Consider the following 51,182-nt stretch of genomic DNA (forward strand, 5'->3'; position numbering starts at 1 on the left):
GGTTCCCGGGCCACCTAGACCTATCTACTGTATGGTTCTCACCACACGCTCAACCGGGGACCCTAAGGCTTGGTCCCTTCTGCTCTGGATCTCCCCACACTTACCTGGAGTTCCTTTCTAGGGCCTGGTCTAGGTAGAAGGACCCAGTGTCATACCCCTACAGTGCCTGAGGGACACAGCAGGGTCTGACTCTCCTGTCACCCCTGACTCTCCTCTCTGCCTTGTAGGGATTGTGACCTCCTTTTACAAGGGCTTGAATTGGTAGGTCCTGAAATCCCCAAAGCTCTGGTGTTATCCAATGCTATGTATAGCAAACTACCCCCAAAACTTAGCCTTCAGTCACCTTTCCAGCTCAGATCTGCACCCCAGCCAGGGGTGGGCTAGAAGGCTCCTCTCGGTTCCATGCGCATTAGCCGGGCTGCTCAACCTCAAGGAGCCACTTCCAAGGGGCCATGTTCACATGGCCCACCTGGATTCTGAAACCCAGAAGGCCTCTCACCTCTCACCTGGGCAGAGTAATTGCAGCAGGGGTAGCCTGATGGATAACGCACTCTTTCTGGCCCCTTTCCACTTCCCTCACCTCCCAAGTCAGCTACATGTGCTGGACTGGCTTTGGGGAAAGCCAGCCCGACAGTGCTACAAGTAGGACAGCCCCATGGCGTATGAAGGGCTCTTCCTTGACCTTCTCTGTCTCAGGACAGCCTGACTGATCTCCTTGAGATGCCAACTTCTCCCCACCTGTCACCACCACCAGTGTCCACACCACAGAGTTCCCTGGCTGACACAACAGCAGCCCCCACTTTGGTCTCCCTGGCCCCTACGTTCTCTCTGCTCTGTGGTCCAAATGACCACTTCAAAGTCTGATCTGAGCAGATTACCCCCTCTCCCACTGAAAAACCTTGAAGGCTCCTCATCACTCTTCGGATGAAATCCTAAATCCTTAGCGTAGCCTGCAAGCCTGGCTCCATCCACCCACGCTGGCCTCTTCGGTCTCAAGTCTTCCATGAGTAATGTCCACATGCTGTTCCCTCCCCTCCTCACCTGCCTAAGTCCCACTCACAGACCTTGTCATGGTTTATAGCCATTTCACTGTGAGCAAGTCCCAGGGCTTGGCATTTGCCAAGTACACAGCAGGTGCTTAATAGGTACCAAATGAGTAAATACATTGGTCCTCGGGGCACCATGGCTCCAGCCCTCACATAGCTATCCAGCCTTCTTCTCGCAAGCCTAGTGCTTCTGTCCTCCCCAAGTTCCCCAAAACACCAACATTTTCCATCAACATTTATTTATTCTTTTATCCGTGTAACAAACGCTTAAGTGCCCACTCTGTGATAGGCATTGTCCTAGGCTCTGGGGGGATAACAGTAGGGAACGAACACTGTTTTGTCTATTTGGAACGTTCATTCACTTTCCTTCCATCTATTCCTAGCAAACATCTACCCATCCTTCAAAACCCAACACCAATGTTCCCTTCTCTAAGGAAGCCTTTCCCAGACTTCTTCCTCCCCAGACTCTGATGTGAAACTTCTCTCTCCCACCACTATACCCCTCAAACCTTGTGTAAGCCATTCAGCAATGGGGCCCTGGGGTCGAGGCCACCTAATGAGTGTGGAGTTGGGGGACAGGGGTCTGCAGGGAGAAGTAGGGACAGGTCTCTGCTAGAAGCTGTAATCACGGGCAGTGAGTCAGGGGCCCAGCTGGGCCTCCAGTTCCTGCCTCCTCCCTTACACCGCTTTTCCAGCTACTCAGCAACTGCATGGGGGCGGGGGGGAGGAATGGCTGCCAGGCACATCTTTTATGTGCACAGACATGACCAAGGGTCCCAAATCCCAGCTGACCAGCAGTGCATGGAGCACTCAAGGAGGACACGTGAGGGGCTGAGATGTGGGGCTGGGGCAGACTTGAACATCAGACCTGGTGCACCTGAGTGGCTTAGTGGGTTAAGCCTCTGCGCTTGGCTCAGGTCATGATCCCAGGGTCCTGGGATCGAGCCCCTCATCGGACTCTCTGCTGAGCAGGGAACCTGCTTCCCTTCCTCTCTCTCTGCCTGGCTCTCTGCCTACTTGTGATCTCTGTCTGTCAAATAAATAAAATCTTTTTTAAAAAGTCAGACCTGCGGTAAACCAAATTCACAGTCCAGTTTGACTAGGCCATTGGTGTGGGGCTTCTCTGCCATGGGTGTGAGTCAGGGCCAGGCCCATATGGGGTATGTGACTCCAGTCCCCATGGGCCAGCCTTTGGAAGTTCTTCCTGTTATCTGACCCAAGTTTGCACACTGCAATTCCATCCCAGTTGTGGATCTGTCTTCTTGTGTTCCCAGGGACTTAGGTCATTTGTCCTACCCAATCTTGGTCTCCGCATCAAGGGTCTGGCCCCTTCCAGGGGTCACTGGCCCACAGAGGCCCAGTAAGTCCCCTGGGGCCACACAGCAAGCCTTCTGGTAAAGGGCAGCAGGAGGGCTGGGGGCTGGATCAAAGCAGCGTAATCTCACTGGGGGGCAGCGTGAGCCGCTTCTCCCGGGCACTGAGCAGGTTCTCCACGTGCACAGCCACCACCCGACACAGCTCCAGACCCTGCAGGAGAGATGGTGAGAGTCCCGCACCCAGCAACACTTCCCCAGCTCTCACCTTGGGGTGAGGTGTGGTTGGGAGAGTACTGGCAGGTCCCACCCTTGTCCCCACCTCTAGGCTGAAAGGAGTCAGTAAGCAGAAGACCTAGTGCATCTTCCAGCTTTGCTGCACCTGACGCGTATGACCTAGGGCTGGTGACTTCACCTCTCAGAGTCTCAGCGGCCTCATCACTAGGGTCTCAGTTTCCCAGGGCCTGCCTCACAGGGCTGCAGGGAGAATCCCATGTTCCGGATGGGCACGTGAATTCTGTGACGTTTTGTTACATGTAAACTCTTTGCAAGGAAAAAATATTAGTGTAGTAGATGAATGGTCAGCGTCTAGTGATGTGTTGCCATGGTTACCACCTGGCACCCAGGGCCGAGAATAAGCCATGGGCCAGCCTCAGGGCTCCCAGATGGGGTGGGGAGGAGAGGCGGCAGAAAGTGTGGAAAATCCACCTGAGCATGGTTCTCAGACCGCAGGCAGTGGTGGTAGCCCCACAGGGATCTCCAAGGGGCCACGGGAGCTGCTCTGACAGAGGTAGAGAAAGGATGCTGACTGAACGGGACGGTGTGCCAGGCACCATTCTCAAAGCTTCCTGCACCATACCCCTTCTGGTCCACACCATGCCAGCCGATGCCCTAGCCAGCCCTCCCACCCACGTGCCACATGCGAGGCCTCCATGGAGCCGTGGCCCCACTTGACAGATGTGGAAACTGAAGCTCAGTAAGAAGTGGGGGTGCCTTGAGATTTCCTCAAGCAGCCTGTCAGAGGTGGGCGAGGCAGGGACCTAGGTCTATTGGCTGCACTGCCACCATACTCAGTATCACCTCCTCTTGGAAGCCCTCGCTAATTACATCCCAGATAGCTCAACTACATCGTCCTTAGCACTGATCATGGGGTCTCCTGGAAAGATTCTTTGACTCCGGGCTCGGTGGGGGTAAGGGCTGAGGGGATCCCTGTAGCCAGTGCAGAGCCTGCTACATAGAGACGTTCCGTGGTTATGTGCTGAACGAACGCGCCCCACCCCTCAGTCAAATATGCCAGAGGCAGAGGCAGCAGCATAAAAGGGTTGGAGGTCTGCAAGGAAGTGGAAAAGCCAAAAAGGCCCCATCCAACCATCCATGGTACCAACCACTTAGTGAGCATCCACTACATGCCAGGGGCTGTGCTATGGACCCAATGTGGACAAAATAGACACAGCTCGGGCCTCTGGGGGCTGGTGTTCTGGTTGGGGAGACAGACAATATTTAAACAAGTGACAGATCTACATGCCATAGGGAGGTCTGCCCAGGTGAAGACAGTAATACATCCGGGAGGAGAGTCAGGGAAAGCTTCTGGAAAGAGGTGATGCTTGTGCTGCCACCCAAATAGAGAGAAGGAATGAACCAGGGAAGAGCACTGCAGGTAGACGGGACAGTGAGTGCAAAGGGTTTGGGGCAGAGAGGCAAGGGCAAGCTTGGCATCAGGGTGCTGGAAGAGGCCAGGGCTGTGCGCAGAGGGGAGGGGGGTGAGAGCAGAGGCCAGAAAGATAGAGAGAGGAGGCAAGAGGGATGGAAAGGGCCCCTGGGTTAGGACCCAAGTGCCTGTGAGGGTTCTGAGGTAAGTACTGTTGGTATCCAGGGAGATGAGGGGTGAGGGCAGGAGCCAGAAATATGGGGGCTGTCACAGCACTGATGGAGGCCTCAGGGCCAGAAGGGGCGAGGGGTTCAGACTCAGCCATACTTAGACATCCTCCAGAAGAGGGGGCAGCAGAAAAGGAGCCCAGGAAGATATGGAAGGTAAGTTTGCTGTGGTGTGAGCTCAGAAAGGAAGGTTCTGGGAAGCAGGCCAGGCCAGAAAGGAAGGCCAAGACTGGGGGTGAGCTTGGCAGGAGCGGGACTGGAGTGTGGTGGGAAGCAGACCAGGGGGCTTGGTCCTGAGTTCCAGGCTCTGCAAGGGGTACATGGAGGGCTCTGTTGTGTCCCTCAGAGGCAGGGCCAGGGCGACGGGAGTCCCTCCGTCTTGCACTGGGAGGTCAGTCCCTCCAAGGGAGGCCCCGGTGTGGGGGCTGGTCATGGGCCCAGATCTTGAGGGGGTGTGGAAGGCTGGCAGGCGCAGACATGCATGTCCTAGCTCAGGTCCCAGACCTTCCCTGGGCCTCAATCTTCTCTCCCCAGGGATGTGAGACTTTGAAAAGAGTCTAGAGATCAGCCATGCCTTTTAAGAAGCAGCCAAGTTGCTCCAGATATGGGAAGGTACAGGACAGGTGGACCTCAGTTTCCCTCTGTCACATGGGAACACACCCTTTCCACCCTCAACCCCAGACCTCATCATCCATCTTCCAAGCCTCAGTCCAGGTGAGCTTCCTCAGACTTCCTGTGTCCCTGCCCTCTCACCAACCTTCTGTGGCTCCCTAGTGCCCTCGGAATGCCCCAGAGTCTTATCTTGACATTTAAGGGCTTTTAAGACCTCCCCTAGGACAGCTGTGTCTCCCAAGTTCCCCATCAAACTCTTCAATCTTCTAAAAATAACCTGGCCCTTTCCCATGAGCCCACCACTAAGATGCTTAATTGCCAGACTACCCTAATGACCCACAGTTCTGTGCTCAGTTGGGTTAGCTGGGTCAGCTCTGTCCCCAGCACCTGGCTGGATGATCCTGGGGCGGGTATGGCCAGGACCTGACCTACCATGGAGGCAGGCCTGGCAGAGGTCCTGGTGGGTATAACTAATGAGGGAGGGGCTGGGTTGGAGGCTGAGGCCTGGGGCCAGGGTTGGGCCCACCTGCTCTAGCTGCAGCTGCATGGTACGCTGGGTGGCCACATCCCCCAGCGCGATCTCCACATATGGGTAGCTGGAGCTGGCTGTGGGTCTCTGGGTTCGAGTTGACTGGATCTCTTTCAGGGGGAACTTCACCATCAGCTCCTGGAGGGAGAGGGGAGGAGACAGGCCAGTGGGTGGGACAGTCTCACCCACCCTTACCTCTCCCCTGCAGATCAGATCAGCAGGAGGCAGGACCCCCCACCAACCCCCGGAGCAGGAGTGCCAGTTCCCCAGCAACTTGCTGTGTGACATGAAGCAAGTCACTTTACCTCTCTGGACTTCGGTTTCCTCCCCTGTGAAACTGATCCTACAAATAGGACGCACCCATCTCCATGGTGCTGGGCTCTGTTCTGAATGCTTGGGATCCCAGAGTGCGGTAGAAACCAGCGGTGCCCTGACCTTCCCACCCAAGCTGCCTCTTAAGTCGGCCCCTCTCTGCCTGGAGCTTTCTTTCCGCCCCCAGAAGCAAACCCTGTGCCCATGCATAGAAAGCCAGGGCAATGGGAGTTAATGCCATGATTAGTGACAGGGGGTGACAAGGTGCCTAGACACCCCAGCTCCCTCACCCCCAGAACATCCTGCCAGGGGTGTGTCCCAGACTGTCTCAAGCCCCACCCCCTCCCCCTCCCCACTGAGCGCCAGTTCCCACTGGCTGCTCACACAACCTTCCAGAAGGTGTGTTCCCAAGGTGCGTGAGCCTGTCCCTTCCTGGTCTCACTTCCTCATTCCAGCATCTCCTAGATCACCTCCAATAAAGTCCTAAAGCCCCGTCCCTCAGACTGCGACTATATTTGGAGACAAGGCCTTGAAAGAGGGAACTAAGTTGAAATGAGACCATCGGGGTGGGTGGGCGTAGTTCAAATCCATCCCGAGTCCTTAGGAGAAGAGAGAACTTGGATGTGAGGAAGACACCAAGGATGTGCGCTCTGAGGAAAGTCCATGTGAGGACCCAGGGAGCCGGCGGCCATCTATACAGGCCAAGGAGAGAGGCCTCAGGGGAAACGAACCCCACCAGGTCCTTGCTCTCTGGCTTGGGGCCTCCAGACCCTCGAGAAATCAGAGTCTGTGGCTGCTCAGGCAGGCGGAGCAGACCCATGTGCTAGATGTGAGCGCCCACCATGCTAACATTCAGGACAGCCCGAGGGCTGGGTTCTGCTATCATACCCATGTTCCGGATGGGCACATGAGGCTCAGAGCGGGCCTGCGGTGTGTTGGGGCTGGCTTCCACCGCTGCCCAGCTCAGTGTCCCCCACCCCAGGGAGTACGCTCGGAGGACAGGGGGTAGGTGCCAGGCTCAGGCCACTCACGTGGGTCTCAGTGCTGAGGAAGTTGAGGCCATTCTGGTTGACAGCGAGGATGCAGGGGGCTGGCACCGTGGCATTGCTGCAGCTCTGGACGAAGAAGAAGGAGGAGCCGAACATGGGTAGGGCGCTGATGAGACCTAGGGAGGGGAGAGGGGGTGGTCGGTCAGCCTGCTGCCTGTGTCCTCCCTCCGCTGTGTCCAGCATCTGTGTCCTCACCCCAAGCTCCTCCTCCTCTCCAGCCCCCCTGCATCTGCCCACAGCCACCCAGAGCCTCAGTGGTGTCTTGGTGAACTTCTTGGAAAGGTGTTTTCTCCAGGCAGCTGCTCAGCTCTGCTAACACTGAAAATGCCTTTGTGCAAAGAAAAAGGTGCCTCCCTCCCCTGCCTCTAGAACCCCTTCCGTAGTGGGGTGCCCTTCGCTTATACACCCCAGCTGCAGACTTTTACCCAGAAACTGGGCCCGGGCCTGGTGGGGGCTGAGCGCCTGTGTCTGCTGTCGGTGCTGGCCCAGCAGGCCGAGCCAGGCAGAGCCGGCCAGGGAGCGGTAGAGCTGGGCTGGGATGTAGTCCTGAATCTCTCGCCTGTGTGTGGAAGGAAGGATGGTCCTGAGCACCCGGCATCATAGGCTCCTCACGCCCTGCATGCAGTCTCCGCCATCCTTGCTGCCAGGCAGGTGTTAGGCCAAAGGGATATGATCTTTGCACTTCCCTAGACGGCTCAGTGCTGCCTGTCCAATGGGCTCACTCGGTGCCCCGGTCCACGGCAGGCACTCCATGACCGTGGCCGCTACCAGTAGGGTCCCTGCATGAGGAAGCAGGGATGGAGGCTCTGAGAAGTTCCCTGACTGGCCCCGGGTGACACGGTGACTGAGTGAACTGTGGGGCTGAGACTTGAACCCAAGGTGGGTTAGTCCTTTGTAGCCCCGCTCCCCAAGGGGAAGCCCAGGCCATGAGGGTGAGATGCACTAGGGTGGGGGAAATATGGGGGCAGGGAGCAAAGCGACCACCAGCAGTGGGTCAGAGCATGGAGCAGAGAAGTGTGGGGCTCCAGGCTGAACCCGTTGCGCCAACAGACCCTACACTTCTGTCCCTTCTGTTTGGATCCTGGTTCTCCCACCTATTAGCTGGGTAAGCTTCGGTAAGCCCTGTAACCTCTGTGGGCCTTAGTTTCCTTGTTTGTAAGGGGGAAAATAAAGATTAGCTGAGATGTTAAGTACCTTCCAAAAAGTAAAACTCAGTGATTTATTTTCGCCCAATATTGGGATTATAGCTGTCCATCCTTCCTTTTTTCTTAAAATTAGAACATAAAAAGAGCCTTATATTCGGAGATCTTACCTTATTATGAGTTCCTGGAAATACATAGAGCATACCTATGTTATCTTATTATTATTCATACCACGGCTTCTCAGGGTGTGGCTGAGGGCCTAGGAGGTCAAAGCCATTTCCCTGATAATATCTGAAGAGCTAAGATGTTAGTTGGACTTTTCCCCCTTGGGTTCTTTTACAAGTGGAACTTGCCGGAGACCCCATGACCTGTGAGGTCCCAGTTCACCCACCCACAGAAGCACACCTGAGAACCCAGCTGTGTTCCATTACGCCAGTTGGTAAGGAGATGTGCAAAATGTAAACCAGTGCTACTCTCCTCACTAGATCTTTTTGGGGAAGCACAGTTGGTTTTTAGAAGTTGTTTGCATTAGCACGTAACGTTAATTTCTACTGCTTGAGTTACAAATGCTTCTCACATGTTTTTAGAACTACAATTATTATATGGTTATTTATATTAATGTGTAATACATTATCCTTATTTTTCAAACCATACATATTTTAAGGCGGTTCTCAATTTCAGTTTCCAGTACAGTAAGTATGACCCACATAAACAAAAGCTCCTTGGGGTCCTATGTTTAAGAGAGTAAAAATGTTCTGAGGCCGAAAGTCTTAGGATGACCAATGTATCGCCTCTTTGGGGAACTCAGTTTAAAGGCTGCCTGACACCCAGGATTTATTTAAGGGATCTCCTATCATGGGGGGTTGGGGTTGCAGTACCGCAGTGAATGTTTCTGCCCCAGGGCCAGAACCGCTCTCCACTTCCCAGCCAGCTTGGCAGACAGTGGTGCAGGAGCAGAGCGCTGGGACCTGGGAGGGCCAGCTTGGTGGTGGTGAGGTGGGGGGCTGACAGGTGGCAGGTGCTTACACGCTGGGCAGGTGGGAGTGGCCCTTGGCCCGGTGCTGTAGCAAGGCCAGCTTGGACACCTGCTGCAGCTGTTGCTCGCTGGGCTGGCCGGCTGGCACGCTGCTGAAGAGGCCCTTCTGGTAGTCGGGCAGGACCTGCAGGTTGAGAATTCCAATGAGGGGCTGTAGGTCACCCTGCACTCACCTGTTCCTCAGAGGAACACGTGAACACATGCGATTGCAATAAATCCAGTCCCGCTTGCTTCTGGGCTGGGGGGGACCGGCTACCCTTCTGGGCTCTGGGGAATGATGAGACGTACAAGAAGGTGAGTGGGGAGGGCCATAGCCCAGAAGCCCACATGGGAGTCCCCACAGTGGCGGGAGAAGAGTGTCCTGGACATCCGCATTGCGGCATTTGGGAACTGGCCGGGGTTTCTGAAAACAGAGTCTGCACCAGAGTCACTATAGCCGGGAAGGTCTCAGGTGCCAAGGCTGTGGAGTCCAACTTCACATAGGCAAGCGTAGAAGATTCCAGAGCCCATGTGCTGACCTGGTTGTAGTGCATGGTCACAAAGAGCTCATTCTCAAACTTGAGGGGCTGATCCCAGAGCACACGCCGGAACCACAGCATGTAGCCCCCATCCACCGGCTCCATCTCTGAAGCCACATCTAGGATGTACGCACTGCGGCTGAGTGGACACACGTGCTGGCCTGTGGAGAGACGGGGGCAGCTGCAGAGCAGACATGCAGAGCCCGGGCAGGGCCCCTCCCTGCTCCAGGACATGGGGTCCTCCCTGAAGGGGAGCATGTGTATGGAACACAGTGCCCCGTGCCTGTGGAATGCTGATCAGCAGAGGTGGGAATAATTCCAATCCAAGCTTCCAAGCTATAGCCCACCTAGGTCTCGGAAAGTGCCTCGGGTCATGCCTCAAGGAACCCCAGCCCCTTTCCGGAGGAGGCTGGGGACTCGGAGAAGTACCACAGGCCCCAGGGCTTGAGACCCATGAATGCCTTCCTACAGAACTCCTTCAGGGGAGACCCCCTTGCCTGGAATGGCTCCTGGAATGGGTAGGGGGTGGGGAAGATGGGGGCCTGGCAATGTGGGGGGGAGCTCTGAGTCTTTGAGGGAGCGTTAAGCTCTTCCTTCTCACATGGACTTTTCTGCTGCCCATCCCAGGTCTTCAGTAACATTTTACCAAAGAGGAGGTATGGCGTGATGATAAAGTCCAGACTCTTGAGGCTAGAGTGCCCAGGTTCAAATCTCCATGGTGTGACCTTCAGGAAACCCCTTAACCTCCACTGAACAATGGACCCCCTCCAGGAGTTTTTATAATTAAAATGCTTTGAACTGTGCCTGGAACACCGTATCTGGTCCATACATTTCTGTTATGAGGACGATTTTGTTACCACCATCCCCTGCCCCCTGTGTTAGCTGGACTCAGGCGGACAGGGCCGAGGACACACAGTTCAGAACCCACCCGGCAGCCACAAGTGTTAGGGGCAGGAGGCTGGCACCAAGCCCAGGGTGGCGGGAGGTAAGACCACAGTCCAGAGTGGGCAGCAGACAGAAGGGGCTTTGGGCCGTGTGAAAAGGGCTGGGGGAGACCGCTGCTACTGCCTGAGAGACAGGAAGCAATGCATATGTGGCGGGCTCCAGAAGCCAGGGTCCACTCAAGGAAACGTCCCAGGATGTGAGCTCCTTGAAGGCAGGGCCCATGGGCTCCCGCCAAGCAGGCCACTGTCCTCCATGAACTTCCAGTCTGGTAGGCAAAACCAACATCCAGAGCTGGGGTGCTCGGCGCACAGAAGAGTTCTTAGGCATTGCAGCCCGGACTACCCAGAAGAAGTGGCATCTGACCTGGGACTTAAGGGCTGGGCCCAGCGTCCCCAGTCCCCCTGGCCCCTCACCTCGGTTGGTGACGACAAAGATGACGTACTCGCTGAAGGCCTCCGGGCGGGTCAGAGCCATCTCGGCACAGATCTCCTCCACCACATCCAGGGCCACCTGGAGGGAGGGAAGGGTGAAGCCAGACCAGCTGAGCTGACCCCTGTCCTCCCAGTGGCCCAGGCCCTGCAAGGCCAAGTACAGAGTTCCTCAGGCCCTCTGCAGGGCCGTGAAGGATCCTCTGAGAAACGGCCTCATGCAGGAAGAAGCACAGCTTCTGGAATTCAAATTCTTTCTCGGCAGTATGACCCTTTACCTCTTGGAGACTTAGTCTGCTTCCTTGAGATGTAAGTCCTGCCCTGCGGGACTCAGCACCCTAGGGCACCCCACCACCACCACCCTCCTGCCCCTGCCTGCCAGAAACATTCCCTCACGTACGGTGCATGTTTTGATTTTGAGGTGGCGTTCAAGGCCTCCAGGGAGAAGAAAGAGCTGCCTCTTGGAACTGCGGCCCGCCTGGAATAGAGAGGAGGAGACGAGAGAGGCCGTGTACTGGGATGTGGGCCAGCCATTGTCCCCGGCCACGAAAGTGCCCAAGCCAAGGGGCTGTGGACTGGCGAGGGCTGAGTGCCCACAGCGTCTCTGAGCTGGGCTCCTGTTTCCCCCCTGTTCCTCCTGACCCCACCTGACACTCACCAACATGGCCCGAAGCTCCATACTGCTGGGGAGCTCCACACGGCCACCAGAGCGCAAGGTTTTCTGAAGATTCTGCTCACATGCCTTGGCAATCCCTGCAGAGACAGAGTCAAGGCCTTGCCCAGGGTAGGCAGTGCAAGAAAGAGGCTCTTCCGGCCACCAGCACCAGCCTACTGGTTTCTTTCCAAAATCTACAGGGTATCTACTCCCCAACGTGGTGGTAGCTGAGGAAACAGTCCGGAGAGGGGCAGGAATTTGCCCAAAGACAAGAGCTGCATTCGAACTCATGGCCCATGTGGTTAAAGCCTTTTGTCTAGCCCACAGTCCCCCAGCTACCTATGGGCCTTGGAAACAGCCTTCACCTCCACTGTTGCCCCGGGGGTATGTTCCCCTGTCAGTTGGGACCCCCTTGCCAACTCCCCTCCCTCACCCAGAGTTTGTTTCTTTGGGAATGTTAACCGAATGAAAGAGGAGGACTCGGCGGAGGGCGGACAAAGAGGTCTGCTATCTCCTTCATGACTGCTATGATGACCTTTTTCTTTTCTTTTTTTTAATACTTTTTTTAAAATATTTTTTTTCTTTTTTAATTTATTTGTCAGAGAGAGAGCAAGCGAGCACAGATGGAGTGGCAGGCAGAGGCAGAGAGAGAAGCAGGCTCCTTGCCGAACAAGGAACCTGATGTGGGACTTGATCCCAGGATGCTGGGATCATGACCTGAGCCAAAGGCAGCCACTCAACCAACTGAGCCACCCAGGCGTCCCTGATGACCTTTTTCCTAAGGGGAACCCAGGGGTTGCTCTGGAAACAAGGGTAGGGGTGAGGCTGAGGACAAGCCCCTTTCCTCCAGTCTCCAAGGGAGGAAAGGCTGAGACCCTGCCACCAGCTGGGTCTCACCCCTGCACAGACCCACTCAAGACTCTTGGGGATTCTCAATGGCCAAGAGAGAAGTGGGGCCTTACCCAGCACTCCAGGCCCTCGCTACCCCCTTCCTTTTCCCGCATGCCTCACAGTGCCACCTCCAGGCCTTTGCTCCTGCCACTTGGCCCACCTAGAAATCCCTTCCGTGTGCTCACTACCCAGGGTTGCCACTCACTGGCCCCTCACCTTGGAAGGGCAGGCCTGGAGTCCGGCTCACGTCCTGGAGGAAGCGAACGAGGTGTGGCTGGAGGACCGTGGAGCAGCTGTGGTAGGCAGCCACGATGTATAGTAACCTCCAGCCTCGCTGGCAGCTGTCCCTATGGGGAAACGCATACAGGACCACATCACAGCTGGCCGCAGCCCTGGAGGGCCATGCTGGGAGACTCCAGGGATGGGGCTGGATGTCTCTGGCTCTCAGACAGCTTGTTGGCTGACGGTGCTCCCCAGCCAGGGAGAGAGGGCGGGGGCCCCAGAGCCATGTAGAAAGTACATTGTGCTTGGGAAGACAAGGTGGGAGACAGGGAAAGAAGGAGATGAGGCCCTTGACAGGATAAGCCAGACATGCACAAAACAAACAAACAAACAAACAAACAAAAAAACCAAAATAAAAAAACCCACAAGTATTCTCTGGGTATAATCTCTCTGGGGAGGCTCCTGGGTGGAGGGCCTTGAAGGAAGGCAAGAAGAACCTGCTGGGGCTGGGCACAAGGGATGGCAGGGAGGGCCAGGGGGTGGGAAGGGGCAGGAGGATATGCTGAGTGCTTCTAAAAGTCCTGGGGGTGGAGTAGAGAGCCAGTGGGGGAGGTAGACCAGATGGGGACAGGAGGGTAGATCTGGTGATAGCAAGAGCGTCCCATGCTGGCCACTTGCTCTGTGCCAGTCCCATGTAAGACACATTCACCTTCCCACTGCCCCGCAGGCAAGGTTTCATTTCTGGGGCCAGCTGGGGCCTGTGGCCAACACTTGGGCTTCCTTTAAGAAAGCACCCACTCCTCCCCAGTTCACAATGGTTTGATGACAGACATGGGAGCCAGGTCTGGCCTAGAACTAGAACACTGTAGCTGCCTGGCCACAGTGATTGGTTTAGGGATGGTTTGTTGATCTTGGTCTGGCCAATCAAAGTTCAACCTTCCTTTGGATCCAGTGACTGATTGAGGGACAAAAATCTGACCCAGTTCTAGCCAGTCAAAACTCCATATCCTCCAGCCATTGTGGTTGGTTCAGGGATGGGCATGGGACTAACTGAAGCCAAAAAGACTAGATTTGGGAATTTTTGCTAAAAACTTGGGTCAATCTGGCTTTCCCTAAGAATACTAGACTGGCAAATGTCTTCTCAGAACTGGTATCTTGCCAGTGGATGGGAGATATTACTAAAGAACGCTAACAACACGGAGAGCAGCAGGGCTAGAATGTAGAGAAAGCCTGTTCCCAATGACACCTGGATCCAGCCATGCCTGAAGCCATATTTGGGCTTTTCAGTCCAATCCTCTTTTGGTTAAACCATCTTGAACTGGGTTTCTGTCACTTGCAACCAAGATCCTGGATTTATCACATGATCAATGCCATTTTACAGACGAGGAAAATGAGGCTGAGAGAGCAGCAGCAGCTTGCCTCAGACCAAGCAATTCCAAACATGTGTACTCTAACCATTGGGTGAGGAAGAGGATGAGGGGAAGAGAATTAGGAGGGAAGACCTGGGTAGGGGGTGAGAGTCTAAACTGGTTACTCCTGGAGCAAGGACGCAGCGTGGGAATAGGGGACAGAGGGAAAGGCCCAGCTCACTCACGGCTTGGTGCTGGTGTTGTCCGTGATCTGCTTCACAACTTGGCAGTAACATTCGTCCCGCATGACTTCATGGTCCCCACACAGCTGAAGGCGGGCAGGCCATTACATGGCAAGGCCAGGCCAGGGCCCATGCCACACCCCAGACACAAAAGAACAGGGTGTGTGCTTGGAGAAAGGCCTGGTGTCCTTTCCCCAGCCCCCTCCCCACCTGCAGGATGCACTCCTCTTTGGGCTTCCCCTCTGCCCAAAGTCTTGCAACTTTGGGTAACAGACAGGGAAACTGAGCCACACAAGCCGGAAAGGGAGCATCTGGCGAAGTCTGCTGGACTGACCTTCAGGAGGGTGTAAAGCACGTCCAGTTCACTTTGGCCTTTCAGTGGAGCATCGCCCATGAACCTCATAACAGCTATAAGAAAGACTTGCCCCACTGAGGCCAGCAGACACCTAGCTGCCTGCTCTACCCCCATGGCACCCCAAGGTTGGGTCCGTCCCCAGGAGGCAGCTGGGGGCTTAATGGGGCCCCAAGTCTGAGTTGAGGGGAGGGGGAAGACTCAAGACCAGAGGGGTGGGATAGGCAGGGTCATGGGGTGCTGGATCCCAGCTGGTCCCGGGGGCCTGGCCACGGTTCCATCCCACCCGCACACCTAGGAACATGTCAGTGGCCATCTTGTTGAGGCTGCTGTCGCTGAGCTCGATAAGAGATTCCTGAAGCGGGGTCTGTAAGGGGAGGAAGGGAGCTGTGTCAGGGCCAGGGGGTGCCTCCCGTCTCATGACGGAAGAGTCCACATCACAGAAGAGGTGCCAGGCTTGCTCTGCAATGGGGACAGATCCTGCCCCTGGGAGGAATCAGGTGGCTGGGGTGCTGAGAGCTGGGAGGGGGCCCACTGAGGACAAGGCTGTTTTCCCGAGGGGCCTGGAAGGGGGAATCTTGCCATCACCATTTTACAGATGGGGAAACAGGCCTGGGGCTGGATACCTTGGTGAAGCAGAGCATGTCTTCCAAGGTTCTGGATTCCCGGCCTTCCTTGGATTTGAGCCTGAGGCCATCCCTGCAACAGGAGATAGGTTGCAGGGATGGCGCTGCTGACTAGCATCGCCTCTGAGCCTCTGGCGACATCCCCTTCCTACCCAGAATGTTCTCCACCCCACGTCAGTTGGCCAGGCAGGAAGGCTCCCAGAAGCAGAGGCTGCAGGCGGACCTCACATCTGGCGGGGTTTCTCATCCCCCCCCATCACAAGTGGGTGCCCCCACGTGGATGGCTGTAAGAAGCCCCAGAAGGATCTTCCTCAGAGTGGGGATAAAGGATGAGGCCACCACTCACTGGGGTTTCCTCTGAGGGTCTCGGAAATACTTCTGGGCAAACTCAAGCATCGAGTACGGGGGGAGAGTCGGGCCATCCTCCGCACCATCAGGGCAGCCAGCCCTGACCGGGGGTCCCTGCAGGAGGGCCAGAGCTAAGAGGTCCTGGCCTGCCACACGGGGTCACATTCATAGCTGCCACACCCAACTCCAGGCTGACTCTGTCCTGAGCCTCTCAGGCTACCCCTAACCTCCACCCATCGAAACCCACCCCCATTCAGTAGTCCTGGCGCCCTTCTCCTGGCCCCACTTTCCACAGGCCCAGCTGACCTCACCCCCTGCTGCACCTGGCCACGCCCCCCATCTGAGTACAGGGTTAGCTTCCCCAGCTGCCTGGTTGTGGCTGACCTTGTCCTTCACTCCTTAGTTTTACCTCACCCCACCCCTTGCTAGCTCCATTCCACACACCCAACCCCGCCTCATTTGCCGGCCCCACCCCTACTGGCCCCCAGGCTGGTCCTGCTCCAGGGGCCTCATCACAATCCTTTTGCTGACCCCCACCACCCCAACCCCATTTGGCCATACCTCCAGCCCTCTCAGGTCCCATCCCCTAGGTCACACATCTGGCTAGCCCTACCAGTTTCTCCTATCCTGGAACTGGTCACACTCTTGGCTGACCTTGCTCCCCTCTGCCTCCACTATCAGGCTGAGCAATCCCTGCGTTCCAGCCCCATGGCCAGCCCAGCAGGTCTCACCTCCCTCCTGCGGCCCACCTCCCATGCAGCGGCTGTGGAGGCCACGGCAGCAGCCACAGCTGCAGCCCGGCCCCTGCCTGGCTCAGCTGGCAACTGTAGGAAGTCGGGGGCGGCCGCGGGCTGCACCAGCTCCGAAGGGAAGCGGCCCACACGCCCGTGGATGGTCCCGAACCTCCAGCCTAGGGGCCAGGTAAGGGGTCTGAGACAAACAGAAGGGTCTTGTCTTGGGATTAAGGGGCCCCTGAAGGGGTAATCGAGCTCCTTCCTGCCCTTGGCCCAGGGTCTGTGAGGGAGCCCTACCGGGAGCCTATCTGCAGATGCGGACACGGGGACAGGGAAGACATTCCCTCAGTGGAGGTGGACGAGAAGACATGGTGCTTGTAGACCCTCAGGCAGAGAGAGACCCAGGCCACATACAGGGGAACACTAACACTTGCAGAGACCCCTCAGCCTGACATGAAGACAGAGGGCTGGGCTAGGGGGCTGCCAGGAGGACCGCTCTGGGGCAGGAGAAACCCCACTGAGCCTGTGTAGTGCCAGCTCATGAAGCCAGTTAGGGTTTCCAGGTTTGGGAGCCAGGGAGGCTAGACGGGGAGGGGGCAGAAATCTGGGGGTATCCACCAAAGTCGGGGCCTCTGCGCCGTAGTTCCTCCAGGTACACCACCTTCTTGCGGACAACACAGCCGGCACTGTACCCTGGGGGTCAAGCTGATGTCAGCACAGGCCAGGAGGCCCCTGGCCCGGCCTCCCCCTCCAGTACCCAGCATCTCTGACCCGTTCGGGGAGGCTCCAGGGGCTGCAGGTGGATGATGTCGCCCTTGTGGAAGGCCAGCAGCGCTGGGTCTTCGGGCAGGAAGTTTCTCACCGCGACCACATAGTCCGAGCCCTGGGAGGAGGGCCCGGGAGAGGGGCTGTGGTCCCACCCCACCCCCCCCTGAAGCCTGGGGCCATGCCCTGGCTCCTCTCTCCCACAGGTATTCCTCCCTGATTCCTGGGCAACATTCTGAACATTCCGTGGGTGCAAGAGTGAAGGATGCTGTGTGAGTCAAAGGGGTTCCTACAAATGTGAAGGGCTGGAGCTGAGAGTCTGAGGGACACTGGGTGGCCGTCAGGACGTGTACAGGCCTTACCCATCCCACCCCCCCAAAGCTGCCCCACTGAGGCCAGCTGCTGGGCCTGAGGCTGCCTGGTGGGGAGGAAGGGAGGCTGCGGAGGCTGAGGTGGGTACTTGCCCTGGGGCTCGGGGTGGGGCTGGGGTGACACCTGTGATGAGGGCATTAGGAAAGGCTTTGAAGGAGCTGGCAAAAGTGGGAACAGGTGTCCCAGACATGGCCTATGCAAAGGCCCGAAAGATGCCAGATGTCTGTGGACACGGGCACGCACACATACCCACACACACACACTCACACCCATGCCTCCCAGGCCGGGCAGCAGGCATGTCCATGATGCAGAAGAGCCCTGTTCTCTGCCCCCAGGCCCCTCAGGAAAGGGCATCTGTAGGAGGACCCTGACCTTCTTCAGCTCCAGGATGAAGTCGTCCACCAGGGTCTTGACCTGGTGAGCTCGGGCTGAGAAGAGAATGACCTTCTCACTGGCCAGGTTGAACTCCAGCATGTTCTGGGAGGGGATGGTCACAAAGAGGATATCCGCAAAGCTGGAGGACGGGGAGAGTCATGAAGGCAGGGCTCCTTGGCCGGAGGATGCCGTCCTCCCTTCCCATCCTGGTCCTTCTGTTCCTGCCCTGTATGGTTTCCAAAGCCCAGTCCCACCCCAGCCCCCTGCCCCCTGCCACCACGGGACCTGGGAGCCTGCCTAGCCTCCCCACCCCATCCTGCCTGTGGCTCCAGCTCATTTCTTAGCCCCTGTGAACTCACACTCCAGCCCTCACTACACTTTGCCTTGCTCTGTTTCTTTCTTTCTCTCTCTCTCTCTCTCTCTCTTTTTAAAAAGATTTTATTTGAGAGAGGGAACGTGCACACAAGTTGGGGGGTCTAGTGGCAGAGGGAGAAGGAGAGACAAGTTTCCTGCTGTGCAGAGAGCCCCATGCAGGGCTCTATCCCAGGATCCTGAGATCATGGCCTGAGCAGAAGGCAGAGGCTTATCCACTTAACTGACTGAGCCACTCAGGTGCCCCTGTTTGTTTGTTTCTTAATCCAGCCTTCTAGGTCTTGCCCACAGAAACGCCTCTCTTTCACCCACTGACCAAATTCTCTGCATCTTTCAAAGCAAGGAGCTTTCACACAACCAGCGAGCGAGGCTCTGTCTCTGGGCTTGTGTGACAGAGGACAAAAGGGGCTGCTGGCAGAGGAGGGGTCCGCAGACTCCGTGATGTCTTATGCTGGAGCACCCTTGCCCTTCCCAGCTGTTCACAACACAGACACCCACACTGCACAGTGAGCTCTGGGAGGGCAGGTCTGGGGTGTAGGCTAAGAGGCAGGACAGGGTGGCGGGCTGCTAGCATCATCCACGTCCTGGTTTTGTGAGTTGAGACAAGCCACTTCTGTCACAGAGCCTCAGTTGCCCTGTCTGTAAAATGGACTTGGCCCAGAGCCTGGCACATCACAGGCAGCTGGCAGTTGGCTGGGGCAAGAGTCTGGGAGGAGAGGCTGCTGTTGGTCCACGCCCACCTCCAGCCAGCCCCATTCTCACCCGCCTGTCCCCAGGTCACCTGTACGTGCGCAGGACCTGCAGCTGCCCGCCAGCCTCCCGGCTGCCCTTGACCATGCGCAGGAGTTTGATGCCTGTGTGGGACACGGCTAGGATTTGCACGCCAGTGCCCACGCTGCCCTGGGTGGGGATGAGGGACACGTGAGTCTTCTAGTCTTCTCCCTGAAGCCCCTGGGTGAGTGGGGGCCAGCAGGGGGCTCGCACCGTGGCGGGGAAGAGGCGGGAGAAGTAGACCTCCCAGCTGTCACGTGCGGTGCTGACCACTGCCCGCTTCACGCTCTCCGTTGCCAGGGGCCGCTGTGTGTCCAGCTGGTTCTGGGCTAAGGGATGCCAGGTCAGGTCAGAATCCTCCCTCCCCTGCCAGCCCACATTGCAGGGAGGGAGGCTGACACCTGGCAAGAAGATACTGGAATTGTGTTCTCAGTGTCTACAAGGGGAACCAAGATCCACGGACAGACAGGATGGCTGGGGACACATGGTGTGTTAGGCAAATCTGAACTCAGCCTGACACCTGGCCAGGGAAGATGCCAGAAACAGAGCCAAGGGAGCTGTCCAGGAGGCAATCAGGGCTGGGTTCGTCATCCCCAATCTCCCTGTGGAAGGGGCTAGCCTGACTCTAGCTGGATGCCCCATCCGTATCCTTTCCTGTCTCCCATGGTACCAAACAAGGCCTTCATCTTCAGTCTCTCATCCTCAGAGATGCGCAGGCAGGCCTCGGACAGCGTGTCATGGAGGATCTGTGGGAATGAACCCCAATGCAGGTGGCTGGCGAGACTCCCCCAGCTGGGAACCCAGGCTGGACTGTTCTAGTGGGAGTAGGAATGCGGAGGTTTCTACTTATGTGGCAGTGGGGTCATCTGTGTGAATCAGATCCCAGTTACAGAGGCCCCTCTCCTTCCTCCTCTCTTCCTGCCCTTGGGCTGTAGCTTCCTCCTGTACTTACCGGGGCTGAGATTTGATTTCTGAATACCATCCCGCTCAACCCAATACAAATCAGGTGTATCTGGTTAAATCCAAATTGTGGGCTTACTGACCTTGACAGTGGAGGTGGGAAATTCAGTAGAACAACTTCCCATCCTCGCTGTGGTCAAGGACCCCATATCCAAGAGTACAGAAATGAAATCTGCAGACAGCTAGTCTATGTACCCATTGCCCTGGTGAGTACACTGAGGCAGAAAGGGACGAGAAGACCTCACCTGCCGGAACAAGAGGTCTAGCTGCACAGGATGGCTGTAGCTGTCCTTGGGGTAAAACACCTGTGGGATTGGGGCTCCAGTGAGGACCTTGGGACAGTCCCCTCGCTTTGCTTCCCACCGGGCCCCATCCCCTAAATACAACGGGCTCCATCCTCTGGCTCTGACTCCGCCCCCTTACATGGACCACGTTCTTGTGCCCCACCCCCAGCTCCGCCCCTCCTCCCTGTCCCCTGCAGGGGAGAGGGCTTCCCCCCCTTGCAGCCCCTCCCTTGGCTTCAACAGTGTCAAGTACCTCTTTGCGCAAGAAGATCCGCCAGGGGGCGTCCTGGTAGCCGTAGAAGTTGGGGTTCACTAGGCGGTGCAGCCGCGTCTGCCGGGGTTCCTCAGGGGGCTCCAGAGACCGCGACGGCGGCACTGGGGAGCACAGTGAGTCGGGTAGGCATGAGTCAGAGACACAGGGCCGATGAGGGAAGGGACTGGGGGCGACCTCTTGTCAGGTAAGGGACCAGGGCTAAGAAGTTTCCCACACCCCTGACAGTGGACACACCAGTCATGAGGGCACAGGAACAATCATAACAGCTCAGCTCTGGCTCAGTCTTTCATTTGATGCATATACAGAGCACCTAGTGTATGAAGCCGATCTGTGCTAGAGGCTGGGTGTGAACAGTAGAGACAAAACCCATGTCCTTGTGTTGACAGTCTTGTGTTAGGTGTTGATGGAACAGCAAGAAATAACAAAGGTCTCAGTTCTAGGAGCTGGGATGGAAATAAATCTTGTGTATTTAGGAGAAAGTCTAGGGGCTTGTCTGTGAGGGTCCTTCAGTCTCTGTGACCTGGCATACCTCTCTGAGATGACACTTAGCCAAGACCCGAATGAGGAGATGGGCCAGGCATGCAAAGATCTTCTGGGGAAGAACATTCTAGGTATAGCAAGTGCAAAGGCACTGGGGTAGGAGTGGGCTTGCTGTGTTCCAGGAACAGAGTGTACCAAAGGGAGAGTGGAAGGGGATGAGGTTATAGAGGTGGGCAGATTGTGCAGGGTCTCATAGGCCATAGTGAAAAGTCTGGAGTTCATCCTAGAAATCATGGGAGAGTTCTTGGCAGAGACATGATGTGAGCTTTTAAAACATGTTTTAAAAGATTGTATTTATTTATTTCAAAGACAGAGATAGGCAGAGAGGCAGGCAGAGAGAGGGAAGCAGGCTCCCTGCTGAGCAGAGAGCCCAATGCGGGGCTTGATCCCAGGACCCTGGGATCAAGACCCAAAGGCAGAGGCTTTAACCCACTGAGCCACCCAGGTGCCCCAACATGATGTAAGCTTTTAAGATATACTGTGGTTGCCATGAGGCAGAGAACATAGAGATTAGGGTTCCAATTATGAGTCTAGGGGGGCTGAGTTTATATTCCTGGTCTGACCCTTTGAACCGTGTGATCTTGGACAAGTCACGTAACCTCTCTGTGTCTGTTTTCTCATCTGTAACATAGAGACCGGAACAGTATTTCCTTGAAGGATTTGAGTGGGGATTTACTGAGGCCAGAGCAGGTCTAGCCTGAAATCAGTGTTACATAAGTGCTGATATACTTACATGAATCTGCACAGAGTAGGTCCACAAGGGCTCAGGGACACAAACACACATGCCACGGACATGAAGACTGGGACTCCCCTGTGCTCACACAGGCTTATACCCTTGGACCCTCATGCCCCTCTCTCCCTTCTTCCTCCTGGCCTCTCACCTGGAGTGGGTCCGACGGATGGCCTTGGTGTGCTGGTCACTGGCTTGACCAAGGCCACAGCCTCTCTGGGCACCTGTTCCCACCACAAAGAGAGTGCTCAGGGGGCAGAACGGAGGCGGGGAGCCAGGAAGGGGGCAGTGGCAGGGGCAGCCGCTTATAGGGGCAGATGGCTTTGGAGGCACTCCAGGGCCGCAGCCCAAACGTGTCCCTCACCTGGCTGCCCCCTGCTGCCGCTGGGTCGCCCATCTGCCCCTTGAGGATCATTAGCGCCTCCTCGTGTGGATCTGGCCGCTTCGCAAACATCTTTCCGCCATCCTTCCTGATGGATTGGATAGGGGTTTTTCTTCTTCCCAGCTACAAATACCTGTAACAGGGAACTTCTTCCTCCACCCCCAGCCCCACCCCCATCATTACATGTGAGCGCACAGAGAGGGTCAGAGACTGGCCTGAGGTCACACAGCACAACCTAGAGAGTGGTCTCAGTCTTCCTCTGGCTGAAGGATCATTGGGACCATCTGCGTGAGCAGACTCACTCCCTGCAGGGTGCCGGGCAGGGGGCTGCTCCCCAGGTGGACGGGCCCACAGCAAGGAGGGCCCCCCCCCCACATACCGTCCAGAGTGCTGGATGGTGGGGACAGGGGCAGAGCTGACCTGAGGGCCTCGGGCCGACCTCCCCGGGGCGGCTGCTGGTACTGCCTCACGATGTTCTTGATCTGCTGCGTGGGCTGCGGGAAGTGCTCTGAGTTGAGTGTGGAATACCGGACCAGATCTGGACAGCGTGCAGCTGTAGGCAAGGGGGGGTGGGGGTGGGGGACAGGGTGAGGCCCCAGGGGACACACTACAATCCCAGTCCTGTCCCGGGAAGCCCCCCCACCCCCAACCACAGGGATAGGACACTCACTGGTTTCTAGACAAACCCGGTGCTGAGCTAGAACAGGGACGGCCACGGGCTTGGTGGGGGGTCTTGGCGCCTTGGCCAGAGGGGCAGGGGCCAGAGGCTTTGGAGAGGAGCGGAGGAGCACAGGCTTGGCTGGGGGTCCAGTGCCCACAAACTGCGGCCGTGCCTCTGGTGGTAGGGGTTTCTGCAGAGAACAGGGGATAGGGTGTGCTTCCTGGGACACACCCGCCTGTTCTTAGGGACCCCACATTTACGCCCAGGATGGGCTGCGGGGCAACTGCCCCAGAGAGGAACAAAAAAGCCCCAGAGCAGCACGCCTCTCGGCTGGGCAGGCCAGGCTCACCTCCGGGGGCAAGGGCCTTGGGGTAGGGCCCAGGGGCTGCTGCTGGAGTGCCATGGCCTGCAGGGTCATCTCCCGGGCCTGGGGAGAGGTGGTGGCGGTGGTGACTGGCAGGCCCAAACTCAGGGCACCCCCCGCACCCATCCGGCACTCACCAGGAGGACGGCCTGCTTGTGGATGAAGGCCTGCTGCAGGGCCAGCGTGGAGGCATCTAGGCCTGGGACTGGGGGGGAGCCGAGTCGGAGGGCGTAGATCCCAAGGGATGGGAGGTAGAGGGAAATAGGAATTCCCCAGCTATCCCCCACCCTGCCGCTGTCCCCCTCACCCCCTCCCGCCAGGCCCGTGGCTGCCTCCATCCTAGCAGGTAGAGGAGCCCCGAGAACCAGCAAGAGAGCCCCCCTCATCTCGCCCGACCCCAGAACCACCCTGGGGGGGCAGGCACTGACTTGGCTTTGGCTTTGGCTCTGGGGGTCTCCTGGGGGGGTCTTCAGTGCTGCTACTACCGCTGCCACCAGGCTGGCCTCCCCCTTTCATGCGATAGGCAATGGCTGTTGGCTTCTCCAGGTCCTGGGGGCAGCAGGTGGCTCAAGTGTCTGCCTCACTGTCATGCTCCTCAGACACCAAGGCAACGGGCACCCGACACCAGCCACCTCCTCTGTCCCTGGGGCATCTGCTCCATGCCCTGCCTCCAGTCATGCAGCATACCAGTCAGTACTCCCACAGCTGTGCAAACTCCCCAAACCCATCCCCCTTCCCACAGGTGAATGAACAGGTTCCAGGAGATGCTATGCCCTGCTCAGGGCCCACATCATGCCACGGAGGGGCTCCTGGAAGTTCCCAGAATGAGCAAGGGTGCCTGAGGGGGCTGGCTCCCACTGGAGGTGGAGGAGGGGCCCATGGGTCCTTCTGGGGTCAGCCTGGAGCATCTTGAGCCACGGGGACACCCTCAGCCCTGGCTGTGAGATGCTCCTGAACCACCCTGTGGTCCCAGCTGTCTGCAAACACCACCCTCGCCAATCCCTACCGCATCCCCGTAGGACAGCACGGGGTCGAAGAGGCTGTCCAGGTAGCCGTCCAGTCCCTTGTGGGGCACAGAGGGTTCTCCCGGGGTGTCTGAGTCTGGTTGGGAGGGTGGGGGACACAAAAGCCAAGTTCTTTTCTCCTGCTAATCTCCCCATTGCCTCCAGGATCCCTCCCCACCAGACAGTGGCCACTGCTGGCTGGCCTTGGTAGTTCGCTGTCCCTCTCTGGGTCCCATTTGTACCGTCCTCGTTGTGGCTGCAGTACCCATCGGAGTCAGCTACTCTGGGCACGTGTCCCTGGGCCTGGGGCCTGGTGGGTGTGTCCTCATCCGAGTCCCAGCTGTTCCCAAACAACCTGTAGGGAAGGGGGCCCTGGAGCAGCTCCCCTCCTACAAGATCGTGGCTCTCCCTGAATCACCCCCCAACCCCACCACCATGTTCTCTCTGGGCTCTGGAAATGGGTGACTCCCTCCCTTTAAAGGTGGGACCCGGAGGGGGCAGCAGAACATCGGGCTCTTGATCTTGGGATAGTGAGTGCGAGACCACACTGGGTGTAAGTTGCTTAAAGCTTAGGTTTAGAACTCAGCTCTGAACCAGCAGCTGGGAGAAAAACCGTGTGTGAGGAGAGGCCATCTGCGTGAAGGGCCCGGGTAGCCACCTACGCTCTGGGGCCTCCCCTGCCGGCCACAGGCCCTTCTGCACCCACGATGAAGTAGGACTTCTGTCTCGGGAAGTCCCGGAGCAGCTCGAGGTTGGACACCAGGTCCAGCACATAGTCGTGGCCTGCCAGCTCTGCCCACTGGACCCCATGCCTCATGGCCACCGTCCAGCCCCGCCAGCCGTCTGCCAGGCCCCTGGAGACAGTACATGGAGGAGCAGGGATGAGGGACGGAGCCAAAAGGTACTGTCTGGAGAAACCATGGAACATGAGCCAGACCCTAAGCATGACCAGAGTGGACCCCATGGTGGGGGGAGGGGTTGTCTGGTCTCCTGCTCCTCCCCCTCCCTCCTTCTGCACCGGCCTTGGGTGCCTTCCAGGGTGGGGCCTTCCAGGAGCCAACCTGTGCCGCAGAATGTCTCCAGCCACCTCTTCCCCCGTACTCCAGGAGTGCACCGGGCAGGAGAACTGGTCGCCTGGGGCAGATGCTGGGTTCAGCCAGGATGCATCGGCGGCCCAGGCCTGCTCCTTCCCTGCCTGCTTGCCCGCTCTTGTCCTGGACGCTGGATCCGCACCCTCCCGGCCCCCGCTCCCTTCCCCCATTCCAGGTCCTGACCTCTCTCCTAAGACACACCCAGAGGGCCCCTCCCCAGCATCTCCTGATCCCTGGGGCGCACTGGGGCCTGCTGACTCCAGTGGCCCCTCTGGAGGGAGAGAGGGACTAGGGAAGGCAGCTCGTGGTGGGGAGAGGACAGCTCACCATTGAAGCAGCCCACGTCCAGCGCCATGCTGGCCTTCTCCTGGGTTGCTCTCCACTCAAGCTGGGTTGGCGGGAAGGTGCGGGCCACCCCAGAACCCTGCTGTTGGCCTTGGCCCATGGCCTGCATGAGCCGGTGCTGACACACAGCCTGGAAGCCGTTCTGCCCATGATCAGACACAAACCTGATGGGCAGGGGAGTTGGAGCCAGGATGAAGAGGGGACTGTGGCTAGATAGAGGGGGATTCTAAGCCTAATCTGAGGGAGGCCTAGGCTAGCCCAGAGCTGTGAGGTGAAACTGACAAGGCCCCAGCTCTGAGGCTGGCTCGGAAGGGTCCCAGGCTATAGTCCAGAGCTCTGGGATGACACTGAAGGGGTCCCTTGAGAGCCCAGAGTCCCAGGACTAAGCTGAAAGGGTCCCAGGCTAACCAGAAGTATCTTTAGCCAGCACAGAGGTCCAACGAAAGGCCAAACAGGTTCCAGGAAGGCCCACCAAAGCTTGTTGGAGCAAAACGTCATTGACAAGGTGGGCTCTGCAGCAGGGTGTGGGCAAGAATGCGGACTCTGAACACTCTTCCCATCCCTTCACCAAGCCTCCCATGGGGTCATCTGCCCCCTCTGAGCCCGCCTCCAGCTTCTTATCCATACAAGAGATGGCTGAAAGGGTTCAACTTGACCCAGGCCCAATCAGACTGATCCCCTCCAGAGGTAGGTGCCCCACATACGTGGCTCTCTGGCTCCTTCCCTCCCTGCTGCTGGAACAGCCGTGGAGCAGGCCCACGGTGGCCGCAAGAGGGAACCCAGAGCTGTGCCCACAGGAAGCCCCAGACAGGCAGGCAGTGGTCCTAACCTGCTGCCCCCGCTTCCCAAGACTGACCCTCTGAGCTGCCCACTGACCCTCTGAGCAGGAGTGGCCCTGCACACTGAGGCTCACAGCCCCCACCCATTGGTCCTGTTACCAATGCTAATTCACAGGTGAGGAAAGAGACTCAGAGAAGGGCATTGACTTGCCCCAGGTCACACAGCAGGGAAGTATCAGAGCTGGGCTTTGCACCCGGGGCCTGCCTGAGCTCGTTCTTTTGCAAATCACCTTTCTCACCTGGCATCATCATTGTCATCAGCATCACCAATATGATCAGGATGCCAACAAGATCTACACCCACACACCACATCCAGTATTCTATAGGTTGAACCTGGTATTTGAACCCCGACTGTCGTGTGTCCAGCCTCTCCACTCCTAACTACCTGGCCCTTTTCCCATGTCATGACAGATCAGCGCCTTTTCCCCAAATTCCCCAGACCCTGGTCTCGGCCATCGTCTGAGTTTTGCCTGAGCCCTACCCTCCAGAGTGAACACCTGCCGTCGTTTCTGGCTCAAGCCCGGTGGAGACAGAGACCAGCCTCTGGTCCAGCCCCAGTGCCTGAGCTTCCCAGCACAGAGACCTCACTCCTGCCCGACCTGACCTCTTACATCCCGCCCCGGGGTCCTCATGCCCACATCACCATCCTCATGCCCTGGCCGGGTCCACTCACTTGAGCAGGTACTTGTTCAGGCGCGAGGAAGGTGCAAAGCCGCTAAGGCAGGTAGCCAGTAAGAACCAGCCACGCTCGGCATTGTGGGCACTGGGATTGCGCCACACCTGGTTTGCCAGCTGCGCCAGGATCTCGTCCCGGAGTTCAGGTATTGCCAGCCCCTTGTGCACGATGTAGTTCCCGAAGACATTTTCCTGGGCACCATACAGGTGGGGGTCGCCCATGAAACGCAGGATCTAGGCCACAAACAGACTCTCCTGGGCCTCTTGGAAGGTGGTTCCTGCCAGGGTCCCACCGCCCCCAACACGCACCCCTCTCCCATCCTTTCCCCATGTTCCTGGAAAGCCCAGATAACAGCCCCCTGTGTCACAGTATAATTGCCATGCCCCGTGCCAAATGACCAGGCGATTTGCGCCAACTACGATAAAGGTCGGGATCCCAAGTACATTCTGACTTTCTCTCCTGCTCATGAAGCTTCCACGAGCACTTTCCATACAGCCCCAGCTCTAGCCTGCATCCCTGGCCTCCAGCCAGCCCCCACCTCCTGCTCCAGGCCCCAGAGAGCACTCTATAACATCCACATCTGACCAAGCACCTTCCTTGGTTTCCCAGGGCCCTTGGAATGAACTCCAAGATCCAGATCTGGCAGACAGGCCCTTGGGACCCCTCCTGCCTCTGCCCTTCTGACTTTCACCAACTGATGTGTTGACATCAAGTTTTTCTTCTCTCTGTGCCTTCTCCATCTGTCTCGGCTAGCAGACTCTGAGCTCAAATGCTGCACCACCCCCCAACCCCGCACTTTCCCCCCAAGAAGCCCTCTCTGATTCTGTCCATCCAGAACAGGATTAGGGCTCCAGTCAGACTTCCTGGCCTCTGTGCCTGACCTCTGTCCATGCTAATCGTCACTGGTCAGGTGTACTCTGCCTTCTCCCTTGGACTAGGAAGGCCTCGAGGAGAGGAACCAGATCTATTCTTGGTGTCCCTGGGAAGCTCTTTGCCAGGAAGACGGCTGGGAGAAGAAAGTCTCCCAATCCCCCGAGTGGGATTAACCCTAGCCCAGAGTGGAGCCCAGATTCCATCCCACACCAGAAGTCTTTCCTCCAAAGAAGAGCCCCGGGCTAAATGGCCTGGGCTAGTGGAGGACCAAGGATGGCAAAAGGAACCTCACGGCCTGAGACTTCAAAGGCGTCCTGGGCGGACCCTTACCAGCTTGAAGACGCTCACGGCTTCCGCGTGGCACTCTGCTGGCAGCCGCGTGAGGGGTGTCCTCAGGGGCACTGTCAGCATCCCGAAGGCAGGTTCCTGTGGACACAGGGCGGGCATGGGACTGAGCTGGGGCTTGTGGGCACATCTGGATACACTGCTCTGTGCCAGGGAGGGGGACAAGAGCCAGGGAGCTATGGGCTCCTTTCCTCAGGGTGTGGATGAGGCTACTGAGGCCTGAAAGGGGGCAGACCATGGCCATCAGCAAGCTGGGGGTGGAGACCATCTGAGCATCCTGGAGAGTCGGAAATGAAAAACGGGATGATGTCCCGTGGCTCGACCAGTTGTTAGACATTTGAAATAGTTCCAACTGGTGGGCAAACAGCCACTTCCTAAGCCCCCGAGGGCCCCCCACTTCCATCTAGCCCTCCCCCGGAGCCCCCAGCCTCCTCATGATCCAGCAACTCAAGGGCTCATACCCCACGCCGCAGGGCACGGCCAGGAGCCTGCCCCAGGCTGACATCAGTGTGACTTCTCGTCTGTCAGTGCCCACTGGCCAGGGCCACGTGGGACCACGCCAGCTTTTACCTTAAAGTGGCATCGGACAAACTTGGCCATGGGGTAGTTGTTGATATCCAGGGGCAGTGTGACACGGGGTTCAGCCTGGAGCCGGGGAGTCCGCACAGGGGCCACCCGGAGCACATGAGCTGCTCTGAGGCCTGTGGAGAGAGGGAGGTTGTGGGGCACCAGAGTCCAGCACTCACCCACACCCACCCCCCACCCCAGGGTCCAGCACTCACGGACCTGCCACAGCTTGTAAGAGTCCTGCCAGCTCAGCAGGTACCTCCAGGTGCCCCACAGCTATCACCTCCCGCTTGCTCAGCTCCTGGAGGGACAGCCCCGAGTGAGGGGCAGGCCCGCCACAACGCCCGCCAGCCAGCCTCCCTTCTTACCCCTGCTGCCACCCAGCGCCCACACCCACCTCCAACTCCCGGAGCCGCGCCTCCTCCGCCCGGAGCCTCCGCTCTGCCCTCAGCTGCAGGAGAGCAGATGGTCAAGGCAGGGGAATGGTGGGCAGAGGCGACGGCAGGCCCCAGGCTGGGGGCAGCCTGAGCCGGCTCCCAGAGGGTGGCTGACGCCTTGCAGGCGGCAGAGGGAGGCAAAGATATGGCCGGAGAAACAGGAAGGGAAGAGCGAGAGACAGAGACACCAGGCAGAGGGAGTAATACTTGGGAGAAAGGGAAAGACCCATAGGTGGTCCCCTCCTCTCCCTTCACAAAGCCTTCAGTAGAAGCCGGGTAGTTCTTCAAGGCTTTGGGACTACATTTGTCCTTTGCATCGTTGGTTTATATGACAACAGGCCAAGACAGGCATTGAAGTAAAAGGAAAACTGTATCTAGGGTGGCTTCAGTCGACAAATTCTGTCATACCCGACGACTGAAGGCCTTGCTGTGAACCTGGCACAGGCCAAATCCTTCATGAGCAAGATCTCACAGAACCCCCTCCACAACCCCTGGGGAAGGCGGGTAAAGTGACGATGGGCAAGGTCAAGGTCACAGCTAGCGAGTGGCAGAGTGGGCATTGGAACCCAGGACTGTGTGAGGCCAGTAGTCCCCTCCTAGGTGCTAAGTGCCTCCTCCCGCCCGCTGCCGCCTGGTTCCCTGGAGCAGGTGGAGGGGCCGGCCTGCACCTTGAGGTAATGACGGTGGTTCATGTATGTGTGCACCAGGGACCGGAATTTCACCAGGTTCCTCCTCATCTGCTGATACCGCTGCCTGGAGGGAGTGGGGGGATGGGTGGGTGGAAAGAAGTGTGTGGGGGAGGGAATGGGGCAGGCAGGGGTTGGGATCACCGGGTGGCCAAGGTGCAGAGATGCCCACGCCAGCCCGGCCAGGATATCAGCACCCAGGGTTCAGTATGGGAGCCCTGTACAGCTCAGAGAGGGGCAGTGGCTTGGCCAAGGTCACACAGCCAATTAAGTGGCAGGGCCTGGACCACACTGCTGGGAGCAGGCCCACCCCAATGGGTTGTCCTCCCAGGGCTCCTAAGATGCAGGCTGGGGCCCCTCTTGGCTGGAGAGATCAGGAGGGCCATGGGCTCGGTGGGCAGGACGGCCCAAGGCAGAGCCATAGTGGGAACATCCTTCTGGCTGAGGCTCAGCTCTTACTTGCACGCCTCGGGGCCAGGGAGCTTCGTCGTCGTACCCTCCCCCCCCCAACTCCGGGGAGCCCTGCCCCGGGAGGACAGGGTACCTGGCCAGGTAGCCCCGGGCCCGGCTCTGCAGCAGGACGATCTTGCGCCGCAGCGAGCGGAAGCGCCGGCGGATGAGGAAGCCGCGGAGGCAGCGCTGCAGGGTGAGGGCCGCCAGGTGCAGGACGCGCTCCCGCATGCTCTCCAGCAGCTGGTGCAGGTGCTCCTTGAGGAACAGCTGCGGAGGGCAGGCGGCCGTGAGGGTCTCCCGGGAGGCAGCGGGGGAGGACCAGCTGGGGTGGGTGCGGGGCGGGCTCAGCTCGGAGAGGTGGGAGGAGCTGCGACCGGGAACCGGGTGGAGAGCCCGGCCCGAGTAACGGTCCCCAGACGGGACCAAGCCCCACCGCGCTGCTCTCTGGGTCAGGAATGTTCGGTCGCGCCGTTTCTCATTCCATCGTCTCACTCTGAAGCCCCTGAACTTGTGGCTTCCAGGGGCGGCGCGTGGGGTGGGGCTCACCTTGCTGACCCCGACGCGGTACATACTCGGCAGGACCGTGCACAGGCGGCTCAGCACGGACACGCACATGTCCCCGCTGGCTGGCAGGTTGTGCTTGAGGGCCACGAGACAGCGGTACCTAAGGTTCCCGTGGAATAAGACACTTTACTGCCACCTGCTGGAAACTTGTAATAGCTTCAAATTACTCCTAGAACCTACACACACACAGGCAGTGAAACTAGGAAAAAATGCGGAAGGATAAATCTGCTCTGTGATAGCTGGCCGATGATGAGCTTGGGTGGTGAACAACCTGAGCAACTGTGCATGGCAGGCTGCGTCTTGCCTGGGTTCTGGGGCCGCGGGGGAGCTGAAGGATCTGTGGAGCTCAGGAACCACCCTACTGCGATACCTGTCAATGAACACCTGGAAGGGCAGGCGCACTGGAAAGCCCTCTTTGCGGATTCGCACAGTCTCCAGCACCCCCGAGTAGCGCAGCTGCGCCATAACCACGTCTGGCTCAAAGAGGCCTGGCTCCTGTAAGAACGGCCCAGATAGGGAGTTTGCACACCAGTCCACCCACGTGCCCCAGGCACTAGCAGTTACAAACAGTCCCCACAGTGGGCTGGGCGGATGGAGGCCCAGAGAGGCACAGCCACTTGCCCCAGGTCACACATCATGGGGAAGAGGATTTGGCTCTTCACATACCTTCTTGTGGTTGGGCTTCAGGCACCGTACGAACAAGGGGTTACACCTGCGCAGGGGCAGGAGGACGGCAGTGTGAGGTCCCAGAGAGGGAAGTGTTGACCATAAAGGTGGTGGTGTGGGTCAGAGGTGAAGCTGGATGCCCACCCCACTACATGCTCACCTCTCCATCTTTTCTACCAGATCCAGGAGCGACTGTTGGAACTTAGCGGCCACTGTGTGTGCCTTGTGGAGCCGGGTGACAGAGCTGCTCTGGCCCAGGCGCTGAGGGGCAGCCTGTGGGGCGTGGCTGGAGAAGAGGTGTGCCACCACCTGAGCAGGGGTGGGCAGCAGGCCGGGGCAGTGGTCCAGGTGCCCGGAAACAGGAAGACAGGGCAGGGTAGGGGCCGAGAGACAGAAACAAGGAAACAGAGGTTGGTGGTGAGACCGGGGTGGGGGGAAAAAGAAGTTAAAAACAAAATGAGCCAAATCTCCAGACCACAGGGATCAGAAAACCACCTCCTTGTGCCCCTGCCCTCTCTGCAAGGCCACTGTCCTCCTGGACCACACCCCTCTCAAGTCAAGGTGCTCAGCACCTTCCAAGGGACCTGTCTTGTGGTCGGGCTGACTTTTTTCCTTCTGTCTGACTGTGCAGCTGATCCTGAGGTGACCTTCCACACACATGGTCATGAACTCTGGCAATGACCTCAGCAGGGTGCCCATTTGACAGAGAAGAAGGTGGACACCCAGGGAATGGGGGAGGGTGTCTGGAAACAACAGGGCTATTTGGGAAAACTGCTCAGTGAAGGGACAGGGCAGGGCAGGCTGGGTGGGTAGGGCCGGGGGACAGGCAGGGTGATCCAGTGGGACCAGCTAAGGGCATGGCTCTTCAGGGGTCAGGACCAACAATGGGAGAAAGTACAGAGCAAGGCAAGACTCTGGGTTAGGGCTGAGATCAGGGTCAGAGCCTGGCTGGACCTGGGTGTGCGAGAGGCAGAGCCAGCACCTTGGGTACCTAGGGGACCTCCCCATTTCCTGGACCGAGAGAGGGACCTGATGGTGGGCTGGTTGCTCTTGGAGTGGGGGGTGTGGGACAGAGCGGTAGGAGCGGTAGGAGGTGAAGCTTGCTCACCCGCGTCCGGCTCCGCACAAAGAGATCCAGCACGTCCTGGCGCACCTGGTCGTGGTTCTTGTCTAGGAACTTGTGCACCTGCAAAGGGGTAACAAGGGGCAGCTTGGGTTGGAGCCCACGCAGCCTAGGGGCAGGGCAGGGGGATAACCTACCCCAGTGTGCTTCAGTCTGTCTGCTCCCCTCCTCCTTCCTTCTTCCCTACAGTGGGTCAGGGGCTCTCTGTCCCTGCCCTTCCGGGCCTCTATCTCCCTATCTGTCCTAGAGAATACGGGACCCTTCCCCCTCCTGTGGTCCCCTCCATTTCTGCCCCCAATACCCTTCCCATCTTCCGGGGATGGGGCACCAGCCATAGCTTCATATAAACAGTCTGGGTCTTGGCCCCATCCTTAGTGGAGAACCCTGTCCTCTATCTGTCCTCCAGATGAGGAAAACGGGGCAGGGACATGTCTGAGATAACAGAGTGACGGCATCAGCGTCATTACTGGTAACAGCTACTCCTTATCACATTCAGCGCAGGAGATGGGCACTATCATTAGCCCCATTTTCCAGATGTCCCCACATAGGCTCAGAGAGGTAAAGCAGTTTGCCCAAGGTCACAAAGCTGAGGATCCGCAGGGGGCCAGAACTAGAACCAAGGGGGAGTGTCTGCAGCCCCTGGTGTGCTTGTGTCTCCAACTGCGGACGCTGTGCAGGCTGTCCTGGGTCTCACCTGATAGGTGACTTTGCCTGCGTAGTGCTTGATGGTGAACTCGGGCAGTGGCATTTTGGGCTTGGAGTAGAGCGGGTTGGCGCCGTGGTGGTAATGGCACTTCTGTAGAAATGTGTGGTCTGTGGCCTGCGGGCAGGCGGGGGTCAGTGGGTGCTCAGGGGAGCCGGGCACCCCGTTCTGGGACTAGTGGCAAATCCTCCAGCCCAAACTGCTTCCAGGTGAGCGCTGGGGAGCAGCAAGTCACAGCTGCCCTCAGTGGCCCCACTGCCCTGACTGGGGAGGCTTAAGCGGAATCCCACCCTGGACTTGCATCTTCCAATCAAAGTCTGAGGTCCAGCCTCAAGGTCACCTCCTTCAGGAAGCCTTCCATAACTTCCCAGGCTGGTACCCTCTTCTGGACACCCACAGCCCCCTATCCAGCCTCCGTCACCCAGGTTGTGAATTGTAGGTTGGGTGCCCTGAGCTCCTGTCCCCCAGGCCAGAGCAGATAAGAAGGCAGGACCTGGACCTGATGAGGCCATGAGGCTCAGAGACGTTGACCAACCTCACCAGGCTCACACAGCACCCATGGCTCACCTGGGGAAAGCAACACTGGTCATCGAGGATCCGCAGGATGCCGTAGGGCTTCAGCGAGATGAGGTTGATGCATGGCTGGTTGTCGGCAAAGGTGATCTCCCGCCAGTCGATCTGTTCCCGAATGTACTCCTCCTGTAGGCATACAGCGCTTAGCCTCCTTGCCCTGCCCAGGCTGCACCCACCCTGCCTCCTAGGCTGGAGCCCCGTGAAAGGGTCTGGCCAGGGGCACCTCTGCTCCCACAGAGAGCTCACTTCCCGGGAGGGCAACACGAACCATCTCTGTGTCCGGTTCCACCCTCCCCCTGGGACAGCCCTGCAGTGGGGGAGAAGGATCCCCCACAACGCCAAGAGGGCTTTTGTCGGCTCAGCACCCAGCATCTTCTGTGTCCACAGCACAAGCCTTCATGTGCTGGCCCCCGGCCCAGAACACCTTTCCCTCCCCTCCACCTGACCACTTCCAGTTTGCCCTTTGAGAACCAGTATTGCCCTGCCTGGCCCCAAGGAGGCCCACTGGCCCATCAGGAGGGGACATGAGTGCTCAGGGAGGCTCTGCACACCTGCTCCTCCTGGAAGACAATCTTGTTGAAAAGGTACTGAAGGTTCTCATTTGCATAGTTGATGCACAGCTGCTCGAAGCTGTTGAAGCTCAGGTCCTGCCAGGTGGGTGGTGAGGCTGGGCCAGCTCCCTCCTTGGCCAGTAGCCCACGTGTCCCCACCCAGGGCCCCGCTCACTGGCCCCAGCTGCCCAGTGCCCTCCCTGCCTTCTAAAGCCTCCGGGGGGTATGTGAAGGAGGAGAGAGGAGATGGCGGGGTGGGGGGGCTGTCAGCAGAGAAGGGAGGGAGAGCTGGCTTAATGTCCTCTGCCCCTCACCCAACGTGCAGCCCTACCTCGAAGCCATAGATATCCAGGATGGCGACGGACAGCGTGTCCTGCTGAGGGGACACCAGAGCGTTGACCCGGGCGATGAGCCAACCGAAGAGCAGCGCATACAACACCTTGGCGATGGCATCCCTGGAGCAGAGATGGTGCTGGGACAGGTGGGAAGGTGCGGGGGTGGGGTGCAGGCATCTGGGGGTTAGGCAGGGAGGGGCAAGGCCTCACCTGGCATCCACAGCACTCTCCACAGTCAGTGGGGTGAAGATCTTCTCTCGCATTGTCTCCTGCAGAAGGATGAGGCCCTTGAATGGCAGCGGGCTGGCTGCTGCCTCCAGGAAGCCCCCGGGAGGATTGGGGGGAGCACGTGGAATAGAGCAGGAATGTTGGTGTGACTGGTCTCAGGCACATGGCTGGCCAGAGGTGGAATAAGACACCCTCACCCCCGCTTCTGCCTGACTATGCTGCGGGTGGGGGCAGGGCCACTGGTCTAAAGCGGAGACACATGCATAAGGCGACAGACCCAGCGAGATAGCCTTGGGAAGGGATGAAGGGCCAACAGTTGTGGGAGCCCCAGGGGAGGTAATGACCCACCCAGGGCTTAGGGGTGGTGCCCTGGATGGGGGATGCTTGCATCAGGTCTTGAAGGACTAGAAGGAATAGCATTCGAGGCAGAAGGAACAGCCCATACCATCCAGGTGCTTGGGGGGGGAGGCTCTGACAGCCCTGCAGTCCTGGGACTCACGGTCACTTTGAAGGTGATGGCCTTCTGAAGGCCCTCAGGGGAGATCTGGAGCAGCTCTGCCACGGCCTGGATCTCCCGGGCGCTCACCACCGAGGCCGTTTCCTGCGCATCTGTCTATATGCCAAATATCAACAGCAACATGCTTTAAACTACATAACTTGACTTAAAGTTCATGTAAAAAGCATAAATAAGCTAGAAAAAACAGGAAATTTCTGAGATAGAAGGGGAGTGGAGGAGCACAAGGAGATGTGTTATGAAGTTACAATAATTAAAGCACTGAGGGGGATTTTAGGGCCATCTGGGTGGCTCAGTAGTTAAGCGTCTGCCTTCGGCTCAAGTCATGATCTCAGGATCCTGGGATGGAGCTCCACATCGGGCTCCCTGCTCAGTGGGGGGCCTGCTTCTCCTTCTCCCTCTACTACTCACACACACTTTCTTTCTCAAAAAAATAAATAGAATCTTTAAAAAACAAAATAAAACAGTGGGAAATAGACACACAATACATAAGTTAATAAAGCACAACAGGAAATGAAGAACTAGGCATAAATGTATGTGAGAATTTAGTACAAAATAAATTTCTATTTCTTGAATTACAGTATTAGTGTAACTGAGTAACCACATGAAAAAAAAAAAAAAAAGGAACCAGATTCCTACTTCATGCTTTACTGGGATAAACTCCTGATGAACCGAAGATTAAATGTGAACACACACACACACACACACACACACACACACACACCCTGTAACACATTTTGAAAAAGTGCTGGATGAAAGCTGTTACAATTTTTTTTTTTAAGATTTTGTTTATTCATTTGACAGAGATCACAAGTAGGCAGAGAGGCAGGCAGATAGAGAGGGGGAAGCAGTCCCCCCACTGAGCAGGGAGCCTGATTTGGGGCTGGATCCTAGGACCCTGGGATCATGACCTGAGCCAAAGGCAGAGGTTTATCCCACTGAGCTGCCCAGGTGCCCCAGCTGTTACAATTTAGGGAGATAAGTCCCTCTCTAAAAATGATACAAAGTCTAAAATTTATACAAGAAAATGTTCCTAAATAAAATACCTGAAAATAATTCTAAAAACCTACACAGCAAAAAATAAAACAAAACAAAACCAACCAACCACCAAAGAAAGCGCCAAAACAAAACACTCTGGATACAAATCAAAATACAAATGACAAGCCAGAAAATATATTGGCAGTTTCCACCAGGAACCAAGAGTTGGTCTCCTTCTCATATATAAAAAGCTCTCATAAATCAATAAGAAAAAGAGGAGTGACCCCAATGGTTGGGGCAGGGGTGGGAGAGAGAACATATGAAATGCGCATGGCTTGCCCTGAAAGGCCAATATCCATGGCCCCCAAACCTCTGAGGAGAGGACCTGCAGGCTATGGGCTCTCACCTCATACTTCTCGAAGTAGACATTGCCCAGGTGCAGAATGGATGCCAAGATACGGAAGATGCTGTCCTGATCTTCACCGCTAAAGCCTAGCACCTCCATGGCGGCCAGAAGCCGGCGGAAGTCATCAGAGTCACTTTTCCCTGAGATCTCACAGTTCCCGCCCTGGGCAAGGGCAGGGGCGGGGGGTCAGGGACCCTGGGCAGGCACTCTAACTCTGTCCCACTCCCATGGGCCAAGAGGCAGGCCCTGATCAACTGCTTTATATACATTTGCTCATCCTCACTATAACCTTAAAACATGGTCTTATGCTGTCCCCATTTCACAGATGAGGAAACTGAGGCACAAAACCAGAAGTGCCGAAACTCCCAGCTGCTTATCTTTGTTTAGGTTGTAGAGAAATGAAGTCAGGTAGGCCTCCTCTACCCCCACTCTGGACCCCAAAGATGCATGTCACCTTGTTGTGATAAGATACACTTTAAATCCAAAGCTGTGCCCTCCCCCCGCCAATCCCCACCCCCTTCGCTGGCTATCAGGACACCATGAGCTGGTTCTCTCAGCCTGCCCAGGGTGATGGGGCAGGGGTACCAGGCCTGGGGGCCCTCGGATGCCTGCCAGGGCTCACCTGGTTCAGGTAGTAGTAGGTCTCAGCCTCCTGTAGACTGAAGGCCTGTCGCAGCTGGGCGGGCAGTCCGGCCAGCAGCTCATAGAAGATGTGGTAGTTCCTCTCATTTTTGGCCTGTAGCAGGGGTGGGCAGGGGCAGAGAAGGGAGCCACCCACCTTGGTGACCCCCCCACACACATACGAGGCCAGGTGTGCCTGCCCATACAGATACAGGTGAGACCGGGCACCTGTGAGTAGTGAGCCCCCAGCCTGGCTCTGATTGGGGGTGGGTGCAGGGGCAGAGAAGCCCTGGAATGGTGGTAGGAAGGGGACTCTGGTCAGGATTTAATTTTGTTTGGAGGAATGAGACCAAGGTCTCATGTGTACACTGGGCATACCCAGCTACTTGTACTGTGTCCAAGGCCCAGATGTGCACATGTCGGGCCTCATAATGGTTTCTCAGCCTGGGCGGCTGAGCCCTAACTGCACCCCAGGCCCTCTTATTGGCCCTTGAGACCCAGTGGGGAACAAGAGACACAGAAGCCCTTGATATCCCACCTGCTAGCTGTGGAGATAGACACCCTGCCAACTGCTAGTGAAAATAAGACATGTTAGATAGAACAGAGTGCTCTGGAGAGAAATAAAGCAGGGAGGGGGTGGGAGTTCTGGGGGAGGGGTGGAGAGGGGCTGCATCTTTTTTTTTTTTTTTAAGATTTTATTTATTTATTTTATGACAGAGATCATAAGTAGGCAGAGAGGCAGGCAGAGAAAGAGGAAGGGAAGCAGGCTCCCTGCCGAGCAGAGAGCCCGAAGCAGGGCCCGATTCCAGGACCCTGGGATCATGACCTGAGCCGAAAGCAGGGGCTTTAACCCACCGAGCCACCCAAGTGGAGGGGCTGCATCTTAAATGGGGTAGCTTCCCCCAAGCAGGTACCATTTCAGGGGAGACTTGGAGGAGATGGGGGTTGGGTCACGTGAGTGTCTGGTGGGGAGGAGTGCTCAGAGAGAAGAAATCGTAGGTACAAAGGTCCTGAGGCAGGATCATGGGTGGTGTGCTTCGGGGACAAGAAGGTGTCAGTGTGGCTGTAGGGGGTGAGAGAGGAGAGGAGATCACATGCTCACACAGAAACATGTGTTTGTTCATTAATTCAACATTGCCCCAGCCCCACCAGGTGCGAGGCTCTGCATATCTGCCTACCCCCAGCCCCTCCCAGTGCACAAGGGCCCCTGGAGGTCCTTTCCCACCTGAAACACAATCCTGGATTTCTCGAGCAGGTACTGGGAGGTTATGGCACCAGAAATCATGCCCCTGGAAAGGGGGAGCTCAGTCAGCTTGCGCAGGGTGGTGGCCGGCATGGGCTCTGAGGGGTTGCACTAAAACATGTGGTGCACCGCAAAATCTTGGGGGGGGTCTTCCTACCACCATCCCACTTACCCTTCCAGAAAGACCTCCACAAACTTCCCAAAGCGGCTGGAGTTGTCGTTCCTGACGGTTTTGGCGTTACCGAAGGACTCCAAGAGGGGTGTTGCCTCCAGGATCTGGACCCCAGAAGATGCGGGAATTGTTCTGGGGGCCCGGAGTAGGGAGTATAGCTAGGGCCACCCCTAGGTTTTCCCAGATATGAACCCCCTATGTGAGGCGCAACTGCTGGTGGGCTCTCTGTAGAATCCTTGAGTCTCCCCAGTGTCCCCAACACCCCTCATGCTGCCAGCCCCCACACTCAGGCCACAGCTACACTCTCCCAGCCCCCGGCCCCTCCCACAGCAGCCCCCAGCCAGGACAGGGTTCTGGATGCCCCTCCCTGCCCATCCTGCCATCACACACGAGTGCACGCGCACGCACACGCACGCACATGCACACGCACACAGGCACACTCCAGTACCTTTATCTTCAGGAGTGCCCAGGACGGAGAAGGAGGAGAGAGGGATAAGAACAGAAGCAGGTCATCTATAGGACTGAAGCCCTCTCCCTCCAGGACACCAGGGGCATGGAGCGACCACTGGCCCCTCTGGGCCCCTGGGCTGGGCAGGGGGGTTGCCAGGTGAGAGCAAACCCAAGAATCTTTGAGACCCCAGCTGTCTAGGCATGAGGCCTGCCGTGTGGCCCCAGGGTGTGGGAGTCTGCTGGGTCTACCTGCCAAAAAGCTCTGGGGATGTCCTCTTTACTCCGTCCCCATGGCCATCACCACCTGTCAATCACCTGGGCTCCCAGGGGAGTCTCCTTCCTGATCCTGGCCCTGCTCCCTCCAGGGGTCCTTTGAACACCTGTTAGGTCACGTTTCCCCTCAGGCTTCCACGTCACTCAGGCTCAAACCCAAGCCTTGCACAGCCAACCTCCTGGTTGGCTCCATCTCCACTTCTTCCCTCCCTCGCCCTGTAAAGCCCTCCTGATCCAGGCCCACGCCAGCTTCTGGACCAGGGTTCTCTCCCTCTGGAGCCCTCAGCACCAGGCAAATCCCCTCACTTCCTTGCATCATGTCTCCCCCACCCTAGAACGTCAGCCCCCACAGGCAAAAATCTTTGCGTGCCATCTCTGGGTCCCCAGCATCTACATGAGACCAGGAGCATCAGAGGCCCTCAAAAAATATGTGCTGAATGAACGACACGAAGACCAGCGTTTTAGGACTGCAGAGCTGCCCAAGGCAGAGCCAGTGGCACCTACCACGTACCAGAATTACAGGGTTAGTGGCCCTAATTATATGGCTGCGAACCATCCTGGAGGTAGGTACTGACGCACCCGTTTCACAGATCAGGAAACACATGGAAAGGTGAGGTGTGAGCCAGGGGACTGCAGAGTCCCACGAGTGAGATCACAACATCGTGCCAAGCATGTGGGTAACTGTGTACACAGCACTTTCAGGCTGAGTCATTTCCTCGGGATGAATTCTTAGGAAAGAAGCAGCTGGAAGGCCTGCTCTTTGCAGAAATGTTACTTGGGGGAAGGCGCCAGTTCCTTCCACCTGTTCATGGTCATGGTCCCGTTTAGTCAGGAAATACCATGTCCATCGCACAAAGGAGTAGACCACAGCCCAGACAAGAGTGTGAGCTGGCCTGGGGTTGTTCAGTGAGTTGGTGTCTGCCTGGATGTTGGCCCATGCTATCCCCTACTCTGGAATCCCCTTGAGGGTGTCTGAGTGGAAGTCAGCCGCTCCTCTGTCCCTAGCACACAGCCAGGGGCTGGGAAGAGGACTGCTGGGCTGGCTGGGTGAACGTGGGGTCCTGGGGCGCCCCCTAGCTCAACCGCAGGTGGGGTGACGGCCTGAAGTTTGGGCTGGGTGGAATCCAACCACCCTCCACCCTGGGGAATGCCTGTCGCATTCCCAGCCCAGAGGCAGAGACTTTGGCCCAGGCCTTGGCCCATTGAGGCACAGCTGGGCCCAGGGAGGACACAAGGCCCAAAATAGTCCAACAAGAGAGAACCCTGAGACTTTTCCTGGCACATTAGAAGGTACAGGTGGCACACTGTGGCCCTATCTTGCTGATCAGTGGGAGAGAGATTGAGAATGAATGATGGCCATAGATGGGGATGGAGCCAAAACAAGGAACGTTGTTTAAGACCCTAGATCCAGCCGTACCTGAAACCGACCCTAGGTAAGGACTTTCAGATTATGTGAGCGGGGCCAGCAGCAGCTAGGAAATGAGCCCACAGCATCACAGCTGGCAGGCCTATCCTCATGTCTATGGAAGGCCTGGTGCAGAAACTCCCAGACCCAGCCACATCCTACCACTCTCATCATCCTTCCCGATCCCTGCCGAGACAGCTCTCTGCCTTGAGCTTCAAACCCCAGCTCCTCCACCCCCACACTTTGGGACTCTGGGTAAGTGCTCTCCTTTCCCCGACCCCAGATTCCCAGTCTGTAAAGGGACACAAACGCACCTGCCTCCAGGGCTGCTGGGCCGCCCTGGTGTGACTCCGTATCACACTGGACATAGGAGTGCTCAAAGCCCACGTTGCCCTGCCCACCTAGACAGTCCTTCTAGAAATCCACACTTAGAGGATTTGAAAGCCCAGCCTGGGGCAAAGGAAGGTTCTGGAGTCTGAGCTGCTGGGCCTTTGCCTCCAGCCTCACCTTCCCTGAGCTCCAGGCTGGTGGCATATCCACCATCTTCCCACCACCGCTGTAGGGACGCCCAGCAGACTCCCCGGGAGAAAAGACTCCTACCTGTTTTTTCTCTGCTGCCCTGCCCATGCAGCTAATGGCAGCTCCACGCTGCCTATGGCTCATGCCAAATGCCTGGGGTTGCCCTTGGACCGATCCCCTCTCACACCCCAAATCTAGTCCCTCAGCAAGTCATTGGCTGACCTTTATACTGCTCCCGGGTCCAGCTGTGCTCACCACCTCCGTCACTACCTCCCTGGTCAAAGCCACTGTCCTCCCTCACCTGGACTCCCCCAGGCCACTTTGCCATCCCGTGGACACACCAAACCTCCTCACACCCCAGGGCCTTTGCACTTGCCCTTCCCTCCACCTGCTTGCTCTTTCCCCAGATGTCTTTAGGGCCCATTCCCTCGCCTTCTCAGTAGAGCCTTCACTGACCATGATGCTTCGAATTACAAACCCCCAAGCCCCCCCCAACCTCCTCTATTGTTTTGCTGTTTATTTATTTATTTATTTTGTCCACAACTTCCCACCCTTTCACATAGATGTAATTTCCTTGTGTATTTCTTTCCTTCTGTTTCCTCTACTGTAATGAAACCCATTAGTGCGGGAACATTTTTTTGCATCACTGCTGCCTACTTCCTCATCTCCTAGCCCAGGCCTGGCACACAGTATGTCCTCGGGAAAGTTTTCCTGAGGGCCTAACACTCTCAGATTTGGAGGACCTAGCATGCTCCACAATGCTCTGAGCCTGCATCTCCCAGATTCCATGTCCTCAGTGCCCCAGCATCTTCTGCAGCCCACCCCCATGCCTAGGCCTGTCCTGTCTCTTACACCACCAGGAAGATGAGGCCAGGCAGGAGAAATGGGGCTTCTATTCTGGCCAGGCCCGGCAGGGCAGGAACCAGAGCCGCTCTGGAGCATGGGCAGAAGGGACTCCCTTGCAGCCATGCCCTGGGTGGGGAGTGTGGTGGCAGAAAAAGCCAGAGACCTAGGAGCCCTCCCAGTGCAACCCTGGCTTCAGCCTCCCCATCCTCCAAGTGGGGCCTAGGAGCCTGTCTCAGGGGGAGCACTAAGCTCGGGAGTCCTGGGGACTCAGGCAGATCACACAACAGACTCACCTGTTGCGTGATGCCTCGTTTCTGGTTCACGGCAGCCAGGTAGCGCAGAATCAACTTGGTGGACTCGGTTTTCCCAGAACCGCTCTCTCCGCTGACCGGGCAAAGGAGCCGAGTGAGCATCCACAAGGTCACAGACTCTTCTGGGGTCCCCCTACCCTTACCTTTCTTTGACCTCCTATGACATAAGAGGACGTGGGCGGGCCAGCCCAGCCCAGAGACGCCAAGTGATTTACCCCAGCTCCCACAGCAGGTCTGGCCTGATGCAGACCTGTCATCTGAGATTCCTCCCGTACGTTCCCCCATCCCCCACCCTGCCCCCACGGTCCCCACACAGGTCCCCAGCCTGACCCACCTGATGATTATGCACTGGTTCTGTTTGGCATCAAGCATTTTGGCGAAAGCAAGATTTGCAATTGCGAAGAGGTGCCTGGAGAGACAGGCCACAGGTATCACTGGGACAGGACCTTGCCTCTCAAACCCCTCGGGGGTCAGCTGGAGAGCATCTCTGTCCACCCAAGCAGCCAGTTCTGCTCTACCTTCATCCTGGGAAAATGCTCCCTGCACCCATTCTGGTCGGAGCCACGGAGGCCTCTGACCTAGAGAGGACTGTGGCCAGACTCGGGGAGAGACCATTGGGCCGAACAGGTAAGTTGACCCTATGCATGGCTTGGGCACAGGCAGGGACTTGCCGAGCTCAGGCAGAGCGACCCAGGAGACCCCAGGGCAGCACCCCCCAACCCCCTGCCGCCCCAGCCCCAGAGACACTCACGGGGGATTTTCTCCCAGGCCCCGCCCGCTGTACTGCTGCACATGCTCAGGCCCATAGATTCCAAACATTCGGTATGGGTTCACAGACACCAGGATGCTGCCGATGTAGGTCTGCTGGGTAGACGGTGGCTTTAATGCTATGCCTCCTCATAGACCTTCCTCCTGGAAGGAGCCTGTTTCCACAGAGCCAGGTGTCTCTGGCCGCCTAGCCTCTGTGTTCACACCTGAGACCCTCTGACAGCTCAATGGGTCCTCTACTCTGGCTGAAGGATTTCAGACACTGTACCAGGCTGAGGCTTGGAGAAGGCTCAAGTGAGCAAAACCCCACAGCCACGAAATCTGCAAAGGTGGCCATGTCAGCAGTTGTGTACTCCATTTATACACAGTCAGGACTAAGCTCCAGAAACTTCTGCCTCAAGGTGAGGTCAAACCTCTCCTGCTTAGAGTGGGGAGGGAGTCAGGAGCCCAGGGCATTCTAAGGTGGCCAGAGCCCTTGTGGGTGACATCCACCATCTAGAACCCCAGACTCTAGCATGTTATACTCAAATGGTAGAAAGCCCACATTTCCAACCAGAGGCCTTACATTGGGAGCTCAGCAGGAGAAATCTGTGCTTCCCACTGTGGTCCCAAGAGGCAGCCACCTTTGTGCTCTGAGCCCAGGAAAGGGCCAGCCCTGGGACTTACATAAATGAGGTTCCGTTCAAATCTTGTCTTGAGGTTGGACAGCACGGTGGTCTCCTGGAGGTCTCTGGGAGGGCGCGAAGAGGAGACATCAAGGCCCACCTTCCCCCTCACAGCAGGGCCTTGGTCAGAAAGGCCTGAGCTCGAGTCCCATCTCTGACACCAACCCAGTGTGAGGCCTTGGGCAAGGTCCTTAACTTCTCCGTGCCTTGGTTTCTCCATGTCTATACTAATCACTGTCTCTACCTCCCTGGGTAAGGGGATCCTCTGGGGAAGCAGACGTGAGGGCTGAGTCATCGCGACCGATAATGACACCAATCCTACCATATTGAGCCCCTCCAAGGTGCCGGCACCCTCACAGTAACAGCCACCCACCCCCATCTTGCAGATGAGAAGCTGAGGCACAGAAAGGCAAAGCGATCTGCCCAAGGTCTCCCAGCCAGGAGGTGGTGGCCCTGGGATTTGATCAGGCCTGTATGACTCTGACAAGCACACACTGGCTTTGTGACGCCACATGACCCCACTTCACAGGTGAGGATGTGGAGGCTCTGGAAACATTCCAGGAGGTGAGAGGCCCCCTTCGCAGGAGGAGGCGCCCTGGCCAGGAGTGGGCCACCCCATGGTGACCCCTGGCCACCCCTCCACCTCCACACTCCACTCACTCCAGCTGCGTCATGTCCTCCACGCCGTCGTCCCGGCACTGCTCGCGGAACCTTGTGGGGGGCAGGCTGCGGATGGAGTGCATCTGTCAGAGAGAGTCTGGGGTCAGCCCAGATGGAGGGCACCTGTGCACGGCTGCCTGTCCTGCACACCCCTGGGACCTGCTCCGGCTGGGGAGGAGAGAACCCCAAGGCCAAAGCCAGACTGGGTCCTGGGGCCTCCCTGCTGTGGAATACTGTGGCCCATGGAGTCTGCCTGCAACTCAGGGACACAGGCCTGCCCTGTGCCCATGTGTCCCCTGTGGCAGGTGCTCCCATGTCCTTGACCTGGAGCTGAGCACACGCACATACTGTTCCCTCTGACTGCTTGGAAGTCCTCCCAACCTTATGCTGTCCCAGTGACAACATCCTGGCCCTGGGTGGACCCCACATCTTTGCTTATGTGACCATCTAATGAACATACACATGCTGGTGGAGGGCGGACACTGAGACTGTGCCCCTCAGCACCACACCTCTGCTTCCAGCCCAGGGCAAACACGTACACCCCTGCGCTCAGACCCATATGCAAAGGCATTCGTAGCTCATGCAACTCTCACCCACACCAGTGGTCTTGCAACATGTCTGTGGACATGCACGTGGGCCTAGCCTGCCTGGCTAAGACACACACGCTCTCAGAGTCCGTCTGACCCATTCTCAAGTGCATGGAGGGCTGGGGCTCTCTTGATCACAGCTGGCGAGGGTCTCAAGACAAAGGTCCTGTGCACTGCCTCCCCCGCCCCTCCGTGGGCTGTGGGATCTCCACCATGCCCATCTGTGTGCACACTCATGACACCAAGGATGCCACGTTTGCTCAAAGCCTGGCTGCAGTACACCTAAGAACGTGTACCAGGCCCAAAGGCCTGCCTGTGACCCACACGACTGTGAGAGCGTGTGTGCATCCTGCCCTCCCAGCCTCCCTGCACCCTCCTCTGAGCGGGCAAGGGAAGGGGACACCAGGAGGGAGCCCTGCGTGCTGTAGGCCTATCACCAGGCTGTTAAGTAGGGCACAGAGAGTATCACCCTGCAGGCCCTGGCCTCCCGCCCACCCGTCTGGCCATGTGCACCAGTGGCCACAAACCCTGAATAATTCAGCCACTCACGTATTCCAGGGTGAGGAGGGCCCAGGCATCCTTGCCCCTCACCCCTGGGCGCCCCGCGCCCCGCTCCCACAATGCTGCAGCCCATACGGCACGGGGCACCCGGCGCCGGGGCCAGGGCCCCCCCAGCAGCCAGGCTGCCCCAGTCGCCATTGCCAGGCCAACTGGCCGCCCGCTCCCTGGGGCACCGTGTGCAGAGGCTGAGAAACACCGGCCGCCCTGCGTGCCCCGCCCACCCCAAGCGTCCCGGGGGAGTCTCCGGTGACCAACCCCCTCCACCAAGGGCCACCCAGCATCAGGCTCGCGTTCCGCCATGCGTGTGGTAGCCAGGCATGAGCTTGGCACCCTTCAGACAAGCCACCTGCCTTGCACCCCATGGGGGGCCCAGGCAGACTCCTGGGTCGGTCTTTCATCCACTGTGTGGCCTTCTGGGCCTCAGTTTCCTCCCCATACCATGAGGACACGGCAAGTTTGGATCCTGGGCCTCTCACCCTTGGATAGTTCAGAATTCTGCAGCCTAAGGAACTCCCCTTAAGCAGGAAGTTGAAAGAGGAAGACTCCAGCCCGGGGGAGGGTCAGGAAGTGGCAACAGAAACAGTGTGAACATGGATGTGAGGATGGGAAAGGGGGGACAGGCATGTCCTGAAGTTCTGTACTCAGATAAGATTTCTGAGGGGCTGCTGGCGGCAGATGCGCCATCTAGACTGGCCCAGGACAGGGCTGCCCAGAGACCTAGGACAAGATCCCTTCCCTTTAAAATGACTGGGAGGAGTTTCCAGAGTCTCTGTATTGTGCACCTGTGCTGGGCATCCTTCATGTTCGATCTTCCAAAAGCTCTGGAAGCCCAAATGCTGTTCTCCTCGGGTTACAGATGGGAAGACTGAGGCCCAAGCAGGCAGCAGCTCACCAGGATCGTGAAGCTGTCTCCTGTCCTGTTTCTCAGGACAGAACCCCCAAACCCTCCCTCTGACCTATGTTTTCATACCTTGTTCCACCAGCTTTTGGGGCCAACTTCTTCCCAGGGGCCCCCATGGGGCAGGCAGTTGGCTCCAGGGCCCAGGCGGCAGGACTGGGGGCTGGTGAGCACTTGTGGCCAGGGTCGATGGGCCTCCTCCGGTAGCGAGAAACAGGACAAGAGCAAACTCCAGGCTATTGGCTTGGGGCGGGACTCTGGGTCCTGGGTCACCTGGACAGGGGGCTGCAGGGCGGCAGGACGAACTCGCTGGAAAGCACTGAGTTTTTGTACCTGGGGCATGACCACTGCAAAGCGCCCAGGGCCTGCCTGGCGCCGCTCACCTGCCTTGGGCAGGGGTGCTGGGGCTCCAGAGGGTGCCAAGGGGGCTGGGGCACTGGGCAGTGTCCCCCAGCGGCGCCATGGTGGTCCCGTGGCTCTCATCTTATCACATGTGGCCAGCGGGTGGGAGAGGCTGAGCCTTAGTGCCTTCCGCTCTGGCAGGGAATCCTTGGGGGGTGTCAGGCTGGAGGGCTCAGGCTCTGCTGGTGGCCGAGGCTCTGCCAGAGCAGCCTCTTCTTCTGGCTTCTCAGGGATCGGGCTGGCTGATTTTAGCAACTGTCCAGGCCCTGGGTCATGGTGTCTACACAGGAAGACATTGGTCATGTCCGAGGCTGGGTCCTCAGGCTGGGAAGCAGGGGGCCGCACAGGGCCCACGTGCTGGAGGAAGGGGTTTTCTGGCACCGGGGGTGGCCTGGAAAAACCCCGGGGGCTGCCTGCACCTCCTGGCCAGGGAGAGGGTGGGCGCTGGGCGGGAGGCATGTCCACGTCCCAGCTGGGAGCCAGCTGGGGCACTGTCCAGGGTGTCTCTGAGTCCTCAGACTCCCGCTGGCTCTCCCGGCGCTCAGGGGCAGCTGCGGCCACCGGCCAGGGCCCAGCACTGGGAGGCCCGGGAAAGGGCTGGCGTACCCGCGGCTTCACCGCTCTGGTTGGGGGCTCACTGAGCCGGCGCCATGTGTGCGGCAGGTGCGAGGTCAGGTTGAGGGACCGGCACCGCGAGCTGTGGCCCAACAGAGGGGGCGGCGAGGGCGGCCTCGGGGAGCCCAGCACTGGCGAGCGCGGTGGCCCCAGGCGCCCAGAGCCACGGCGCGGGGACAGGGGGTCTCGAAGCGAGCGGGGCCGGCGGGGTGGGGGCGAGAAGGGAGGCTGGAAGGGCCGAACACAGAGGGATGGCTGAGGCGACAGGCCCCCCACGGGCGAGCGGTAGCCCACGCCCGGCAGGCTCCTCAGCGAGGCCTGGGGAGAGGGCAGTGGGGTCCAGGGAAGGCCGAAGGCCGCTGGTAGCCGGCGGGAGCCTCTGAAGGAGGGCCGGGGGCGCGGGTATGCCAGCGGGTCGGGGGCCACCTCCGGGCTCGCGGGAGGAGGTTCCATGAAGGCCCACCAGCCGGCGGGCGGCGTGAGGGGCACGTGAGCTGGGGCGGCCCAAGGCGGTGGGTGGCGGCGGAGGGAGCCGTAGGGCGACACGGGCTGGGGCAGGCCTGCGAGGGCCGGGGCCGGGGCCGGCGGGGCCGCGGGGCCGGGGCTGGGGGGCCGCCGGGCTGAGGGCGGGGAGAGGAGCGCGCTCCAGTGCGAGGGCGGACGGGGCGCGGGCGCGGACGGGGGCGCGGGCGCGGGCGCGGGCGCGGGGGGCCGGCGGGAGTTGTTGTTGTTGCGGGCCCGCGCCTCGGCCCTCCGCAGCACGATGGGCGTGCTGGGCCGCTCCGCGTCCATGCCGGCCAGCTTGTAGCCGAAGCGCTTGTAGGCCGCCTCCCGCACCGCCGGGCCGCCCGGCCGGGCCTTCTGGCTGCTCCTGAGCCGCGGGATGGGCTTCTTTTCCGACAGCGTCTTTTTGAGAAACCTCGCCAGCGAGGTGGCCGGGCGGGGTGGGGGGCGGCCAAACTCAGGGCCGAAGCCCAGGCCCCGGTGGGCGCCGAAGGCGGAGAGGGCGCGCTGGAGGTTGCGCTGGCGCGGCGTCAGGAAGCCCCAGAAGGGGTGGGCGTAGGGCACCCGGGACACCGGGGGCATCTCCTCCTCGTCCTCGTCTTCGTCCTCATCCCCCAAGGGCAGGGGGATGTCCAGGGACGGGGGCAGGGACACGTCCAGCTTCTCCTTCCCGAACAGCTTCACCTGGGGCCGCGGGAAGAGGCGGAACCGGCGGATGAGGGACAGCTTGGACCTGGCGGGCTTGTCCATGCCTTGCTGCTCGAAGAAGGCCGCGCTGGGCAGGCGGAAGGAGGTGCTCTGCCGCTCGCCGCCCGCCTCCTCTGGCTCCTCCAGCTCCGCGATGTCATCCATGGGGTGGGCGTACGGGTTGTGGGGCGACAGGATGGGCGGCGGTGCCCACGGGTAGGCGAAGGCCGGCTCCTCTGGGTAAAGATAGGGTGCTTCCGGAGGGTAGAGAGCCTGGTCCGCGCCACCATAGATGCCTTCTGCGTAGGGGGCGCCATAGGGCCCTCCGTGGGGATCAAAATAGGGTACGTCGTACGGGAGGTCGTACGGGAGGTTGTAGGGCAGGTATGGCGCCTCATAAGGGGCGTAGGGATCCAGGTAGTAGCCGTGCGGGTACGGCTCGCCTTGGTACCCATCATAGTAGCTGTAGGGGGAAGCGTACCCCCCCGGGGGCGCATATGGGGGCTCGTAATCCTCGTAGCCATAGCCGTAGGGGTACGTGGGGTAGTAGGGGCCGCCGTAATAGTCCGGGTGGTAGTAGTCGTAGGGGTCCTCGGGCGGGTACCCGTGGGGGTGGTCTCCATAGGGCGGCCAGGCCGGGTTGTAGGGGCCGTAGCCGCCGTAGCCGCCGTAGCCCAGGTAAGGCTCCTCCTCCTCGTACTGGTAGAGCGACTGCCGGTCGTAGTAGTCGTCGCCCTCGCGGTGATAGTCGTAATACTCGCCCAGGTCCTGGAAGCCCTCGAGCCCATACAGCGACCTGCGGGAGCCTGAGGGCCTGAACGGGGCCTCGTCCTCGAAGGGCAGGAAGCCCACCGGCTCACCGGACGCGTAGATGCTGCGGCTGCGGGGGAACCTCCGGAGGCGACCTCCGTGCCGCAGGATCTCGGCGCCCGACGGGAAGGGCAGCTTGCGGGAGCCCACGCGGGAGTCTGAGCGGTTGAGCCAGGCGTCCAGCGTGGCCTGCTCGCTGCCGGACTCTTCGGCCTTCTTGATGAGGAACTTCTTGGTGAGCCAGTTGATGGCTGTGGACGCCTTGCTGAGTGAGCGGGCGCGCGGCCGCAGGCGGCCGTAGCCGCGCCGGCCCGGGAAGCGGATGACCATGAAGGACGGCTTCTTGCCCTTCATCGCCCGCTTCTTCTTGCCCATGCGCATCTGCGTCATGAGCTTCGATGTGGACTTGAGCACTGTGCGTGCCTTCTTCTTGCGTTTGGTCTTCTGCGGGCCGGTGTGCAGGCCCCAGAAGAAGGCTGACGCGCTCCGGAACTGGCCCTTCTTGGAGATCTTGGGCGTGCGGTCGCGGAAGCCCATGAACAGCCGCGACGTCCCCTTCAGGCTCCTTTTGGGCTTCTCGGGCTCCGGGGCCTTCTTCCCCTTTTTCCCTTTCTTAGCTTTCTTCTCATCCTCCTCCTCCTTTGCCATGGTGGCTGCCGGCTCCCCACCGGGCTGCGCCCTGTGTCACGCGCTCTGGGACTTGGAGGTAAAGGGACACGCTGTGTCTCCTGCCCACCGCTGGATATGCGGCCTCCTCGGGCTGGGAGCAGGCAGCACTGGCCCGGGTGGCCCCGGAAGGGACAGCCAAGCTGCTTCTGGCTGTGACCAGATTCCGGGAGGGCGGATCCATAATTCATCTCCTCCAGAGCCGCCTTGGGTTTCACCCCAGCGGCGGTGGAAAGTGTGTAGGTGTTGTTTACTGGGCAGCAGGGGAGGTCTGGCCCAGGCCTGTGCTGGGCGACCACCTTGGCTTTAGAATCGCCAGGAGGACAACCAAGCTGAGGGGTCAAGCCCTCCTTATGGCTCACCCGCCTCAGCCCACCGAAGTGAATGCTTGGACCACTGCCACTCCACAGAGGGAGACTCTGAGTCCCAGAGCAGGGAAGCCTCCTGTGGGAATCCACCTAGCACATGCGTCCTGCTCCAGAGGGGAG

The 51,182-nt window shown here is 58.5% G+C and overlaps 1 protein-coding gene across 1 annotated transcript; it reads right to left on the reverse strand.

Annotated features, from left to right (window-relative positions):
- Window positions 1–1,275: 1,275 nt before the first annotated feature.
- Window positions 1,276–50,728, reverse strand: MYO15A (myosin XVA). Its single transcript, XM_059147891.1, has 65 exons — window positions 47,083–50,728; window positions 44,965–45,047; window positions 44,306–44,369; window positions 43,623–43,732; window positions 43,206–43,280; window positions 42,854–42,944; window positions 39,516–39,521; window positions 39,068–39,171; window positions 38,878–38,941; window positions 37,654–37,767; window positions 37,032–37,193; window positions 35,633–35,746; window positions 35,116–35,174; window positions 34,902–35,025; window positions 34,571–34,666; window positions 34,014–34,145; window positions 33,438–33,563; window positions 32,729–32,806; window positions 31,781–31,929; window positions 31,621–31,666; window positions 31,325–31,449; window positions 30,937–31,054; window positions 30,482–30,657; window positions 29,920–30,004; window positions 29,212–29,265; window positions 29,034–29,115; window positions 28,818–28,948; window positions 28,233–28,328; window positions 27,027–27,262; window positions 25,497–25,678; window positions 25,140–25,212; window positions 24,741–24,932; window positions 24,282–24,433; window positions 24,081–24,175; window positions 23,503–23,623; window positions 23,212–23,279; window positions 23,060–23,137; window positions 22,720–22,900; window positions 22,470–22,602; window positions 22,032–22,137; window positions 21,819–21,891; window positions 20,377–20,498; window positions 20,085–20,144; window positions 19,550–19,625; window positions 19,093–19,208; window positions 18,890–19,008; window positions 17,734–17,875; window positions 16,996–17,107; window positions 16,843–16,917; window positions 16,222–16,400; window positions 15,489–15,604; window positions 15,143–15,215; window positions 14,811–14,883; window positions 14,499–14,572; window positions 14,168–14,250; window positions 12,568–12,698; window positions 11,464–11,558; window positions 11,206–11,283; window positions 10,791–10,887; window positions 9,433–9,593; window positions 8,905–9,038; window positions 7,162–7,295; window positions 6,719–6,852; window positions 5,373–5,513; window positions 1,276–2,573 (listed from the first exon to the last, which is right to left on the reverse strand). Exons 1-65 carry the CDS (start codon window positions 50,674–50,676, stop codon window positions 2,472–2,474), a joined length of 10,575 nt encoding a protein of 3,524 aa, XP_059003874.1. The 5' UTR covers window positions 50,677–50,728; the 3' UTR covers window positions 1,276–2,471.
- Between the last annotated feature and the right edge of the window lie 454 nt (window positions 50,729–51,182).

This window comes from Mustela lutreola, chromosome 15, assembly GCF_030435805.1.
Source record: "Mustela lutreola isolate mMusLut2 chromosome 15, mMusLut2.pri, whole genome shotgun sequence".
NCBI classification, from domain to species: domain Eukaryota; kingdom Metazoa; phylum Chordata; class Mammalia; order Carnivora; family Mustelidae; genus Mustela; species Mustela lutreola.

Coding starts and splice junctions, on each gene's coding strand:
- MYO15A (XM_059147891.1), bottom strand. CDS start 50,676: ATGGCAAAGGAGGAGGAGGATGAGAAGAAAGCTAAGAAAGGGAAAAAG. Junction 37,768..38,877: donor AATCCAGGATTGTGTTTCAG/GTGGGAAAGGAC, acceptor CCCCTGCTACAG/GCCAAAAATGAGAGGAACTA. Junction 9,594..10,790: donor CTTTGTCGTCACCAACCGAG/GTGAGGGGCCAG, acceptor GTCTCTCCACAG/GCCAGCACGTGTGTCCACTC.